The 72,089-nt window shown below is 40.8% G+C and overlaps 1 protein-coding gene across 1 annotated transcript; it reads left to right on the top strand.

Moving 5' to 3' along the window:
• Positions 1-9,644: 9,644 nt before the first annotated feature.
• Positions 9,645-32,588, top strand: LOC129237722 (protein mab-21). Its single transcript, XM_054872629.1, has 2 exons — positions 9,645-10,913; positions 31,430-32,588. The coding sequence occupies exons 1-2, from the start codon at positions 10,166-10,168 to the stop codon at positions 31,777-31,779; spliced, it is 1,098 nt and encodes a 365-aa protein (XP_054728604.1). The 5' UTR covers positions 9,645-10,165; the 3' UTR covers positions 31,780-32,588.
• The last annotated feature ends 39,501 nt before the right edge of the window (positions 32,589-72,089 follow it).

The raw sequence follows: 72,089 nt of genomic DNA on the forward strand, positions 1-72,089 counted from the left end.
CTGCTGTTATGGTTGTGGTTTTTGCTGCTGCTACTGCCTGTCTGTCTGCGGTGTGTTTGTTTGCTTTGTTAAACGTCTCCTTCTGTTTGTTACTTTTGCCCGGCAGGGCTGGTGGTGGTTGTCAGCGTCAGTGTGTGTGTGGGTATCTCGTATCTTTGTGTTAGTGCTTATCTATGTGCAATAGCAAAATGATTTCGCTGCCAACGTTCAGTGTATGCGTGTAAGTGTTGATGCGAATAGGCGGAGTCTAAACGGTAGTGTTTTGTTTGGGCCTACGAATCGTTAAATTAAATGGATTCGCAGTGCGAGCGAGGAGCGTTGCCAGATGGGGCTGTGAGAAATGTTTGAAGGAATGTAATAATTAGTAATACGATTGATGTTATAATACAGAATTCGATTTATATTTGTGTATTTAACTTAGGGCTTTTATAAATATTATTATTGTGAAGTTAGAAATCCTAAAAAAAGGCGTGCTGCTTGTTAGGAATAAGTGCTTTAATTAGAATTTAATCATATTAATTTAATATTTAACAAAACAAAAAATGTAATTTGTGGGCAATAAATGAAATGAAATGAAAAGTCTGCGTCGTGACACTGCTGGGCAGTCACATCGAACATGTTCTGCCATTTCTTGTGCCTCTTTGCAGAGACTACACCAATCGTTTTCTATCACATATCTTTTTTTCATGTGATTATCAACGGCCATATTTTCTCTGATTTTCATTAAAATTATTTAAAACGAAGAAGTCAATATATTTTTTTCAAAATTGGCATACAGTTTATTTATACATTAAAATAATATAATTTTTTTTTTATTTTAATCATTTAAAATGGCGGATGTACACTCAATTCTTCCAGGAAGGTATCAGCGGGGCTTCTCAATCGACGGGCATTGTAGCATCGGCATCAAAAAACCAATATTTTTTTTTGTTTATTAATGTCATAATTTCTATATGAATTAAACAAAAATGGAAAAAAATTGCGGAATAGAATACTTCAAAAAAAAAAAAAAAAAGAATTTTGGAGCGAACTTTCCTACTATTTTTGCTTCGAAAAAATTTTTTTTCCAAGAATTTTCAAATTGTAAATTCACATAAAAAGTAATACCATCAAAAAGATGTGTGCAAAATTTCAGGGAGATCGGCCAATAACTTTTCGAGTTATCGTGTACGCCAATTTGAAATACATAGATTTGAGAAAAACGCGTCTAAAGTTTGAATGCATGAAAATTCCTCTTTCAGCGCTCGAACGCAAAGAAAAGAGTCGTCACGGTTGACGATCTATAATATAAGGAATACGTAAATTTACGTTCTAAACATTAAACATTTTTTGACATTTTCTTAAAGGATTATATTAACATTTTATTAAAAAAAAAATTTTTTTTTCAAAATTTTACAGGTATCTGCTCCCTTAAGTTTACAGTGTTTTGTTAGTAGTTCAGTGTAAAGTTTTATGCCCTTCCGGCTTAGGTTAAGGATTGCTTCTGCATTTATTCGTTGTGGGTCTATGAATCTTTTCGATTGCCGCATGCCCGATTGGGCTCTCCAGAAATCGATTAGGCCTGTTGTTCTTGCTCACGCAGAAAGACACTTTTGAAGCTGTTATTTACCACGCAGAAAGGTTCAGGACCTATGAACGGAGTGTTTGCACCCATTTTCGCTAAAATGTCCGCAATTTCATTCCCTTGGTGTCCCTCATATCGCGGAACCCATATCAGAGCAACAAAGTTTCTTGACGCTAGGGTGTTAAGGATTTTAAATCAGCTATCCAGCGATTTTAGAGCTGCTGATTTGATATAATACATTTTATTGGGTCAATGACTGTGGACAATACCGAGAAGATAGTCACTCTTTCCAGTGATGCACATTTGGGCTATTTTTTCTACATTTTTCATTACATTATCGAACATTTCTGGGGCTAAGGCGACGATTTATTTGCGAATATTGATTCATTATTATTATTCATTTTAATGAGCCGTTTGTTACGGTCATCTTGAATGGCCTCAAAAATTCGGTGCCGCACTATAGCGCGTGGAAGGCTAAGACATTTTGGCCAATTGCAGCAAGAAGCAAGACGCATACGCTCAATCCAACCCAGTTTTATTCTGAGTTTGGTAAGGGAACTTGGTCTGGATGAGGTACTGTGATGAGTTGAGGGCACAAAAGATCATTAAGTTGAAGTGCAAACCTCATAAAGAATATAGTCTAATCTAAAATTCAGTGATTGTGGTCCGATATCGCTCACCATTGATAGTTACGATACGATTTTCGCTATCGCGATGTCACAAATTATTTTCATTTTCTTAAGTTAAATTAAGTTGTGGTGTAAGGAGCATTGATGCGTCATATACAGGCTCTCATGTTCAACTGACAACCTTCACCTTTCCGTGGTGCACTAAGAGGACAATGTCGAATGAGTGCGTAGCGGTATAACTATGCGAACATCTTGCTGAACGAGTATTAGGAAATGACTACAGCGCGAGCGAGTTGCGAAGCAGGCTTGGGGACTTCACATCCAACTTCAGAACGCCTGAGGTAGCAGCTCTGCCACCAAGCTCTGGAGTTAAAGGTTAATAAGTTATGACTTCCGAGAATTTATTATCAATATTTCAACAAGAGAAAGAAAGCGGACGGATTTTATGATGACGGAAAAAGGCTTACGAAAACGGACCCGATTTGCCCAGTGGAATGTTAGAACCCTTAACCAACCAGGAAAACTGGAACAGTTAACATCTGAGTGCTCAAGGCTACGTATAGATGTCCTAGGGATTAGTGAAATGCGATGGAACATGAGCGGCGAAAAATGTACGATTAACGGCGACTTGATAATATACTCTGATATGCCTAATGAAGATGACCCCCATATCAAAGAAGTGGGCATTTACTTAAGCCGGAAGGTGAGAAAATCACTCCTTGAGTGGCATGCAATTCCTGAACGAATTGTCACTATGCGTTTAAACTCTAAAGCACGAAAAATTACTATTGTGCAGTGTTATGCTCCTACTGAGGAGAGCGAGCTGGCAGATAAAGAGCAATTTTACAGCATGCTGGATAATGCGTTATCGACTATCTGCCGGCGAAGATTTTGTTATTTTAATGGGCGACTTTATTGCCAGAATAGGAAGCGACAACTCTGGCTCAGAAGAAGTGTTAGCAACACAAGGTATGGGAGGGCGAAATGAAAATGGTGAGCTATTCATTGAAATATGTCAAAAATACGGACTTATGATTGGTGGATCAAGGTTTATCCATAAACCAGTACACAAAACCACTTGGACAGCGCCTAACCCGAATTTGCAAACACAATGTTTTCTGCTAGATCACATATGCGTCAGTAAGCGTTAGATAAACGCATTACTCGATGTCAGAAATAAGCGCAGCGCTGAAATAGGCAGCGACCATTACATAGTCATGGCAGAGCTAAAATTAAGGGGGGGGTAGGGTCACAAAATCGAAATTTTTTTTCTTCACTCATCTTATAGTAAATCATTGCAAGAATGTTGTGTCAAAATTTTAAGTGGATCGGAGCAGAACTCTCAAAGTTATAGCCTTTGTAGGCACTCTACCTCGAATGCGGAGCATCGATAATTTTTCAGAGTCATTTTTTCAAACGCGTTTTTCCCGAAACGACTTCTTAAAAGTCGGTGCCAATCACAACTCCGAAACTATTCAACCGATTCTTTTTAAATTTGGCACACGTTTTCTAAATCAAAAATACCTCCCCCCCCCCCCCTGTTTTTTTTTAAGGTTGTTTTTCACTTACAAATATGGCGAAATTTTTCGCCAAAAATGCTCGTTTTACGTTTTTTTGCCACCAAAACTACAAAAATGAAAAAAAAAAATTTTATTCATGTGGGGGGGGGGGAGCATTACGTCATACTTTAACTGAAAAATTCGACTTTTTTAGTTTCAGATGATTCTACGACGAATGCCGATTGGCACCGCAGAGCACCTCTCGAAAAACATATCTCCAAACAAACTCTGTCATGGGCTTATTTGTCAATATTTTATTATTAATATTTTTTAAAAACTTATTGAAAAGATGTACAATAACATGCAACTGATTTTATTAAAGTATCTTAAGCCATATTTCTGTAAAAAATTCAAAAAAAAAGTGTTTTTTTTTTAGCGCTAAACCCTACCACCCCCTTAAAAACACTTGTAGTAAAACGAGAAAACAGGTCTGCGAGAAAAAAGTACCAAGTCTTCAGGCTACAGGATGACTGTGTAAGGAACAATTTCGTAAAAACAGTGCAAACCAAACATGAAAGCCTTAATGCCAGTATTAGCGAAACAATCGTCGAAGTACAATGGGAAAGCGTCAAAGCATCAGTAGTGGATGCTGCAAATGAAGTTCTAGGCAGCACAACGAAGTCAAACAAAGAATGGCTAACTGAATCTTTTTGGCAGCTAGTGGAGCAGAGATTACAAAAGAAAGGAAAACTGCTCGGAATACACAGCACTAGAAGCGCTTCGGAACTACGCAGAGAAATTTTGATAAATTGCTGCATCAAAGGATAAGGAAGGACCTGAAAGAGGTGTACACGATTACGAGGAAATTGACAAACACAAACAATTGACAACAACTGTCAACAAAACGTTCCTATAAAAGACCGCAACGGTCGAATCATCACCATGGAAGCAGAACAACTGAAAGTGTGGCGCGACCACTTTGAAAGGACATTCAATGTCAACGCTCAAATAGATATAAATAGCGTTATCTCACCGAGTAGGTTGCAGCATAGGCGACCCATACGTAGTATATGTACAGACTATCCTAGTAAAGAAGAGATTTTTGAAGCTGTACGATCACAAAAAAATGGAAAATCTGCCGGTATTGACAATATTCCAGCTGAGTGCTTAAAAGCTGACGCGAATGTCACAGCTGAAATATTATACCCCCTCTTTCGAGATATCTGGAACTCGGAGATAATACCATCCGATTGGAAGGAAGCGATATTGGTAAAATTGCCCAAAAAGAGGAACTTGTCGGATTGTAAGAACTGGAAGGGTATAGCACTGTTGCCGGCAGTTGGCAAAATATTTAATAAAATCATTTTAGACCACATTATTCAGCCAATAAATAGTAAGCTGCGTAAGCCACAAGCCGGATTCCGGCAAAACCGTTCCTGCATTGATAACATAAACACTATGCGAGTGATAATTGAGCAATGTATTGAATATAATACCACCCTATATATGACATTCGTGGATTATGGAAAGACTCTGTGAAAAGAGAATACATATGGAAAGCCTTAAATACTACTGTGGGAAAAAAGTAAGGTGAATTTGGTTGTAAAATAAAAAATCTTTATTTATTCTTGTAAATCAATTTCATCCCATTCAAAATAATCCCCTCTCGATGAAATACACTTATGCCAACGATTTTTCCAATCCCCGAAACATGCCAAATAGTCCATTTCCAGTATAGCCATCAGCATCTTCTTCGATTCAGCTTTTATCTCCTCAATCGACTCGAAACGCGTTCCCCGGAGTGGTCTCTCGAGTTTTGGGAATAGCCAGAAGTCACACGGAGCCAAATCAGGCGAATACGATGGTTGCGGAACGATATGCGTGGAATTTTTGGCGAAATGGTCACGAAGAACGAGTGCAGTGTGAGACGGTGCATTATCGTGATGCAAAAACCAAGAGTTGTTGGCCCATAATTCTGGTCTTTTTAGACAAAATGCTTCACGTAAACGACGCATAACGCTCAAATAATATTCCTTATTAACAGTTTGGCCAGGTGGAAGGAATTCATAGTGCACCACACCACGAAAATCGAAAAAAACTGTCATCATGACCTTTATTTTTGAACGGCTTTGACGTGCTCTTTTCGGTCTGGCTTCGCCTTTAGCACGATATTCGCTTGATAGGTCGGTTGTTTCAAAGTCGTAAGCATAAATCCAAGTCTCATCTCCCGTAATGATGCATTTGAGCTTGTCCTGATACTCTGAAGGTATTGTTTCACACACATCAACGCGACGACTTTTTTCCAAGAAATTGAGAGTTTTCGGTACCAAACGAGATTTTACTTTTCGTAGGCCCAAATGATCTTTCAAAATGTTTTTCACAGATCCTTCTGATATTCCGATCATATCAGTAAGGTCTTTAACAGTCAACCGACGATTTTTGAGCACTAACTACTTCACTTTATTGACGTGTTGGTCATCTGTTGACGTCGATGGTCGTCCGGAGCGCTCCAAGTCATCAACACGTTCTCGACCCCCTTTGAAGTCTTTGTACGACTTATACACATTTTTCTGCGACATGGTCGAATCATCAAATGCCTTCTGCAACATGCTAAACGTTTTCGCAGCCGAAACTTCCTTCCGCAAACAAAATTTGATGGCACTTCTCTGCTCAATCAAATCAGACATTGTAAAAATCGAAAAATGCACTCTTGGTCGTTTGGTAAACACAAGCGTAAATATATTACTGATAATGACATTCACATGAAAGTTGGCCCATATGTTATTAACAGTGCTGCCAACTCATGAAAAAAATAACTGGAGCGAAATTTTAATCCTGCGAAGTTTGACAAATAAATTCACCTTACTTTTTGCCCACAGTAGTAGGTTAGGTATACCGTGGAAAATCACAAATCTAATTAAAAATAGCTAGCGGAAATATATGGCGCTCCAATAACATCAAAACTTGCACAAAGGTTCAAATTTTTAACGCGTGCGTTAAGTCTGTGCTGTTGTACGGATCGGTAACTTGGCTTGTGACATCGGCAACGAACGCAAAGCTGCAAGCGTTTATAAAAAGGTGTCTGCGTAATATACTTAAGATATGGTGGCCAAGAGTTATAACAAACGAGGAGCTCTGGAGAAGTACGCACCAAAATAGCATCAACAGTGAAATAAAGAAAAGAAAATATGGATGGATAGGGCATACTCTGCGAAAGTCTTATGCGGTAATACCGCATGCCGCTTTGACTTGGAACGAGAAGAAGAGGCAGACCAGTGATGACTTGGCAAAGGACAATCCGCAATGAAACTGGAAAATCGTTTAATAAACTGAGATTTATGTCTAGAAATAGAAATGTTTGGAATACCTTTGTTGAATCCTTAAGCTCCTAAAGCAGTATGGAATAACAATAATAATAGTAATAAATTAAGTTAAGTCTGCACTAACTGAGTTTTTATACTTTACGAGATTCACTCTCTTGTCACCATCATCCATTTTGCATCTGAGTAATAGGAATATAACGTTGGTTCGAATCTCGGTGGAACTCCAAAATTAAGAAACACATTTTTCTAATAGCGGTCGCCTCTCGGCAGGCAATGGGAAACCTGCAAGTATATTTCTGCCATGAAAAAGCTCCTCATAAAAAAGTATCTGCCGTTCGGAGTCGGCTTGAAACTGTAGGTCCTTCCATCCCTCCATTTGTGGGACAGCATCAAGACGCACATCAGAAATAGGAGGGCAGCTCGGCCAAACACCTAAGAAAAGTGTACACGCCAATTATTTATTTATATATTTTTTCAAGTAGAAATTATTTGTGAAAAGAACTTTTTTCCTGCGGCATTATATGGGCTGAACTGCTGAAAATATGCAGCCCAAAAGCACCACAAAAAAAAATTGACGAGTTGACAAATAATTTTCTTAAGTTAAATTAAGTTAAATCTACACAAACTAAGTTTTTATGTAATACTTTACGAGATTCACTCTCTTGTCACCATCATCAATTTTGCATCCTAGTAATATGAACACATTTTTTAAGTCTAAATATATATGAAAGGAGACTTGTGAAAAGAAATCTTAATCTTTTTTAAATAAAATACCACCGAATTAACTATCTATCCTAGGTCGTTTTTGGATGGCGGCTGCTAGAGAGCTGTTATCCCTTTAAGAGTTGAGGCGGATTTCTTATAGACAGTGGAAACTATGTAGCAGGAAAATTGCTTTTTGGCACCATAACTTACCTTTTCGGCAGTGCATTCGGTGGAGGTGTTAATACTGGGTTGCCCATGTTCGACGGACCCATGTGTTTTTTTTTTTAATCAATCACAATTTTTTTGATGTTGACGATAATAATCATTTTATTTGGTTCAAGTAGATTTGTTGACAGCACTTTTTGAATATGATATCTCTCAAATGGCCGCCTTGAGCCTGTACGGCGTATTGGGCCCGTTTTGCACCATTTTCCATAGTTTTAGCTAACATTTCGTCCGGAATAGCGGCTATTTCCTCACAGATGTTGTTCTTGAGCTCTTCTATGGTCTTTGGCTCATTAATATAAACCTTTGATTTTAAATATCCCCACAAGAAGAAGTCAGGTGGCGTTAAATCGGGCGAACGCGGTGGCCAGTCAAAATCGCCATTTTTCGGCATCAAACGACGAGGAAACAGTTTCTTCAAAAAATCGATTGTGGTGCGAGATGTGGGTGGTGGAGCGCCGTCTTGTTGAAATCAGAACTACCTAATACGCTTTCGACGAATAATTGGCATCACAATTTTCTTCTTCTTCTTCTTCTTCTTCTTCTTCTTCTTCTTCTTTCACAATTGACTTCTTTTGTTGAATGTAAATTTCAACAATTTGGGAGCGCTCGTGTGGCGTGCACTATTCCATGGTAAAAATCTGCTTGGACTGACGCTTCCAACGCGGTATGTCATTAAGCGATCTGACGACTCTGTCAAAAGATACAGGGTTGCCAGATGAGTCCGTCGAATATGGGCAACCCTGTAGTTTGAGAACCATTCTCCCCTACTTTTCTAAAATTATCAAAAAAAAAAATTCTAATATAATAAAAATAAAAATAATGTTTCTGGGTATAATGGGATATTTTGGGCATATAAATTACAGCTGTACATACAAAAATTTGCTAATGAGTAAAACTGTGAGCCTGAGTGTTTTAGGAGCCACCAAATCTCCTGGTGCACCTTGGCTCGACCTTTTCAAATTTCAATTTCAAATTTCAATTTCAAGACTGTGTAGTTTTTATTTAACATAACATAAGCACTGTACGCTAGCATTGACCACTCCATAACCAACTACATACAAACTTTTTCAACCAAACTCCTCCAACTAAAACTTTTGTAAATAATGGATTATCCCATAATACCATTAGAAGAATATGAGTTCATTCCAATCTCTCCAACTACACACACACACACACATCCATACGCCACGAGTATAACAAAAGTGAGATTCGTAGAAAATCCCAATAAGAAAAGCGCAAACTCCGCACGGCACGCAAAAAAACACACACAAAAAACATAGAAACAATGAGAAACTGCCATTGCAATTGTTGGCATCAGACATTTGTGTACGTTTCTATGTGTGTGCGTATTTATGTAAGAGAGGTGGCGAAAACAACACACCAAACATTTAAATTTAATAAAAAGAAACAACAACTTCACACACATTCACATAAATACATTGCCAGATACACAAACCGGCTTTGTGCCAAGCCCACAGTTCATACTCTTTTCTCTTTCACACTAATACAGCAGAGCAAGCAGTGAGTACTCACTACATGCAGTAGTCACTGAGAGACTGAGCAAGATGGCAGTGTGGAGTGCGTGGCTTTGTACTTGCGTAAGCGATAGTGGAGCGCACTCGCATTTGCAAGCGCAGAGCAGCGCACAGCGAACAGCGAGCAACGAACAACAAAGTGGCGACGGCGGGCAAGTTAGGTTGGTTTTCTTGCGGTGAGTGCGCCATACGAAATCAGTCCACATTGGAGCTTGGCGTTGTGTGTACACAATACTGAATAAACCTGAACGCGACGGCGGTGGCGTTTTCGATTGTTGCGTTAACGACGGCTGATGATGGGTGTGAATGGCGCGTGTGGAATGGTGATAACCAAATAATAAACCGCAAAGAATCAATGAATTCTAGTGAAAACAAATCAGTAACCGAGTAAATAAAGCAAATCACAAGCAACAAAAACAACAATAGCAACTGGTGAAGAGTGTTGAGGAGTGCAATCAAGAATTATTGTGATTCAAAAATAAATAGCAGTGAAAAATTTTTACAAAATATTTGAAAAAGTGTAAATTTTAAGGGAATAATGGGATTAGGTACTTTAAAATTGATTTACCGTTGATCCAAAAAAACCTTACCCACACACACACACACGCCACATTATAATCGCTTAAAAGCGGATCCAATATATCTTCGCTTAGCCTTAGACATCTTTCATTATTTCATTAAAATGCTCGTGCCATCGGATATGATTGCGGCACAGTCCAAGATGGTCTATCAGATGAACAAATATTGCGCGGATCGTGTACAGGTGCGCAAGGCACAAATCCATAAACAAATACTCGAGGTGTGTCGCATCGTGCAAGACGTTCTCAAAGAAGTCGAGGTGCAAGAGCCGCGTTTCATTTCCTCCCTCAACGATTACAATGGACGCTTTGAGGGTCTCGAAGTGATTTCACCCAATGAATTCGAAATAGTCATTTATCTCAATCAAATGGGGGTATTGAACTTCGTCGACGATGGCACACTGCCCGGCTGTGCGGTGCTCAAGCTAAGCGACGGTCGCAAACGTTCCATGTCGCTGTGGGTGGAATTCATCACTGCGTCGGGTTATTTGTCAGCGCGCAAAATACGTTCCCGCTTTCAAACGTTGGTGGCGCAAGCGTGTGATAAGTGCGCCTATCGCGACATCGTCAAAATGATCGCCGACACCACGGAGGTGAAATTACGTATACGCGAACGCATCATTGTGCAGATTACGCCCGCCTTCAAGTGCGCCGGCCTGTGGCCTCGCTCTGCGGCACATTGGCCCTTGCCAGGCATACCGTGGCCGCATCCGAATATTGTTGCAGAGGTTAAGACTGAGGGCTTCGATATGCTGTCGAAGGAATGCATTGCGTTGCAGGGCAAGAACTCCGCCATGGAAGGTGATGCCTGGGTGTTGAGTTTCACCGATGCCGAGAATCGTTTGCTGCAAGGTGCGTTGTAAAGTTTAACAAAGAAAAAGAAAAAAATTAATATTTAAGAAACCATTTAATGATATTTAGAGAGAATGCGCGCTTAGTAATCACGCTGATTATGCCCAAAAGCGAGGCACCGTTTTACCGTCGGCGCTGCTGTGATTCACACAGCGCTGGCCGTTCTAGTTACTTAAGCAGTAGGCGCCAAGCGCTTAAAAGCGCACTCACATGAATTTGGAGAATCACTTGGAGTGGGAAAACAGTTCCGATTTGAAATTATGTTAACGTCTAAATATAATACGCGGCTTATTACTTTTAGTTAAAAAATATTAGCCTAACGCTGTAGGTAATGAGAAAAAAGTAACACCAGTTTTGCTTAGGGTGATTTCGTTTCTACGAAAAAATGTCAACCTTCCACGGTGTACAAATTTTCCAATGTTGCACTCAACTCAGAAAAGAGCACAAAATAGGGCGAGTAGGAATCTTTCTTTGCCTGGCGCACGAAATTCTTTATATTAACGTTTTCAGTAGTCAGCTAATTTTCAGCGCAACCGAATCACCTGGAAAACGTCGCAAGTTAGAAAGAATGGACAGCGCCGTAGAGAGCATATCCGGACTCCGGAGGAAAATTGCAAATGCAGGCCCTTTCCAATTATGTCTAATTCATATAAATATATATATATATTTATAATTAACAATATAAAAGTATCCTGATGAAATCAATATCAAGATCGATTTAAAAAAACACGAATGCACATCCGAAGAAAAACGCAATTTACAAAAGTTTAATTTTTTTATTGACTTAGCCTTACAAATTTTCCAAAATTACGGACAAAATTTTTAGAACTTTGCCTTCCGTGCTTTAGCCTAGGCAAAATCTTTTATAATATCAGTAAAGTCAAGTTTTCTTGCTAACTCAGATTTTAAATACACAGTTGCTAATCCTGAACCTCGAGTCTGAGTCGAACAAGAACGATGTTAGTTTTTAATTCTTGATAAAGCGCTAAACGATCTTTCGGCGCTGGCAACTGATACTGGTAAGGTGCCCAATATTCGCAAAGTGATGCAGAGGTTTGGAAACAGAGTACCCAAATTGTTTGTTGTGATGGCATTGAGCAAATCGAACGGAGGCATACAACACAATGAATCTGCGGGGAAATTTGCCTTGTATACACTTTTTAAGTGACATATCTCAGATGAAATTTCGTCTGACACATCAGCAGGGTACCTTTCAACAAAATCAAGAGCTGCCGCCTGGAGGTCTTTGTTTTCGATTTTGGGAAACAACCACAAAAATGAAAACATTTTGTTGATGTTTTTATTGAAATGAACCGATCTTATATTCGAGCGATGATTGAGTCCATCATTGCAAGAAATGTGAAATCTTTTGAAATCTATTTCCTCGGCGCTGAAGTTTTCCTTTAAAATCCCAAGTTCTTCATTTTTCTTCGTTTTTTCTTCCGACTTGCTGGCAATCTTGATGAGGTATCTGGCAAACCTTCAGCTACAGTTCGACATTCCTCCAAAATTGAACCCCATTGGCTGCGTAATGACTGTAGATCTGCAATAAAAGGCTTTCAAGATTTTTCACCTCGACGTCAATCGTTGCTTCCTTTTTTTGGAGAATCAAACTAACGTAATTTATAGTTGTAAGAATTTTGAACCATATGGAAGAAGACATCCAGACACATTTAAATTTACTTACATATGTATTTGACGAGTCGACGAGAGTAGTTTTCAGAAGATATGACAGATTTTCACATTCTTTGTATTCAATAATTTGTATTTGTATTTTAAATCCGTCAAAGTTATTTGGCTTGTGAATGTTACAATGGTCATATTTGTTGGATTTACATTCAGACTCTTCTAAAAATAAAACTAATTCCTCATTAAATTCTACTCCTATCTTCAAATTTCGCTCTACATATAATATTATGGCCAGGTCGTTAGCATAGCATGGATGAATTGGTAGGTGAAATGGTTGAAGTGCCAGTCTGGCACTACTCAAGTAGCAGTAAAGCGCCGTTTTGATAGCATAGTAATAATAAAAAATTGCTGCCTAATTCCATCGCACATAACACATGGGCGGCAAAGTCCCGGGCCTAACACATAGATGGCACGAGTTTTATTGCATTCACCTCTTTTTCAGTTAGTACTAACCTTAAAAAGACAGCTGTTCAAATTTCATGATATTCTATTCATTAGTTCGGGAGTTCTTGTGGTAAAAGTAACGCACTTTTGATATTTTCAAAACAATGGAATTTCAAAAAGCATTTCGTGTTTTAATTATACACTACTTCTTGATGGGGAAAAATACCGTCCAAGCAAAGCAATGGCTTGCAAAGTGTCATGGGGTCTCCGCACCATCTGAAACAACAATAAAACGATGCTTAGCTGACCTCAAACGTGGTCGTAGAGACACCGACGATGCACAACGCAGTGACCGTCCAAATGAGGCAATGAGGCGATAACACCATGAAATATCAAATAAATCCGCAACATCGTTTTGAATGATTGAAAACACAGGTTGCGTGAGTCAGCTGACATCGTAAAGATTTCGAGGGAAGTCTTTGCTTTATTTATATCGCATGAGCATTTGACTATAAAAGATCTCTGTTCAAAGTGGGTGCCGCGTTTGCTCACATATCTAAAAAAATGCTCGGCGATAAGAAATTTCGCTCGAATGAAGAGGTATCGCTGGAGCTGAGGCCTATTTTGAGGCAAAAGATAAATCGTTCTACAAAAAAAAATGGAATTGAAATGATAGAGCGGCGCTAGGATGATTGCGTTGTTCTTGAGGGAAATTACGTTGATCAGTAAAGCAAATTTTGAACAAAAAAAGTGTTTTCTTTGTTAGGTCCGGGACTTTTCAGCCCATGTGTTATTCTGTATTTCTCTATAAAAGGATTAGAGTTCCACGCTTCGTGTACTCCTTGCCATAGTTCATTGGCACTTTTAAATTTGTTTGCCCAATCTTATCCTTAATATCGTTCCACATATTTTCAATAGGTTTATGGTTGGGGCTTAGTGCTGGCCAATCTAAACTTGCAATTTTTTCTTTGAGAAGCCAATTTTTCACCAGTTTTATTATATGCTTTTTGAGAATATCGAGATAGCTTTACCATATATGTATTCTCACTACAACAACAATTTACTTTCATTAAGGCGTCTTCGCACAAGTCTGCTTCGGGCTATATTCCTCATTTATACCCCGCGTTATCGTTCGAGAGGCTTTAAGGGGGGAAACCAGATTAAGAGGCCAAAATTTTGGCGTGCTATCCATGGACGATCGCCATCCGAGTGTCTTGCTGGTGGGAATTCCCGAAGTTGCAATTTTTCTCTGAAATCAACAGCAAGTTTTTTTTTTATTAACAACATGTTGCCTAAGAATATGAACCTAATTGTGGTAACACATATTGAAAATTGCATGCTTTTGAGGCGCTTGAACACAAAGTATTTTTTTTATACCATATTTTTCATCTATTTTGCTTAAAAAACCATATTTTAGATAATAATATAATCTCAGGATTAGGTTCATATAGATTAGAATTGAATAAAGAAAAAATCCCAAAAAATTTTAGAACTATAGCTCTTTAAGCTATAATGCCCACCAGTTGAAAAAAAGTAGTTTCGAAAAAAACGTCGTTCTAACTAACGCGCACTACGGTGCGGAACCGACGGGCAGTCACTTAAGTGCTCATAGAATCGGGAATAATGCGAATTTCGCTTTAAAATTTTTACAACATATTCTTAAGTAGTTATACTAACGATTTATGCAATAAAAAAATCGATTTTTTTGATCGATCTAAACCGGTTTCCTCCCTTAAAAGGGTCCTTCGTTTGATGACATTTATGCAATTTTTGCTTGTTTTGCACCTGTTTTATACCACGCGTTTTTTTCATTTCAAAAGAAATTTTTCCTTCATACGACTTTCGTTCAGCCTTTCAATTTGCCTGTGGTTTTGAATTAAAAATTAAAAAGAATAAATTTTTTTTTATGAATAAAACCAGTGACTGTTATTGCTGGAGAGGTGTGAACTTCACCACTTTCTTTCCCTATTACTTGGAAATCGGGTCAGCCGTCCAGCATAACGAGGCGGATGAAGCGATGGCGATAATCCCATAAAATCGCATGATGTTTTGAGGAAAACCCTGCACTTTCAACGCCATAACTTCGTAAAAGTGTCAATTATTTACAGCGCGTAATCAGCGACACTTCAACCCATAAAACCGTGATTGATATAATGACTTATAAATTAAAATTAATCGTGCTGATATGGATAACCTCCAAAACACCGCACAAATCAGCCGTCACACAAATCAGCTGCGATAAACTGCGGCCATATGGACGGTGAGAATTTCATTGATTACTTATAGGAATAGCGGTAAAAAATACAATATAAATTGCAAACCATTGATTCAATTTGATTTTTGATGTCAATGCCATTTTAAGCGGAAAGTTGTTATTGCTTTTTAATCAGCTTTTGACGTAGTTGGTAGCAAAATTTAAATATTTGGCCAAAAAGTTCAACTCCCGGTGTCCACTTGGTGGCGTCTGTGGAAGGAAAATAGGCGCTTACATGCTTTGGCAGGTGTTTGGTCGACTACCAGTGCGACTTGATGTGATCCCATGAGTAGGCGTCATTATAAGGGGTGATCAATTTAGAGGTATCGGATTTTAAATTGAAATAAAACCAATTGATTGGAAATTTTGTATTACTTTTGTGCAGAATCATTAATGGAATTTTTTTTTTTTTAATAATCCCTTTAGAATATTGGCCGCAACTGCGCCGTAATTTGCTCATTCGTAAACAGAAATTTTGAATGACTCGCTGGAGGGCTTCGGTCTTCGGTCGGTATCTCGTGAATAGCTTTAGTTGGCTGAATGTTGACTTTCAATGCCTCAATCAAAGCTGGTTTATCCACAAAACATTTAGAGCCCCACCAATAGAAGTCTACAGGTGTGATATCACACGATCTTGGTGACCATTCCACTGGTCCGAGAAGAGACGAGAGATAAATTGTTCGCCTGAAACGACGACGCAGTAAATCCATTGTTTCACGAGCTTAATGGCAAGTAGCGCCGACTTGTTGGAATAAAATGTTGTGGAGATCACTAGCTTTAATTTACGTCATCAAAAAGTCGTTTATCATGGCGCGATAGCGTTCATCATTCACTGTTACATTAAGACCAACCTCGTCTTGGGAGAAAGATGGGCTGATGATTTCTCTAGCCCATAGGCTGCACCAAACGGCGGTTTTCAATTGATGTAATGGTTGTTCTCGAATTTCTTCGGGTTACTTTTCAACTCAAATACCGCAATTTCACTTATTGATGTAGCCATTAATCCAAAAATGGGCCTTAATGCTGAACACCATAAGTTGGCCTGAGCGCGCAATGAACTCTCTTCACAGAGCGTTGATCTTCGTAATACAATTTTACGATTATTAAACTTTGTTGAGGTGCAAGTTTTTCCATTATGAAATGCCAATGAATATTGCAAAAAATTATGTACTTAATTTGGCAGTAGTCAGGTGTGAGCTGTAAAGAAAACTTTGTTGGAAAAAGTACCTCCAATCTGATCATCCTTTACTTGCTCAAAACCGCAGTTAGTTTTCTACCTGAAGTTTTTCATGACAGAATTTACGTAAAAATATGAAAGTGACAAATGAAAGTAAAAGAAGAAAAAAAAACTTTTTCTTTCACTTGGTGGTTCATGTCTAAAGAGGAACAATTTGGGACCATGTAGTCATGATAAGCTCCAGTTTACTCTAGGAAACTGTGACATGTTTAAATCAGAGGGTACTCAATCAACATCCTTTATTCGACAGCCTGGGGCAGTACGCCAACCTAAATCCCATCAACCTTCACCATTACATCCACTGCTTTGGCTGGCTGTAGATATCTGCCTGTTAGCGGTCTCAGAATGGTATCAAAACGGCGCTTTAGTGCTACTTGAGGAGTGCCACACTGGCATTTCAACCATTTCATCTACCTACCTTCACATACCAATCAACAGACTATGCGTTGGACCTGGCCACCTTACACGCACCTACCTACAGAGTTTTGTGATGTCTCCGAATGGCAGATGGATTTGATTAAAAGCTGACAGAAATGCGCTGGAGAGTATGCCATTGCTTGCCGAGTGGCAGCCGCTACTAGTAGACATTTTTTCTAAGATTTCTCATTTCATACTCACAGAGGGCCAGTCCAAATCAACTGAATGGGAGACATGTCCAAAGCCACTTCGCCATGGAGTAAAAGAAAATAAATACTCCGCCTTTAAAACCACATACATACTCCTGAAGGTCATGGACTGAAGCTGGATACCCTAAAGGCATTTCTGAAATATAAAAAATTAGAGCGTTCCGGAATTATAAAAAATATAATTTTAATTTATATTCAGCCATACCTTCAGCCTAGATTAGATTAAGCTGGACTTGTGGGGGGTTGGACAAGTCCAAGCACTCAGTTAGGAGACCATTGTACTACACCCAGATAGATTTTAGTAGAAAGAATAGGGATACGAAAGACAAAAAGTGGGTGGTAAGACGGAAAAATTAGTTTGAGATCACTTTTCTACAAATCTCTTGGATTCATTGATAAATTTTAAGAGATCCGGAAGAGAAATAGTATGAACTTTATCCATATTCAGCACATCGCAACCCAATATCCTAAGTCTGATTCTGCAAAACGCCGGACAGCTACAGCAAAAAAATTCTCTGCAGTGTCGTCATCCTCAAGACAGGATAGGCATATCGGGCTGTCGACGACCCCCATGCCAGCCATATGTATGCTGACCACAGGTTTTGTGCTCTGTGATTACACCCACCAGTACTCTCAGGTCCTTTCTGCTGAGTTTTAGGAGAAGCCCCCCAACCACTTCAAGGGTAGTCCAGTCCTGTAAATCCAGGCTGACCTAAGTCGGTAGACATAATAGCCAGATGCTAACTTGAGCCCCGGGACACATGGATATCGCGGTAAACGAGATCTGTGACTCTTTAGCTAGGATGGACTGTGAGGCCAACTTCTTTGACCTGGAGCCGTTCTGCCACTCCCTTCTGCAGCCATCACAGCAACGGTTAGGAAACGAGTTACTTCAACCCACAAGCAAGCTGGGAGAGGCTGCAGATGGACAAAACTATTGTTAACTGTCACATCCGACCGACTGTCGCGGATCCTCCCGTCATTAAGCAGAAGGAACTCTAGGCAGCTGGTTGGACTTATGACGGGCCACTTTCTATTGGCGAAACACATGGAAACGGCATCTCAGACAATGCACTCTGCCCAGCATGTGGAAAGGAGGATGAGACTGCGAACCACTTTCTGTGCGTCTGTTCAGTCTTCGCACGAATCAGGTTTGAGGTCTTTGGTACTGGTGTGTTAAGAAGCGACCACCACCTTGACTTCTTGGCACTCCGAGATCTACTCAGATTTCTTCGGAGGTCGAGTAGATTTAAAGAAAATTAAAAAGGGAATTCGAGTACAGCGCAATGGACTTAATTGTGTCTGAGTGCTGTACTTGTTAGTCTGTCCCGACAGAAAAAAAACAAAAACAACTGCATATCTACTACAAGGGAGGCAACCAAGACTGTGTCTATTTTGTAGTGCTCCAGACAGTAGCCAGACTTTTGCCCTGGACTAGACAGACAAAGACATCGGAATTTTGACGGTCATGATGCACTTTTGCTACTAATTAACCCTTCCGATTACAACATTTCCGAAATATAACATATAAATTTCTGTAGAAATCTGATCTTCTACTAAATAATTTGTAAATCTTCACTGTAGCATCGCAAAAACGCATAAAAAATGCGTCTAACAAAAAACGAACAGTGCTGAAATAGCAGCTATGAGAGTAGTAGTACCGCAACAGAAGTCACAGTAGTAGCGGTAGTTGGAGTACTCTTGAATAATTTCGCAAGTAGCTCTCCGGCTAATTCTAAGTTTTTTGCTACCACCCCAACTACAAGCACTGAACTTCTTTTTTTATTTTTACTATTACTTAGTAAGCAATAACGAAACGTACCTTGGAGCGAAGTAAAACAGTAGATCTCGCGTTTTGCGCCACCTGCTCCACTACTCAACTGTTCAAGTACGGAGCAGTAGCAAAGCGAGATCAATCCTTGCTCTCAACTCATTGCGGCAACAGCCAGGGAATCAGTGTATTTCTCCAAGTGATGACTGAGAGACTTGTTGTTAGACTAAGCTTATGGTGAGCACAATTTCCCAAAGTCCTGCTGGGTATTTGCGCTCACTGCACAAACCATGTTTTCATTTTTCATTGTAACAGCTCGGATAAAAACAACTCAACGATTAATTGTAAATTCAATTCAATTACTTTGCATTGATAAATTCATTACCTAATCAAACGTTTGTCATTGTGCACATTTGTGTAAATATCTTCTATGCAAGATTACTGGCAATTAATTAGCGCGTGCAAAAAGCAAAAAATGTCAAGATGTCAGTGTGGATATACTTCATGTGCATGTACATATGTATGGATGTATGTACGAGAATGTATTTATTAGCATTTCATTTTTATAAATTCTTGTGAAACATTTTTAAGATTCCAAGTGACAGATAAGCGCGCCAACAAAATGCAACCATAAACGCAATCGCCATTTCGCCAGCAGCTGTGGGACTTCTTCGCTTGCTCGCTAATAAATCTGCAAAATTGTCGCTTTGTCCGACCGCGGCGGGAGCGTCGTCTCACACCAGCGGCCACAGCAAACTTGTTTGACCACTGCAGCGCCCCCTCACTGTGCTGATGCCCAAATACTCATCCACGCATTCATTACCAAACGCTTTAGGCAAATGTCCAATTTAATAAAATATTTTAAATTCTAACGATTAGATAAAGTCACTAGTAAATAAACGAGAGGAGACTAAGCGAGTGGTTTGGTGCTTTTTGTGGCTACTTAACAAGTGTGCGGTGTTGATGAGGGGTATTGATGATTTGTTTTGTTTTAATTTAACGGTCTGACACTCGCGGGTCGATCGAGAGAACAGCGTGCACACGAGGCGAGCAACGGTGAATGGCTTGGGTTGGCTTGGGTAGTCGGACACGCATAGGCGAGATACTTGCGTGTAATTAGGTGAGCGAGTGAGTAAAATGCGTGGAGAAATGGAGAATTTCTAGCGGGAGAAGAAAAGATGTATTGACGCATATAAAAGTAAATCAGCGTAGGAAGACTGATGACTTAGATTTTTAATAAGTAAATAAAATCGTAATTGACGTAGTCGCAAAATTCATAAATATTAGACTGCTTAAAATATATTCACACATACATAAATACACACATATTTGTGCATATTCCATGCCAAAGAAGTGGCCAGGTTATGAAAAAAAAAAATTGAACCAAAATTGAAAAATTTAAAACTAATATGCAAAATCTTTTTGAATGCATTATAAATAATTTTTAAACGAACGTGAATTCGGAAAAATTTAATTTTTGAAAAATTTGAAGATAAAGGGTTTCCCAGTAAGAGGTGTTATTCCCATAAAAGATCAATGACCAGTTCTGATAATTTTGCTTGGACCTCATCACCTAAGATGATTTTTCGATGGAAATATAAGTAAATACATATAAATGCATATAACACATGGGCTGAAAAGTCCCGGGCCTAGCAATGAAAACACATCTTTTTCTGTTCAAAATTACCTTTATTCATCAACGTTATTTCCAGTAAGAACAACGCAATCAGTCCAGCGCCGCTCTACTATTCCAATAACATTTTTTATTTTGTAGAACGATTTATCTTTTGCCCCAAAATTAGCCTCAGTTCTAGCGATAACCTCTTCATTCCAGCGAAATTTCTTACTGACGAGCATTTTTTTGGGTCTGCGAACAGCCAGTAGTCGCTGACAGCCAAATCTGGCGAATGCGGTGGATGTGGGAGCAATTCGAAGTTCAATTCATGAGCTTTTGCCATTGTTTTGATTGGCTTGTGGGTGACACGGACGTTGTCTTGATGACAGAAAACAGTGGGAAAACGCGGCACTCACTTTGAACAGTGATTTCTCATAGTCAAATGCTCATGCATTATAAAGCCTGATATCTCTACGATGCCAGCTAACTCACACAACTTCGTTTTTTGATCATCAGAACGTGGCTTTGACACAATTGAACCAGCTGTTTGTATGATTGCACGGCATACTGCACAGAAGAGTGACTTCTTCCTGTGACTTGCCCAATTTCACGGAATGGTTTGCCTTCATTTCTAAGTTTCAGGATGATTTGCTCTCGCCAACACTAATTTCCTTAGTTTTGAGGGTCGTCGCTGCATACTGTGGGGAATCTCTGTTTTCATGTGTACGGATACTTTTTCTGGCAAGTGTATATCTATCGCCACATCCTGGAAGTACTGGAGGAGCGTAGTAATTTTCATAAAAACATTGTATTTTCTGTTGCAAATTTTTGTGCAAAGTTTGATAATTCACAAAAAACAAAAATCAATGTTTCAAATAATTTGAACTCTTCATTAGAATCTTTAGAAATTTTCAAGTACATATACGAGGTGTGTTCAAAACGCTTCGTGAATTTTGAATTATCGCAGGTTACGTTTATTCGAATTTCAATTTTTTTTGGCGATATGTTGGTACTCATGTCTCTCACTCATGCCGACGAGTTCAGCCATTTTGAATTTTTAGTTAATTGTTGACAGCTGCTTTCCTTGCACGTGTTTCGGTTCACCTTAGATTTTTACCTATTCAAAAAGATGGTTCAAAGAACCTGTATCAAATTTTCATTCCGAATGTTGACTGAGTGCGGTGTCATACGGAGAAGCTATGATACTTTGGACCAAAGCAACGTTTATCGGAAGGCCGAGAATATGTGAACGACCATTGGCCAATCAACGAATCACCGTTAAAGAAGTTGCTGAGGGCCTAGACATATCGATTGGCTCGTGTGATTCGATTTTTTTCAATGATTTGGGCATGAGACGGGTCGCCGCAAAATTCGTACCAAAATTGCTCATTTTCGACCAAAAGCAGCATCGTATGAACATTGCTAATGAGATGTTGGACTCTGTCCGCGACCCGCGAAGACCCAAATTTGCTCCAGAGGGTCATAGCTGGTGACGAATCGTGGATTAATGGTTATGACATGGAAACCTAAGCTCAATCATCTCAATGGAAGCTGCCGCACGAACAAATACCGAAAAAAGCGCGCCAAGTCCGGTCGAATGTAAAAGTTTTGCTTACCGTTTTCTTCGATTGCAGGGGCGTTGTGCATAATGAGTTCTTGCCACAGGGTAAAACGGTCAATAAGGAATACTACCTGCAAGCTATGCGCAATTTGCGCGAAGCAATCCACCAGGCGGCTTACAGAAGGTTTTAAGACCGGGGCGTTTTCCTGTAAGAACAAAGACGGCGAACTGGTGACTGACGAAGGTGCATGCATCAGCTCCTATGCAAAATATGGTCGGATGAAAGCATGCCTGCCGATTGGAATTTAAGTGTGCTCTGCCCAATCCATAAGAAGGGCGATCCTGCAATTTGTGCCAATTACCGCGGGATTAGCCTTCTAAATATCGCGTATAAGGTTCTAGCGAGCGTATTGTGTGAAAGACTGAAGCCCACCATCAACCAACTGATTGGACTTTATCAGTGTGGCTTCAGACCTGAAAAGTCTACCATCGGCCAAATATTCACAATACGCCAAATCTTGGAAAAGACCCATGAAAGGAGAATCGACACACACCATCTTTTCGTCGACTTCAAAGCTGCATTCGACAGTACGGAAAGGAGTTACCTGTATGCCGCGATGTCTGAATTTGGTATCCCCGCAAAACTAATACGGCTATGTAAGATGACGTTGCTCAACACCAGCAGTGCCGTCAGAATTGGGAAGGACCTCTCCGAGCCGTTTGATACCAAACGAGGTTTCAGACAGGGTGACTCGCTGTCGTGTGACTTCTTTAACCTGATGTTGGAGAGGATCGTATGAGCCGCAGAACTTTTTTATAAGAGCGTACAATTGCTGGCGTATGCCGATGATATTGACATCATCGGCCTTAACAACCGCGCTGTTAGTTCTGCCTTCTCCAAACTGGATAAAGAGGCAAAGCGAATGGGTCTGGTGGTAAGCGAGGACAAAATTAAGTACCTCCTGTCTTCAAACAAACAGTCGGCGCACTCGCGGTTCGGCACCAACGTCACTGTTGACAGTTATAATTTCGAGGATGTAAAAGACTTCGTTTATTTATTGGCAACGGCGAATATCGCAGACGATGCAACGATGAGCTGTATGAGCTTTACGACGACATAGACATAGCGCAGCGAATAAAGATCCAGCGGCTACGTTGGCTGGGTCATGTCGTCCGAATGGATACAAACGCTCCGGCTTTGAAAGTATTCGATGCGGTACCAGCTGGTGGTAGCAGAGGAAGAGGAAGGCCTCCTCTGCGTTGGAAAGATCAGGTGGAGAAGGACTTGGCTTCACTTGGTGTGTCCAACTGGCGCCGGTTAGCACGAGAAAGAAACGATTGGCGCGCTCAATTAAGAAGAAGAAGAATCCACCAGGTACGCCCGGATTTTTGGAAGAACAAAAATTGGCTCTTGCATCACGATAACGAACCTGCTCACACATCGTTGCTTGTGCGCGACTTTTTGGCCAAAAACAACACGCTAATGATGCCACAGCCACCGTACTCGTACTCCCCAGAACTGGCCCCCTGTTCCCCTGAATTTTTCTTGTTCCCGAAACTCAAGAGACCCATGAAAGGACGACGCTACGCTACGATTGACGAGATAAAGACGGCATCGAAGGAGGAGCTGAACAAGATAAAAAAGTGATTTTTTGAAGTGCTTCGAAGGTTGGAAAAAAAGTTGGCTCAACTGCATAATATCTCGTGGGGATTACTGTTGAAGGGGGCAAAATAGATATTAATAAATAAATAAATAATTAAAAAAAAAAAACAAAATTCGTGATACTTTTTGAACATAGCTCGTATATTTTTTTGTGGCTCATCCAATTTTACAATATAATATAATAAAGTTTCAGTTTGAAGTCGCTCAAAAATCGTGTTAATTTTTGAAAATTTTTGTTTTGCATTCAATTTTGAGAAATTCGATCCTCAAAAAAAAGTAATAATAGACGTTTGGCCAAACTACTTAATCCTATTTGTGGGTGAGTCTTGATGTTGTTCCACAAATGGAGGTACCCACATTTTAAGTCAACTCCATATGGCAAATGGTGCTTTGAGAAACTTTTTCATGGCAGAAATACACTCGGAGGTTTGCCATTGCCATTCGAGAGGCGTCCACTATTAGAAAAAACTTCGTTTATCATTTTGCTATTTTATGCTCGGAGATTCGAACCTACGAACTTCTGAATGGTAGTCACGCACGAGCTCATTCGGCTACGGTGGCCGTTCCGTACAAGGCACATATTCGGGAGACTTTTACAAGTATGTGGAAAAAGCGGCATGCGTTAAAAAATTATGGGAATGGGAATTTCATGCTGTTCCGGCCATGAAACAAGAACCGTGGTGGCCGCTGGATCACTCTTAAGGCGCTGTAAGATTTGTCAGCTGACTAAACCCATTAACGCCTGGAATGTTAGCTTCTAAAACTTGTTCCCAACCGTTCGTTGGGCACCCGGGTCTGGCCAGATATTTCTGACTAGACTTTTTCGAATCTCATATCATATTTCTGTTATCGCTAACGAGCTTCCAGATAGCTTCCTGAAATTTAATTTTCTATCCAGTTATGGATATAACCTTTTAAAAAGGATCTTCGGAAGGAACGGAAAAACGGCCAGAATCGAGTGGCCACGCCGAAGGTGTTAAAAAAGGTGCCCAACGAAGGGCTAATCAAACGCGTTAAATTCTCATTCCATCGCCACTTTATCATGCAAATTCTAAATCTTCTATTGGAAATTATTTCATAAACTAAAAATCGCATTTGTTCGGAGATAGACAATTTTTATCAATACACAGCTGCAATAATTATCACAAAATGGTAATACTTTTAAATATAATATAAAAAAATTTATCGTCAGCAATTGATTACCCATTCGTTTGTATCAATTAAAACTATCTGACTTATCCAGTTCCAATGAAAAGTAATTATTTAAGTAAGCGCCAACAGAGTCAAAGCTTTTAAGTCAGCGAGGCTTGTAGTCGTGCATGTACGAGCGCTATGACGTATGTCACCAATCATTAACGAATGACTAATTTATTATATGCAATAAAATCTTTGCTTTCTTTACTTAAAGCTTAACATAAACTTATCGCTTCGAAAGCAAAACAAAGTGACTAGAAAACAAGCAGAGTCAGAAAACATCAAAGTCTATCGGAATAAGAATGTTTGTATGTGTGTATGTATGTATGGAAGTATGTATGTATGTACGTCTGTATTTATGTATTTATGTATGTATGTATGCATGTATGTATGTATGTATGTATGTATGCACATATGTATGTATGTATTTATGTATTTGAATCTAGCACAAGAAATTTCATAGTTTTTTTCTGCTGTTAGCTGGCAGGCCATATAACCCACAACGCGCCACACAAAAATGCGCCCATAAAACTGTCAGGCGGCGCAACAAATTAATACTCGTTGGAAGGTGATAAGCGCCAACAAGGAAGCCACACTGCCTGCGCCTCGTAGCGCCATTGAATGCGCGTTTTACCGTCGGCAGTGAACTAACCGAAGTGAGTGTTGTGTTAAATGAAAATCGAAAGTTGTTTGCGGAGCAGTGAACATTTTTATGATCCATATCGCTAAATATCAGATAATCATTTATCTTGAGCTTCGAGCAAATCACGCCATAATTTGTTTGGGTTTTCACTCGGCCTTAAGAATGAGTTCATATGAAGGTTCGTATGTACGTCTGCGAAAGTTATTTTATTTATTGTATTATAGTTTTTCAAAAATTCTAGTACAATTTAAGATTTTTTTATAATTTTAAAGGGTATTTCAAAGGCGCTGTTCTTTTAAAGTAAAACATACAAAATTTCAGATTCATTCAGGCTTCACTATTTTCGTTCAAAATACGGCTCTTAACAAATGTGTGTGAAAAATTACATTAAATTTAAATATCCACAATGAGCACCAGATCTACAGATAAATCCGCCAAACTGTCGAGTAGTGGATGCCTAATTGGTGAGAGCGTCGAGTTATCGATGTTGAAGGTATTTAGCAAAACTTTGTGAAAAACAGCAATATTCTGAACAGAACCAGCTTTTTGAAATTTTTTCACCAACTTTTGAATTGTTGCCTCACTCAGGCGATTGTTGCCACCGAATTTTTTCCATATGTTGTTCTTTGAGATCGACCACTGTCTAATATATGTATATTAGGGCGGGTCGATTTAAAAATCGCTCATTGCTCTGTGAAAATCGTATTCTAGGGATCAAAATAAGAAACTTTGCCGAAGGAACCATACCTCTAAAACGAATTCTGATGTCCCCCAATTTGGATCGAACGAAACATCCCACTTTGACCCATTTAGAGTGCTCCAATCGAGTCTAAATGTATGACCGACCCCCACTAACTTTGGACGGCCGATCCATCCATGCCAGTGGCACACCCCCTGGAACTCCCCTGGGGGGTTCCCCAAACAATCATTTCAAAATATCACCATTTTTGGCCTTTACATGGGGGACATCAGAATTCGTTTTAGAGGTATGGTTTCTTCGGCAAAGTTTCTTATTTTGATCCCTAGAATATGATTCTTATAGAGCAATGGGCGATTTTTTTGCTTCCCCACAAATCGACCCGGCCTAATGTATATAGAGTAAGTTAGGGTTTTGTGATATAGGTAAACATTTTTTTAACAATTATTTTAATTTGTTTAAGTTAAACCTATATCTAACTACGCAGTTCTATTAATTCATGCATTATGCAGCATATTCCAAAATAAAACTCCTTCACAGTAGGCAATTCCGAAGATATTCCATTAAAGCCAAAAATATGTAGTCAAAAAAACCGTTTTGTCAAATTTGAGGGGAAATGTGATATATCAGGTCAGTCCATAAGTTCGTGCGTATTTTACCCATAATTTCACTTTTGTACGATTTTTGCATACAAAAAATTATTCGCGGAATATAACGGAACTATTTATATTTTCTCTGATATGTTGAGCATTCAACAAGTGATTTTAATCGCGGATAGAAGCACGTGTTGTTAAAAAATAAAATGGAATCTTCGTACGCGTATAAGAGGCATATTTTGTATTTTTTTTATAAAAGTGGTAAAAATGCAACCACTGATGCTGCAGAAATAAACACTGTTCACGGAGATGATACCGTGAGTGTAAGGACTGCGCAAAAGTGGTTTTCAAAATTCCGAAGTGCTAACTGCTTCGTGGAGGATGCCCCGCGCGAATTTTATATTTTACTCAGAATTTTTAAAAAAGAAAGAACAGAGATAACTTTTGCCTTGAAGGGCTTCTCAACAACTGATTTATTATTTGTTCAATTATTACATTCAGACTTAAACTAATGTACATATGTATTTGCCTATTTGACATTTAAAATTTAATTTTACAAAATTATTGTTAATATCTTATTCAGCATTTCCTTTCCCACACTTTGTCAAGTAAGTCAAACTGTTGCAAAACAGGAAATGCGTTTCAAATTACTTTTACTTATTGTTTATTATTTTAGTTACAAATTCATCAATTTCGTCTGTTTTAAAATATGAGTTTGTCTTTGGAATTGAATATGTAACTCGTGCTGGTCGTCCTGAAGCCTTTAACTCCGACGCCTTTCTCGAACTCATGGAAACTGACCCAAATTGACAGTCGATATGATAGTTCAGAGGTTAAATTCATCGCATGGAACAGTTGACAGGCACCTGGTTCAGTTGGGAAAGGTTTCAAAGCTACGAGAATGGGTTCCGCATAGACTTTCCGTCGCCAACCTTCAGCAGAGAGTGAATGTGTGTTCTCAGCTGCTGCAACGGCTTGAAAATGAAAGGTTTTTGAACCGTATCGTTACTGGTGATGAAAAATGGGTCCTTTACAATAATCCTGTTCGCAAACGCCAATTGTTAAATAAAGATGAAACACCAGAACCGACCCCTAGAGATGGCTTTCACCCCAAGAAGATTATCCTGTCTATTTGGTGGGATATGGCGGGTATTGTTTATTATGAACTTCTGGAACCAAACCAGCCGATAACTGCTGATTATTATTCCCATCAGCTATCAAACCTGATCGAGGCACTTAACAAAAATCGACCGTCTTTAGGGAATAGACGCAAAGTTTTGTTTCACCACGACAACGCAAGATCTTATAGCGCGAGGCAAACATTAGGCAAGCTGAACGAGCTCGGATGGGAGCTAATGCCGCATCCACTATACTCTCCGGATATCGTACCTTGTGATTATCACCTTTTCCGTGGACTTCAATCCCATATGAGTAACAAGAACTACTCCTCAAAAGAAGCTATAAAAAGGGATATCGAAGCGTATTTTGGCTCCAAGGACATTTTTTGAACAGGGGATTCAAAATTGCCTAAACGTTTGGAAGACATTGTAAATAATGAAGGAAATTATATTATTGATTAATAAATACTTTAAACATCTTTTTTATTAACTTTATAACCACCTTTAAAAAAAGCACGAACTTTTGGACTGACCGATATACTTATAAAAATTGTTTAACTAAAATCATCTGTATCTTTTTCAAAATATGATGAAACCTTCAACTAAATTCTACTCATACATCTAGAAGTGCAGCCGGGGCTTCAGCTATATTCACAGCAGCTCAAACCATCACCTGTGGCGGGTGCTGCCTCCTGGTGACCAATCGATGACTCAAATTCTCGTATGAACGGTCGGTCAAGTAAACCCTATCGTTTTGGGAGTTTACGAAGTGCTCAATTTGAAAAATCTTCTCGTCAGAAAACACAACACTCGGAAAACGACCGCTTTCGGCCAAGCGAAGCAACTCCTTCGCTCAAGTCTGACTTGTTGTTGCTTTAGTGTGAGTTCATGCCCCTGTTGGATCTTGCAAGGCTTGACTTTGAGATCATTTTTCAGTATGCGGCGGATACTACGGTCAGATATTTTCAGTTCTTTCGCCATTTGATTGGCACTTCTCTTGCTCAAGTAGCTTCTTCCCTTTTTGAACCATTTCACGTGACGTTTCAGTCTTTAATGACCACCTCCATGCCTCCATGACGTTTCGCGATGCTACCAGTGACATTGTAACGAGTTATGGTGCAAAAAACTTTATTCACTTTAAGGTGCTCGAGCTCGCGAACAATTGCTGGTTGTGATTTTTCAGCCAAATATAATCCAGTTACGGTTGGTTTGACAAAAATATGAAATCAGTTTAGTTTGGGATTCTACGTGCATCTAAACTCGAAATATCTAAATTTTTGTGAAAAAACCGAAAGTGTCGGTGCATGCAGTGTTATTGCTTTTTTCGTTTTAAAATTTAACTATTTTTCAATTTCAAAATTGATTTGCTTATTTGAAAAAAAAAAACAAACCAAGTGAAGAAAGGATTAAGTCAACGACTTTTATTACGAATAGTGGAACGCAATTCTCGAATGGAAAAGAAATGTTGGTATAGCAAAATCTAGGTCGAGCAATCTGTATATACTATTTAACTCAGTAAGAGCCCTTGTAATAGGGGCAAAGTTATAGTAGTTTGATTTGGCAGTTTTGACATTAAATGGATAGTGGGAAATATTGAAGTTGATCTACTGAAAAACTTCGGGAAAATCAACAGAACCACAAATAACATCAAAAACAGCATCAATGAATGGTGTTGACCCTTAATTAAATTTATTAGCATGCACCAAACACTGCAAGTGGATCAGAGAAATGAAGAGGTTGTAGAGCGAATCGAATAAAATTTCATTGTATCACACTCTTTGAATTTTATTTCAATGAGAGCCACAAATCGGATTACAAACCAAAGTCGCATATTCGAGCTTAGAACGAACTAGGAAGTCATAAAACATTTTTCTGGTATAGAGGTCTTTCAAACTCCTTGCTTAGCACCTCAGAAACTAACGCCTCTGACTAACAGGTCTACGAATGTAAACCAGATTTAAATGTCACATGTAGATCAGAAAACTTCAACTTTAGAAAGAACTACGATTTATAAAGTACACCTAATTCCCATTTTACACGAATTTCATTTAACACGTGTTAAAAAAATATTATTTTACACGAATTGTTTTGTTTTAACACGATTTTTAATATAATATTTTATGAATTTTTCTTGAATCTCATAGAGCAAATAAAGTGAGATGTTTTTTAATTATTTTTTTACACGATTTTTTTTTGCACGAACTTTTTGGAAACGTAATTATCGTTTCAAAAGAAACTTAAGAGTATAAGAGGAAGAAATAACATTCAGAAAGGTGGCATGAAAAGGTGGCATGAAAACATTTATTTATATTATACTAAGTAACAGCTAATTTTGGTCACTTCAAGTGACAAGATTGATTAAATCTCGCTATACTGAAGAAGTATCCGATTGGCGAGTTACTTTACTAAACAGTTTTAGATCATCAGTATAGAAGGACCACAAATGAAGGGACCTACAGTTTTAAGCCGACTCCGAACAGCAGATGGTTTTATTTGAGCTTTTTCTTCGCAGAAATACACTCGGAGGTTTGCCATTGCCTGCCGAGGGGCGACCGCTATGTGAAAAAACTTTTTCTATAATTTTGGTGTTTCATGTACGGAGATTTGAACTTGGGCACCTTCGAATTACGCACCAAACCATTCAGCTACGGCGGCCACATATGTTAAGAATATAGAGAAATTAAAGGAATTTATCTTTGTTTAATAGACTTTGTTTCATACTACAACCAAAACTATATAACGCAAAGTTTCAAACTTTTTACAAAATTTTTAAAAATTGTATCAAAACTTTCAGCGTTTTAACTTAACACGTTCCCGCCGGCGCTGTTATTCATGGTCTTCGCCCACAGACGGCAATGTTTAAGTCTTTTCGCTCTATCGGAAGCGATTGCAGGTCATAAAACGAAATTTTTTCATAAGGGTAGTCGTTTATGGCATCTCATCTCATAGGTACCGTTTAATAGTGTACCATTGGTGGTACACGCCGCCTCATGAAGCAATCTTGTGCGGGCCACCGGTGGTACGCGCCGCCCCATGGAGCAGACTTGTGCGAGCCACCGGTGGTACGCGCCGGCATGAACGTGTTAAAGTTTTCTTGCTATTCAGTATTATAGCTTATAAAATTTTAGTGCAGAAAAGTGCAAATTTCAAGTGAGTAAAAAACAGCGTTGATTTTCTGCAATTTTTTTCGTTAAGGTTTCACATTTTTTCTCCCATACAAATTGTAGTGTTTTCGTATAGTCGAATTGTTTTATATGGAAGAAAAAGAAGTCGAACACCATCAACAATGGGGTTTATAGAAGATAGAGAGAGAAAAAAAAACAACTTAGGGGTACGAATTAATATTTGCGCAGTAGGAATTTGAGAGCAATACGAGTCTACTCGTAGATGTATGTTTACATGTATTATGCAAATGCAAATCTTACATTCACATTTCATTAATTGTATAACTGTTCCTTCTCTTTTTAGGTGCCAGCCGACGACGTTGTTTGAGTATTTTGAAGACGCTTCGTGATCGTCATTTGGATTTGCCGGGCAATCCAGTTACTTCGTATCACCTGAAGACCTTGTTGTTGTATGAGTGTGAGAAGCATCCGCGCGAAATGGAATGGGAGGAGAACTGCATTGCCGATCGCATTAACGGCATATTTCTACAATTGATTTCTTGCTTGCAGTGCCGTCGGTGTCCTCACTACTTTCTGCCGAACATGGACCTCTTCAAGGGCAAATCGCCGGGAGCGCTGGAAAACGCGGCGAAGCAGGTGTGGCGCCTAACGCGAATTATGCTCACCAATGCGCGGTGTTTGGAGGAATTATAAGATTGTTATGACTTTTTTTTAAATAATAATTTAAACACATACATATGTATGTATGTATGTATGTATTTATGTATATGTAAGTAAGAAAATCAAGTAATTTATGTTTAAATAGAGACTTTTTAATTTAGGGTGTTTTTCAACAATTTGTGAAGTTGCTGATTAAAGTGGATAACAACGAAGAAAAACAAAAACAAAACAAAAATACTTTAAGTTGTTATTTAATTAATATATTCTGGCCAATGAATTTAGAAATTACGTTTACTGCTTGTGTGTCTGTGTATGTGTATTTCTAAGGGATCAGTGCGTAGTTGCTTAAGTTTTGTGCGCCTTGTTTTTAAGTATTTCGTAGTATTTCAATGCTTTTTAAGTACAACGAAGAAAAGTGTAAGTAGTGATTTAAGTGAGCGACGAATGTAAAACAACAACAACTGATGAAGCATTTAGCGCTTGATAAAAACAAATGTCTATGTATATGTCTGTGTGAAAATCAAAATAAAAAATTAGTGCACCTTTTGAAGAGGTGCTCACCAAGTGTTAACGGTCACAAAAGTTTCTGTGAGCGCAATTCTAGCGTCTCTAACGGACAACGCCGTTAGTTAGTTAGTTAAGTAGCCGCTTTCGAAACTTGTTTTTGATTCTATTTATTGATTTTATTTAAACCTAAGCTGCTTTTCTCTCTAACTTTGCATTGTTAACAAACTATTTCTTTGAATTTATCGCTGCATTTTTATGGCCTATTATATTTATAGTTCGTTTGTTTATTTATTGTATTTCTGTAGCGTTAATTCAATTATTTGTATGTAAACCTATGAAATTACAAATCAAAAGAAAATAAAATTATTATTACATCTTAGTATGCAAAATACTTATTAAAAATTACAACACAAAAACAAAGATTTTATTTCGATGAAAAAGAAAAAACATAAATTTCTCCTTAGCCAGCTGCTTATTTATTACTTACCAGTGGCCAGTCAAACATTTTTGGAAGGAGGGGTCGGAGTGGAGTTGAAAAAGATGTCCAATGTTTGGTAGCTGATTTATTAAAATTTGAAAAATATTAATTAAAAGTGTGTTTAAATTGTTTTTCATTGAATTTTATTGAATTTTGTATTTTATTGAAAAATTCAAGTTATTACTCCCGCTTTGGGGAGCGGCCTATTGCCTCTTCATGAAGATATGAGCTGTTGTTCAGCGCGACGCAGTTTGGAAATTACTATTTTTGCTATATTACATAAATATTACATATTATATAAACATAAAATCCACTAGGTTATCAGCCGTAATTGGCTTTCCCACCCTATTGCTTAGTTCCTCCCTTTCTAACGCAAATCGCGGACAGACAAACGAAACATGTTCTGCGTCTTCTGCGGTTGGTGCACAAAGAGAACAATACGGGTAATCTTCCTATATAAGTAGGATTTAAAGCACCCATGTCCTGTCAGTATTTGGGTCAGATAGTAATCTAACTGTCCATGTTCACGGTTAACCCATTTGGAAATTATGGGAATCAAACCATGAACGCAGGCTATGCTCTCTTGCTATCCTGCGTATTGTCACCCGTTTTGAAGTAGCCTTTTTTTGGTAGATTTCAGCATGCTCTGTTGCCATTAGATTAATTGGGAGTAGTCCTGCTATAACCATAATGTCGCCTTCCGATACCGTGCGAAACGCGCAGCACACTCTGAGGGCACTCAATCGGTACACCGATTTCATACACTTCGCATATGAGCTGTAATTTGTGACTTCCGCCCATGCTGGAGCTCCTGCTGTTTTGCCTTAGGCCTCTTATATTCATCATTAATCGCGTTAGCGCAGTTACTGCTTCTGCTGCCCTACTGCTCGCGTACACCAAGTGCTCTTTGAAATTAAGTTTACGGTCAATTCCCTACTAGAATTACAATGAGGCATGCCGAAGAATCAGTTAGGCCCGAATTAGGCTGGCCTTACTGAGGCACGCCTCACTATTACCTTACCAGGCCCACGTTAGGCCAGGCAAAGACTGGCATGCCAGAACAATACCAAATTTGGTTGTGGTCACGAAAATCTGTGGCAGTATCTCGCTTAGGCATAAATTGGAATACCTAACTGATTTTTAGAAGGGCATCCGGAGTATTACCGAAGTTCGGTTTTTCGAACCTGCGCCTAATGATGCAGATGTGTGGGGTTATTTTTTTATTTTATTATTTTTTTTTTTTTGTCGGGACAACTAGCAAGTGCAGCACTCAGACATTAATTGAGTCCATTGTACTAGACTTGGATTCCCTTTTAATTTTCTTTAAATCTACCCGATCTCCGAAGAAATCTGAGTAGATCTTGTGGTGCCAAGGAGCCAAGATGGTCGCTTCTTAACACATCAGTGCCAAAGACCTCAAACCTGATTCGAGCGAAGGCGGGGCAGACACACAGGAAGTGGTCCGCCGTCTCATCCTCCTCTTCACAAGCTGGGCAGAGATGCCCAACCTTTCCATGTGCTTTTCCCACAGAAAGTGGCCCGTCATAAGTCCAAACAGCTGTCTACACTACCCTCTGCCTAATGACAGAAGGGTTTGCGACAGTCGATCGGACATGACAGGTAACATCAGTTTTGTCCATCTGCAGCCTCTCTCAGCCTGCCAAGCTCGCTTGTGGGTGGTAGTTACCCATTTGCTAACCGTGGCCGTGATGGCCGCAGAGGGGACTGGCAAAGCGGGCTCTGGGCCAAAGAAGTTGGCCTCAGAGCCCATCTTAGCTAAGGAGTCAGAGGTCTCGTTACCCGCGATACCCACGTGTCCCGGGACCCATGTTAGCATCAGGCTATTATGTCTACCGACATAGTTCAGCCTGGATTTACAGGACTTCACTACCCCTGATGTGGTTGGAGGGCTGTCTAAGGCCATAAGCGCAGCTTGGCTGTCCCTGCAGACAAATACAGATCTGCCTCTCCATCGTTTTTCCACAACAAAGTTCATCGGTTCTTGAACTGCATACACCTCCGCTTGAAACACAGAAGCGTGCATTCCAAGAGCAAAGTGCAGTTTTGTCCCGCTGGATTCCACGTAGACCCCAGAGCCAGAGCCATGCTCGGTCCTGGAGCCATCCGTAAAAATGCGGAAACAGTGTTTACCGGGCTCATTTTCTGAGTCTCCCCACAACTGAGCCTCTGGTAGCACTACACTGTATCTCTTTTCAAGTACGACTCTTGATGGCATGGAGTCAAGGGGCATGGAGAGAATCGTTGGATCGATGTCCATGCCTTCTCTGTGTTCCAATGCCGGACAAGGGCCGTACCAGTTCCCACTGTGTTTCAGTCTGCAGATGGCCTTCAAGGCCTCTCCTTGGATGAAAGCATCAAGTGGTGGTAAACCAATCAGAGCATCTAGTGCCGGGCCTGAAGTAGTCGGAAAAGCTCCGGTACAACAGATGGCCACAGTGCGTTGTATTCTGGATAAGGTCCTCCTGACTCCCACTACAGAGAGTCTACTCATCCAGACCACTGATGCATAGGTGATAATGGGTCTTATCATAGCCGTGTAAGACCTTGCTAGGAGAGAGACCCCACGTTTTCCCAAAGACACCTTTGCACTGCCAGAAAGCTGTCAGTGTTTTGGATGTCTTTGTTTCAACGTGTGATTTCCATAAGAGCTTACTATCGAGGATTACTCCAAGATATTTAATTTCTTTGGATAGCTGGATTGCGACTCCTTTAAGCTTTGGCAGAACGAGTCCATCAAGCTTCCTCTTTCTGGTAAAGAGGACAATACCAGTCTTGGCGGGATTTGCCGATAGCCCATTCGCACAGCACCAAGTGTCAATGCGATCCAGAGTTTTCTGCACTTTCCTGCAGATGTTCATAAGCGAAGGGCCTGCTACCAAACAAGCAACATCGTCCGCATATGCTTGTGCGTTGGTTGGTTGGTTGGTTAGAGTGGTGATTCATCCAGAATCCAACTAGCGCTTCCGCACCATTTTGTTGCCACATCCTCGTTACCAAATTGTTTAACAGTTATTTGCAGCAGGACTATATCCAGTCTGTGCGGTTTAGGAACCTTATTAGGTTGTTGACGTCTACGCCAGACAGTTGCTCGAGACTCTCGAACAGCGGTTTGCCCAGGGTTAACATTCTGTCCTTCCATAGGGCAGGGCATTCACAGAGGAAATGAAAGATTGTTTCTTTTTCCTCCGGTTGTTTACAACTATGACAGTATGTGTTGTGAGGGATACCCATTTTGGCGGCTTGTTCTCCGATAGACCAGAAGCCAGTTATGACTGCCGTAAGTCTGCAGGTGTCCCGTCGTTTCATGTTTATTAATGTCAACGATTGCTTGAGGTTGTAGGTGGGCCATAACGTTCTGCTGATTTTGCATTTCGTCTGGTCTCTCCATCTACAATCTGCAATTCGAAGGTATTTTAGGGAAATTGCATTCTTGACCGCACCTAGTGGAGTGAGTACTGGTACTGCAAGAGCGCTATTCATGGCAGATCCCCCTCTTGCCAGTTCATCAGCTTTTTCGTTACCTTCTATGTTCCGGTGTCCCGGGACCCAAATCAAGGTTACTCTATGGTTTTCACTCAAGTTGGTGAGGCTATTCCTACTTTGCTCCACCACTTTAGAGGTTGTTATAGTCGCGTCCAGCGCCTGGATTGCGGCTTGGCTATCCGAAATTATAGCGATATTGCCCTTAAAAGAAAAATCTGCGATTAGTAACCTACAGGCTTCCCCAATTGCTAGTACTTCCGCTTGGAAGACGCTGCTGGTATTCGGGAGACGCACAGATTTTTCAATTCCAAGTCTATGAGAATATATACCAGCTCCAACACCACAATCCATTTTACTGCCATCTGTATAGACTGTGGTATCGAAGTTGTTTAGAGAGAGTCCCTTATTCCATTCTTTTTTAGATGGAAAGAGTGTGGCAAAATTCCTATTGAACTTTACCATCGGGACGATGTAGTCAGTCCTCACCGAGGTTAACTGAGTTTGTCGCAATAATAGACTAGCGTGACCATAAGTTTTTTCTTTCCAGCGACCCGCTTCATTTAACCTAAATGCACTCATGGTTGCCGTCTTCTTTATATGTAGGTCTATGGGAATAACGTGTGTCAGAGCATTGAGAGCCTCTCTGGGACATGATCTGATTGCACCGACCGTTATTGCACAGGCTGATCTTTGTATTCTGCCGAGTAATTTGGTATTGTACTCTCTCCCTAGAGCTTTCCACCAAACTACCGAACCATACGATAGAATGGGTCGTATAACCGCCTTATACAACCATAATGTATGCCTCGGTTGAAGACCCCATCTTCTTCCAAGCATACGTTTGCAGGCATATAAAGCAATTTCTGCTTTCCTTACCCGTTCTTCGACGTTTAACTTCCAGCTAAGTTTGGAGTCCAGAATTACTCCTAAGTACTTTGCACTGGTTGATAGTGACAGAGTTTGTCCGTTGATGTTTGGTAGGGTGAAAGTTGGTACCTTGTATCTGGTGGTAAAAAGCATAAGTTCTGTTTTACGCGGGTTTAAACTTAGCCCACATCCTGTGGCCCAAGAGTTAAGCTCGCCTAACGCCCTTTGGATGATCCCACTGATCGTATTTGGGCACAGTCCTGACACCATTAACACCACATCATCAGCGTACGCCACCACTTTTACCCCACCTCCGTCAAGTTTTGTTAAGATTTTGCTGATCACACATAGCCAAAGAAGTGGAGATAATACTCCCCCTTGAGGAGTGCCCCCGTGGACCTTCTTGGTTATGTTGATATTACCCATATTAGCTTTGATGATCCTCGTTTCTAGCATGGAGATGACCCAGTTACTAATGCAACTGTCCACCTCCAGGTCTATCAACGCCCGTTGGATGGCATCTGTGCTAACATTGTTAAAGGCGCCTTCGATATCCAAGAATGCCGCCATGGTATAATGTTTGCTCTCTAGAGAGCCCTCTATTGTTCCGATAACCTCGTGTAGCGCCGTCTCCGTAGATTTGCCTTTAAGGTATGCGTGTTGTGCAGTTGATATACCAGAACTCTCCAAAGAGCTTCTGAGGTGCGTATCCAAAAGCCTTTCAAAAGTTTTTAACAGGAAAGACGAGAGACTGATTGGCCTGAAGTCTTTCGCTGATTCATGTCCTCTTCTACCTACTTTTGGTATGAAGACGACCTTGACTAGTTTCCAGCTGTCTGGAATATGGCCTAAGTTTAAACACGCTTTAAAAATTTCCTCTAGCCATGGTAGGATACAGTCCAAGGTTTCCTGTAACATCTTTGGAATGATCCCATCTGGCCCCGGAGATTTAAAGGGTGAGAAAGATTTGATTGCCCATGCAACTTTTTCTTTGGTAATGATTTCATTTGCAAGATGCTGTGGATTATATTGGCTCCGCCTAATGTTTCCCCTCTCACTTTCGTAAGCGCTGCATCCCGGAAAATGCGTGTTTAGCAGAAGCTCTAGCGATTCTTCTGCTGTAGCAGTCCAAGTTCCATCAGGTTTCTTGACCCAAGAAGCCATAGAGTGGTCTCTGGAAAGAACCCGGCTAAGCCTAGCAGAATCCCTAGTAGATTCGATTGACGAACAAAATTCCCTCCAGCTCTCTTTTTTGGCGGCCCTGATTGCCTTCTTGTACTGTCTCCGACTTTCTCTGTACAATTCCCAATTTCCCGTCGAGTAGCTGAGGTTAAATGTTGATCTAGATTTTTCCCTTAGTTTTAAGAGCTCACTGCTCCACCAAGGAGGGTGAGTTTTTTTGCTAAATTTTATAGGGCAGGACGTTTTGTAGGCCCTACTAAATGCCTTTTCCAGTGTTATGCTTGTGCGTAGATTCCCTAATCGTTTAAGGTGGTGAGTAGAGGATCGATTACCATGCACCAGAGCAATGGAGACAGCACACCGCCTTGGGGGCAGCCTCTATTAACCCCAGATGACACCAACAGATCTTCCTCTGCTCGCACCGAAGCGATTCTTTGGGCCAGCATCGAACGAATCCAATTTACTAGCACCCGGTCTACCCCGTGCCTACTAGCAGAGTTACACATACTATCAAAAGTGGCATTATCAAACGCCCCCTCTTTGTCTAAAAAGATGCCCACAGCGTAGTCCCTCCTGTCGATGGCCAGCTCTACGCTAGCAACAAGGTTTTGCAGTGCCGACTCGCAGGATTTTCCACTCTGATAGGCATGCTGAAATAGAGACAGAGGGTGAGCCATTAGCGACTTCTGACGCATGCGCAGTTCCACCAGTCGTTCGAGACTTTTCAGCATGAAAGAGGTCATGCTGATGGGTCTAAAGCTTTTGGGGCTGGTGTAGTCGTCTTTTCCAACCTTTGGGATGAAATCGACCCTCACCGTCCTCCAAGAGCGTGATATGTAAGCCAGTGCCAGGCATGCCGAGAAGATTTTCTTCAGGGCTGCTATCACGAACTCTGCACCCTCCTTCAGCATGGCAGGATATATGCCATCTGGTCCGGTCTGGTGTGGCGTTACTTTCGGGACTTGGGCCTAGTTTGGCAGCCTTATGAGGCGCAAATTTGGAATGCGGTCTGCCTTATTTGCGCCTAATCACCGCCTTACCAAAATTTCTAGTCGGGTTATTACGCCCAGGTACTTAATGAATGGCTTTGATTCTATACCATGGTCGCCCACCATTATATTGGCTGACTCCACAATCTTCCTTCTGCTAATTAATACTACTTCAGTTTTATGGTCCGCATGAGTTAGACCACTGTTCCTCGACCATTCCTTTACCATGCCGACAGCGTGGTTGCATGTTTCTTCGGCTTGACGGAGTGTTTTAGCCACGACTACAACAGCTGTGTCGTCAGCAAATCCTATGATTTGTGACTCTATAGGCAGATTGAGGCGCAAAACTCCATCGTACATGGCGTTCCAAAGTAAGGGTCCCAGAACTGAGCCTTGTGGAACTCCGCCAGTTATTTAGTGCTCTTTTACACCAGCATCGTTTTTATAGTGTAGAGTTCTGTCGGGAAGGTAACTGGCGACAATCCTACGAATGTACCCTGGAAGGTAGAAATTTTCAAGCGTGATCAGAATTTCGCTCCAATTCGCCGTAGTGAAGGCGTTCTTAACGTCCAGTATAGCCATCAAGTACCTTCAATTGCCTTCTGTGCAATAGTTTTGACTGCAGACACAGCATCTGTTGTTGAACGGGCTTTCCGGAATCCAAATTGTCGGGGTGATACACCGCCTACATCTTCTATAGTAGCCTCCAGACGAACTGCAATCTGTCGTTCCAGGATTTTTCCTGCAGTGTCAAGCATGCACAGGGGGCGGTAGCCTATAGGATCTTCCGCAGTCTTGGATCCTTTCGGTATTAAAACCAGTTTCTGCAACTTCCACTGGGTTGGAAATGTACCTTCCTTTAGGCATGTATTGTAGAGATCTACAAAAATGTCGGTACGACTTTAAATAGCAACTTTTAAGGGGGGTTCCATTCGGTCCTGGAGCTTTATTATTTTTGATCCGTTTTATGGTCATGAGGAGTTCTTCTTTGATTGTTAGCTGCAAATTTTGATCGCCTTCACAGGATCTTACTAATTCGTGGTTTCGTATAGAGTCTTGCACAGGGAGAATTTCTGCTACATTACGCAGTATAACTGGGCATGTTGTTGGGAGTGGCTTAAAGACTTTAAGTTTTTTCATAACAAGCCTGTTACCGAGGCCCCAAGGATCATTATCGTCATCGTCGCATAGCTGGAGGAAACATCGGCGTTTACTGTTTTTAATTGCCTTTTTTAGGGCCTTGCTTCTTTGTTTATATTGGAGCTAGTTTTCTTGGAAACTGTTCGTACCCGTAGATCGTTGGTAGATTCGCCTTGCTTGTATACATTGGCTGCGCAGTTCTGCAATGCCTGCTGTCCACTAGTAGACTGGTTCGCTGTTGCGCTTGTTGGGCCTCGTTTTGGACATGGCGGCGTCGCATGCTTCTATTAGGTGTCTCATGGTTTGTGTGATCTGCCATTTTATGATTCTCGAGTTCATATATGATTTTCACGTTGGGGCAAAATCTCAAGTTAATTCGAATACAAATAGTAAAATCATCATCATTATCATCATGCAGAGTCCACAGTCCATAGCAATCCTCGGGTAATTGGTCGCTCCTATGCCTTTTAGATCATCTGCAACGTCGTCTAACCATTTTTTCCGCCGTTGCCCTCTTCGATTTTCACCAAAAAGGCACGCATCCAAAACTTTGCGAGGCATTACTTCATCCGGCATTCTGCCAATGTGTCCCAGACATCAGCACACTCGCGTATCGACACCAACGTCACTGTTGACAGTTATGATTTCGAGGTAGTAAAAGACTTCGTGTATTAAGGAACCAGCATTAACACCGATAACAATGTCAGCCTTGAAATCCAACGCAGAATCTCTCTTGCCAACAAGTGTTACTTTGGACTAAGTAGGCAACTGAGTAGTAAAGTCCTCTCTCGACGAACAAAACTAACACTCTATGAGGCTCTTATCTGCCCGTGCCCCGTCCTAACGAATATCGCAGGCGATAGAACGATGAGCTGTATGAGCTTTACGACGACATAAACATAGCGCAGCGAATAAATATCCAGCGGCTACGTTGGCTGGGTCATGTCGTCCGAATGGATACGCTCCGCCTCTGAAAATAGTCGATGCGGTACCAGCTGGTAAGAGGAAGGCCTACCCTGCGTTAGAAAGATAAGGTGGAGAAGAACTTGGCTTCACTTGGTGTGTCCAACTGGCGCCGGTTAGCACGAGAAAGAAACGACTGGCGCGCTTTGTTAAACACGGCCAAAATCGCGTAAGAAGAAAAAGAGTGCGGCAATAAGTCTGAACACTCTAAGTAAGTGGTCAAATAAGAGCTCCGGTCACGGCAAAATCCTAGCTGGCACTTCGGAGCTTACCAGATTGGTGGACTATGCACTCCCGCCTACATTTGTCACTACAACGTTCACGACCCTCCTACCCTCGAGAGATGAGTAGGAATGGGGCGAGATAATACAGCGCGAGTCAATCCATGTATACACAAAAAGCTCAAAGCTCGAGGGCAGGGTGGGCGGAGGTATATACTCCAAGCATCTGGGGATCTCCTTCTTTTTTCGGCTCCCCGACCACTGTAATGTCTTTCAGGCCGAACTGAGAGCAATAATGAAAGCCGCGACACAGTGGTACAGTGTTATGCTATATCTGGAAATGACATCTACATTTTCACTGACAGCCAGGCGGCTATAAAATCCCTCACAAAACAGTCGACAATCTCCAAAATAGCCTTGAAATGCCGCACATATCTTAAGGAGATGGCTGGGTCGTTTCGCTTAAGGGTAATATGGGTTGCACGCCATCGCGACATTGAGGATAACTGCAGAGCCGATGATTCAGCGGGACCCGGCACCAAATTGACCAATGAGTACATAGACAATGGCATACCCTTACAAACATGGAAGCTACTCAACCTTGAAGAAATCGTAAGGAAAGCGAACGAAAGATGGCGTAATGAAGCCACCTGCAAAATCGCCCGTCCACTGTGGCCGACTCTCAATGCTAAACGCACAGAATCTCTGTTAAGCCAAAATAAACATAGTCTTAGCCCACTGATTTCAGTCCTAATGGGGCATTACCTAATAGGTAGGCACGCGCAAAGGATGGATGTGCAAGCACATGACAATCTTGCACCTTCTTTGCCATTGTCCTGCTCCATCCAGACGTAAATTTACTATTCTAGGCAAACCATTTTTTAAAGAATTGGAAGATCTCAGCTCTGCAGAAATGGGAGATATTCTAAAATTTTTGAAAATTACACACTGATTTTAGGAGAAATAGGGCAAGCTCCCCACGCGGCATCACAATGGGCTATGAGCCTGAGTGTGTCCCACAGGACAACCGCTTCAACCTAACCTAATCTAATATTTTAGAAATAAATGGATCCTACGTTAAGTGTACCGCTTTTGCACACACAACCGAAAAATAGTTTCTCAAATCAAATTCGTACCTAGGGGATTAAGGGTTAAAGAAAGTCAAATTTTTTGCGCTAAGCGATACAAAAAATGGTCCAATATTCAGCTCAAAACCTTCCAACCTTCTTCAAAATAGAAATTTCACACGCCAAACCTCAGAGTTTGAACAAATCAAATATTCACCTGAAATACGAATCCAAATTTGACTATGCGAGAGCACTGAAAATGGGTATTGCACCTGAAAACGTCACTCCCTCACAGTTCCACCACTGTTTCGTGTGTGTGTGTGTGTATGCGTGCGTATGCGCTTCGTAGTCATGCAATCGAATTTATGTTCCCTGAAATGACAGCTCTGACATGTCCAACGCGACCAACTGACTGCCGCATGACATGTTTGGCATATAAATTACAAGCAACAAGTAATTTCGACGACACTTAACAATGACAATAAAGTTAAAAATTGATTATAAAGTTGATACGCCGCTGCAAGCGCAGAACCGCAGCGGGTGCGATCCTCCCCACAACAAATCGCATATAAAAATAGCTATGTGTATGTGTGTATAATATTTGTGTATATTTGTGTGATAAATTGGGCACATCACCAAAAAACGGACCTATTAACAAATACACTCACGTTTGGTAAGTCGAGAAAGTACAAGAAAAAAACACGATATTCCTCCTCATTCAAACGGTTAATAATCGAGCGCGACATTTACTTTAATATGTTAATTGCGATTTATTTGCGAATTTATCAAAAGTTAAAAGAGAACTCCGCCGACAGTGACAAATAGTGCGACGTGTACTGAGCCACAACCGAAGTGAGCCCAATAAATTTATGTGAAAGAAACTGGATTTCTATGGCATTTAAAATATGGTTTTCGGTTTTCGGTTGAAGTTATTTATTTCTGACTTTTTGGGGTTACAATTTTTCAGGTTACAATTTGATTTGTGTATAATTTAGAAGTTATCTTGACTTATTTCTCAAGGCATCGCAAATGGGCTTCGTATTTATACCCAGACCATACCACAGTATGTAGAAGGTGGTATCAGTTTTTCTATTATCTGGTATTCTTCTCTTCACTAGCAGCGAAATATTGGGCGTGCCTTTTTCCTCTGGATTTAAAGGGGACTCAATTTTTCGAACTTTTTCCGATGTAAAGGCTCGACTAAACTTTCCGAAGGCTTTTATTTGCAAAAAAAAAAATAATAATTATATAAAAAAGTTTATCAATTATAAAAGGTTTTCCAATAAGAGGTGTTATTTTGATATTCAAAGAAAAATGATATTTTTTAATATAAATGATCGGATGTTTATTTCATTATAAAGAGGAAGGTATGCCGTTAATAGAGGAAAATAACAACAGGCATATGACCACCACGACCACGCTTTCTGGACAATATCCTTTTCATGAAATTTTCCATAATCGAATTGCAAAGTGGCTGCTCGATGTCCTCGATAGCCTCACGAATTCCATCTTTGAGGTCTTGAATCGACCCTGAGCTGTTAGCATAGACCCTCTCTCTCACGTGGCCCCAAAGAAAAAAGTCACAAGGTGTTAAATCATATGATCTCGGTGGCCAAATGTGATCAACTCTTCGAAAGATAACACGGTCCGGAAACTTTTCCCGTAAAAGACAAATGGTTTCGTTGCTTGTGTGGCACATAGCGCCGTCTTGTTGAAAATAAACATTGTCCAGATCAATACCATCCAATTCCGCCCATAAAAAATAGTTAATCACCTCTCGATAGCCTTTTATCTATTTAAATAACATCTGTTATTGGAAAACCCTTTATATTCGCCGTTGCTATTTACAACCTCTTCCCACCTCTCGATCAATTTGTTAATGCCGTTCCGCCAAAAATCGCCTGGTTTGGTGTCAAAGAAGTAGTTGAACCAGTTTTTAAGGATCTCTTCGTTATCGAAAGTAACAATTCACGCCCTTCATATGGATTGACAGGAACCGGAAGAGATGGTAATCAGTCGGTACAAGGTTCGGAGAATACGGCGTATGCTGAAGAACCTCCCATTCGCGCTCTTGAAGAGCGGCTGTGACGTCTTGTGCAACATGGGACACTGGCGTTGTCGTGAAGGAGTATGATTTGATCATGTCGATCAGGTTTTTTCAGTCGATTAGCCTCATTCACGTGGTGTAACTGGGCAATGTAGAGCTCGGTGTTGACCGTGGCATTCTTTCCCAGTGCACCATGCCCTCCCGGTCTCACCAAACACATATCATGGTTTTCTTTGGATGAAGATCCGGATTGTCTCTCGGCTTTGGAGTATCTTCCTGTGTCACCCACTCCTTTCTTTACTTCATACTAATGTATAAGTGCCATTTCTCTTATCCCGTGACGATTTGGTACAAAAAGCGCTGTTTATGATAAGGAGTGAAATTCCTCGGGGGCGTTTGTCATACGCTCAACATGCTTACTGTAAAGGCAGATCGGTAGAGTCTGATTTGCATACAATTGTTAAGGACATGGAGGTGTTCCTCCATCAGAAGAAGTTCACTGTAGGCGCCTTCCTCGACATTGAGAGGGCTTTTAATAAGTCCTCCCGGAGGCAATCACCAGGTCGCTGGGTAAACTAGGAGTAGGAACCGAACTTATAAGGCTTATCCACATGATGCTTAGCGATAGAACGGTCGTGGCAGAATGGGGCGACACCTCTCTCCGCCGGCAAGTGAACAGAGGCACTCCGTAAGGTGGTTTTCTCTCGCGTACTTAACGGTCTGCTGGAGGAGCTGGAGAGGAGGCGCTGCAAGGTGATTGCCTACGCGGATGACGTGGCACTTATTGTCAGAGGAAAGTTTCTAGATACTCTGATGGAACTGATGTAGGGTTATCTGAATCTAGCTATGAATTAGACCGCAAATTGCGGCCTTTCGATAAACCCTCTGCAGCTTGTCTCATTTACGAGCAAGTACAAAATACCTAGAGTGTTTCTCCCCTCAATAGTGGGCGCTCCATTGGTGCTCTCTGACAAGATGAAGTACCTAGGACTTAATCTTTGACAGAGGTCTTCCGTGGAAGCCAAACATTGAGGAGAGCATTAGGAAGGCAACAGTCGCCTTGTATGGTTGCAGGGGCGCTATCGGCAAAAGATAAGGCATCCGCCTAAAGTGACCTATTGGCTTCATAGCACGGTTATAAAACCAATCTTGCTATACGGAGTCCTTGTCTAGTGGAACTCGCTAGAAAGGATGGTATCAGTTAAGAAGCTGGAGACGGTACAAAGGTCTGCCCTCATTGGAATCAGTGGGGCGCTCCGCACCACTCCTACTCTCGCGCTTAACGCTATGCTGAATGTGGCACCCATGCACATTGTAGGAAAAACTACCGCTGCACGCGTCGCAATCAGACTTAAGCTACGGACACTCTAGCATTCTTAAAAATTCTGAGTTCATCCCCATGGTGCTGGATCACTGTACACCCACGCTAGGTCCGAGCGAATCGTTTTCTACTCATATTTCCTTAAGGGATGAGTGGACGGGGTGCAAAATTTGGCGGCAAGGCATGACAAACATGTTCACGGATGGCTCGAAGTTGGACGGAAGGGTTGGTAGGGGAGTATTCTGTAAGGAGCCTCCCATCAGACTTAAATTTAGGCTTCCGGACCACTGTAGTGTTTTCCAAGCGGAGATATCCGCAATTAAGGAAGCAGTGGATTGGATGCTCACCTCGGCAATTACCGTTAAGGAAGTAAATATTTACTCCGATAGCCAAGCGGCAATTAGGGCCTTGGGCTCGTTGTTTGTTCGTTCGAGATTGGTCGGGGAATATCTGGCTTCTCTCTCGATTGCATCGGAATACTTCGATATCAGGCTCATTTTGGTTCCTGGTCACAGCGGCATAGAGGGAAACTGCTAGACTGATGAGCTGGCTAGACAGGGAACTTTGGAGACGGTTTCGTCGCGAAATGAGATAATTGGGGTTCCTCTAAGAACCAGTGGTCTGCTCCTGGAAAGATGGGCTTCGAGTCAACTCAACGAGCACTGGGCTAGTGCGCAAACGTGCAAGGTCGCGAGATCCTTCTGGCCGCGGGTAGATCGGGGACACTCGAGGGATCTCCTAAGGTTAACAAAGCCCCAGCTCTCGAATTTGGTGGATTTTTTACCGAACAATGCCCGTTAGGTGTTCATACCGTGAGACTTGGGGTTGCCTCAAGTCCGTTCTGCAGAAGCTGTCTTGAGGACGAGGTGGAATCATCTCAACATCTTCTTCCCAGCTGCCCTGTTATCGTTTGGCAAAGACGTAGACATCTGGGCTCTCATTTTTCGCCACGCCTGCGGATATAGCGGGTCTAAATATCACAAATTTGGTGAAGCTCATCAGCCCACCGTCGGCGTCGTCGTAAAATGCATGGTCATCATCGTCTCTAATCCCAAGGCTCCTTCTTCCTTCCCTTCTCCTCTCCCCTGTATGGCATCACAAGGGACGAATTTTCAATATTTGTCCAAGTGTGCCCTGAGCTAGGGCAGCCATTTAACCTAACCTAACTAGTAGACCGCAATGAGCGTCACACAGTAACACCAGAGAAATCTAAAGGCTTCTCAACATAGTGCAGCGAATTTTCCAACGCCCAAATGCAGCAATTTTTTTTACATGCAAAGTTAATCTAATAAAATCTAAATCAGACTCATGAAAATTGATGGAGACTCGGTCTGTTCATATCATTGGAAGTGGTTATGTTTATGCTTAGTAGTTTAATCCAGTTTCATTTAAGTTAATGTTCCCGTAGCCGAGCGCCTATCTACATACATACCTACATATGTAACAGGTGGCGCTAAAGTAATCCTCCTATCAGAAAATTGTATACAATAAATTTTTCGATTGACCCCTAATGTCAGTCCTGTTTTGACATTTGTGTAGTAAACACATGCGAAATACACGTTAATAAACAATGTTACGCTATACTGTTCCAGAACGCGGAATATTGCTGACCAATACTCGGTCGGTGACTTTGGCACAACGTGAATTTCGTCGCAGATTTCCTCGCCGTCCAACGCCTACTGGTGAAACACTGCGACGTTTAGCTGCTCGCCTCGAAGGGACTGGCACAACACGAGATGCTGCCAGGCGTGGCAGACCCCGGAATAGCCGTTCTGCAGAGAATATTGCTGCTGTAGCCGAAGATGTCATGGAAGCGCCGTCGACATCGACCAGACGACGTGCCACGCAAATGGGTATCAGTCGACGGTCTTTACAGCGAATTTTGGTACAAGATTTGAAGATGTTTCCGTACAAAGTCCAGACGGTGCATCAGCTGTTAGCTGCTGACCGCCAATCACGTCTAACATACGCTCAAGCCATCCTTAACCACCACCAAGAGGAAGATGATTTTTCATCAAAAATAATCATGAGTGATGGGGCTCATTTCCATCTTAGCGGGTACGTAAATAAGCAAAATTTATGCTTCTGGGGCACTGAAAATCCGCGTGTAACCCACGAAGACCGATTACACCCGCTCAAAGTCACTGTATGGCGTGCTGTTTTCGCTGGGGGAGTCACAGGACCTTTTTTCTTCGAAGACGTCGCGGGCCAAACGGTTACTGTGAATGGTGAGCGCTACAGAGCAATGATCAACGAGTTCTTTTTGCCGCAACTTGATGAATTGGGATTGGAAAACATGTGGTTCCAACAGGACGGTGCAACGGCACACACTGCACGTGCCACAACCGATATGCTGAAGGATGCATTTCCCGGGCGCCTAATCTCCCGTTTTGGCGATTTGCACTGGCCAGCAGGATCGCCTGATTTGACCGCTCCAGACTTCTTTTTGTGGAGCTTTTTGAAGTCGCGGGTTTATGTCAACAAGCCTGAGACTCTCGCCGCTCTTAAAGACAATATCCGTCAAGAATGTGAGGACCTATTGCCGGAAGTTTCGGCCAAAGTGATGGAAAATGCCATAAAAAGGGCTCAAATGGCAATCAACTGTGGCGGCGGCCATTTACATGACATCATATTCTCGACGTGATGTAAAAAAAAATTAAAAGACCAAATAAAAATAATCCACAAGAAGAATCAAAGTTTTTAATTTTTTTTTTTAAATTACAGCCACAAAACATCGCAAGGTTACTTTTGCGCCACCTTGTATAAGCACATACACATGTATGTGTATATCTGTATGTACGTCAATCGCAAAAAAAGTCATAAACACCCAAATGATCCATAAAATCGCCAATTTGTTATAGCCTCAGATTAAATGCAAATTGAAACACTAAACAATTTATGTATAGGAAATCATTTCACAAGTTTTTATAACTACAACCTGGAACGCTCAAATCTACTTTGCATCATAAAAAGATTCATATTCTAAATGCTGTTCGGCTTTCGTTCTGTGTTCATTCACCTGTTTGCATTGGCAGCAGCGTTAATTTGATTGCTCGTTTTCACCACCTGCGGCGCTAACCACAACACAAAGAAGCGCAAATTAAAAAGAAAATATTTCATATTGAAAATAAATATGCGAATTTTTCAGTGATGCCATTTAACCTGATTTTCGTTGTTATACGCAATGGAATTTATATTGAATATCTCAAAAAAAAATGAACACTTAGAGACCCGATACTAGCGTTTGTTTTGCTTTTGTTTTAATAAATATAAATAAAATAAATGGCGAAATGTCTATTAACAATATAAAGCTTTCTTTGTGTGGGAATTTATGTGGAATTTTCCCAAAATCCCGTTTTTAATACTTCCACTCATGTATTCACCCCCATACATACACATTTTTCTATTTTAATTTATTTCCGGCATTTAAGTTTAATTCTGAGCTTTGGTATATTAAGTGATTTATTGTAGAATTTTATGGCAAATATTTTCGAGGCTCATTTTATCCTATGATATCCCTCTATTATGAGTATTTTCCCCTTTCGACCAAAACCAATCAAAAAATGTCCATTCATTGAGGAGTTAGAGGGTTAAAATGTTTCACAAAAATATTGCCCGTTGTCTTTTTTTTGTATATAAAACTGCTAAGTGCATCATGTCTCTAAAATGTAAGGATTACAGAGTTTCCTGAAATAAATTCTAACGTGAACTTTCAAATCGGCTATTCACGGCGTAGAGGCACTCAGTTAGCCTATATTATTTTCGCATTAAAGCGGTGAAAACAGATCGCATTTTTAAGAGGTTAGGGGCAGTCGGAGCCCCGAAAAAGTGATACATTTTTTTCCTAGTCAATTGCTTTATTTTATAAAATTAAAAAAAAAACAATCCTTCGATCAGGCACGAGTTTTTTATGTTTTTCAAAAGCAGTATACATACATTTTATTTAAAACTACCAAGCGGTTTTTAAGTTACAGTGATCACCAGTACAAAAAACATAGTTTTGAGAAAAACGCATTTAAAGTTTTGCTATCGAGCTCCGGAGCGCCTGAGTATCCTTTGTTAGTTGTTGAATAACTCGAAAAGGATTTGTCGGATTCACTTCAAATTTTCACACAATATTTTTAAGATATTATACTTTAGGTAGGTAGGTGATATGGTCGAAGTTCCAGTCTCAAGTAGCCCTAGAACATCGTCTTGATAACATTATGATACCCTCAAAGGGCAGATGTCTACAGCCAACCAGAGCTGTTGATGTAACGAATTTAGGTTGGATCAATACCGCAGGCTGTCGAAGAAAGTAACACCTAGAGGCCTTAATCGTCTAGCTGCCAAACCCGGACATTTACAGGGAAAGTGTTCAACAGGCTCCTTCTCTGAAAGGTCCCCACAGCTTCTGCAATGGTGGTGGAATGGTCACCCTAGCTTTTCCGCATGTGTGCCGATCGTCCAATGACCACAGCTACGAGTTTGGAAATTGAATGGCGTGGAGTCACTAGGACTTTCTGAGTCCTCCATATATTGTAGATACTGGCGCCAAAGGGTTTTCGAAATAGCGCGAGAAGAAATGGAGCTCCATATCTTCTGTGCTTTCCTGAGAAATATTGTATTTTTCTGCTGTTTCCCTTTAACAACTATCAGGGGGATGCCTATGCACAGGTAGGAGGTTTCTGAGGCCAATTCAGTCCCCTTCCTGGCAAGCTCATTAGCAATATCATTTGCTTCTATGTTCCTATGTCCTGAAATCCAGGTCAGAGAAATGTAACCTGCACAGCCTGAGATTTGATCTCCTCCTTACAGGAGTTTACTAGTTTCGTTCTGCACCATGACGTCGTCAGTGTCTTGTGCGCGGCTTGACTATCAGAGAAAATGTTATGTAATATCTCCCTCGCTTCCGCGTTCCTTAAGCATTTTACATGCCTGCAGCATCGCAAAGACTACTGCTTGAAAAACACTAGCAGTATTCGGCAGTTTTCAGAAGACAGATAAATTGGCTGATTTAGAAAAAACCCCTGCTCTGACTCCCGATTCCATCTTGCAACCGTTAGTGAAAACAGACACGCAAGCTTCGGTGCAAATTACTTTAAGAAAATGCAAAAAAAATGATTTTTTTTGAAAATTCTGACGACCCCTAACCTTTTAAGCATTCATCGTGTTTGGTCGAAAACGTCTTAATAATGAAATGGGAAAGCAAAAAGATTTAACAGATCGTGAAAAAGGACAAATCGCTATCTTGGCCTCAGAGGGACTTACAAATCACCAAATTGCCAAAAAGATTAGTCGAAGTCCCAATGGTGTGGATCTTTACGTAAAACAAGTTGTCTTCTATGATAAGAACTACAAAGGCAGAATTGCGATGGCTTTGACACCGAAGGAAATCCGCAAAATCCTTAGGATTGCATAAACTTCCGCCCTTTCAACAGCAAAAATTAGAGAAAGGGCAAATGTTGCAGCCAGCAAAGCCACCGTTCAAAGGGCTAGTCTAAAAGCGCAACATCTGAAGCATAAAAAATTACAAAAAATACACCTTTGAATAGATTTCGCAAAGAACGCCGGCTCGAGATTGCAAGGGGCCACTTCGCTTGGAGTTCTGTTACAAATAACGATCCCGGTGAATGGGAAAAAAAGTAGTATTTAGTGACGCAAAGAAGTTCAATCTGGATGGGCCAGATGGATACAATTTCTACTTCTAAGAATGAAGAAAGGAGAAAACGTACTTGAGGCGACATCATAGACGTGAAGGTGGTGATATCTGTATGTATATAGTACGGGGAGCAATATCGGACTAAGGCGCGTTCGAATTGAAAATTGTAGACTACACAATGACGGGAAACACCAATAAGGCGCTGTTGGAGTCACCTTTGCCGAGATCCGCAAAACATTTGGAACTCTTAATTGTATCTTTCAGCAGGATAACGCAACTGTACACACTTCAAGTTCGCTCAAAACTTGGATTGCCTCCCAAAACGTTGAAACTTTAGCTTGGCCACTGTATTCTCCAGATCTGAACATTATTGAAAATCTATGGGGATGGCTTTTGTTCGTCAGGTGTATGAGAATAGGCAACAATTTGAAGACAAAAATGCTTTGATTTGAATCATTAAAACGGCATGGCCTGAAATTTCATTAGGTTATCTGGAGAATTTGTACAAAATCATTCATCAACATATTTAGGAAGTATTTTTATGGTGGCCGCCGTAGCCGAATGGGTTGGTGCGTGATTACCATTCGGAGTTCACAGAGAGGTCGTTGGTTCGAATCTCGGTGAAAGCAAAATTAATAAAAACATTTTTCTAATAGCGGTCGCCCCTCGGCAGGCAATGGCAAACCTCCGAGTGTATTTCTGCCACGAAAAAGCTCCTCATAAAAATATCTGCCGTTCGGAGTCGGCTTGAAACTGTAGGTTCCTCCATTTGTGGAACAACATCAAGACGCACACCACAAATAGGAGGAGGAGCTCGGCCAAACACCTAACAGAAGTGTACGCGCCAATTATTTATTTTTTTTTTATTTTATAGACAAGGTAACAGCACAAACTATTAAGTTTTAAATGGTGAAAAAAATTCCTATATTGTATTTATTATTATTTTTTCTTATTTGGTCAGCGCGTCTATTCAAGTGGATCAATAAATCAAGCACAATATTACAACTGCTGAATTTTTACTGCCTCGAAATACCGTTAAATGGAATAATTACTTTGATGCAGGTTTATTTTCTTTACTTCAATTATCATGAAATACTTCAATAAAAATTTTGTTCCATAAAAATAATTGTCTCTAATCAAATGAACCGGTCGCTATATACAGGGTCTGGCACTCGAAGTGTAACCAATTAAAAAGGCCATAAGTTTAGTTTGGAAATTACTTTTATTCAATTCAAAGTAAAAAATGTGTGAAAGTAATACAAAATAAAGAATCAATTTACTTTTGCTCGATATGACCACCTTTTGCCTTGACTATGGCCTTGAGATGCTCCAGAAACGAATCGCAAGCTGCCCGAATGTGACTTGCACTACGCGGACAATGGCTTTTTCAGCGTCTCGAGACTGGCGAATCTTTTAGTTCGTTAGCTCTCCAAAATGGCCCAAAAAGAATAATCTATCAGATTCGTGTCTGGTGAATTTGAGAGCAATTGTGTGGACGTAATGAAGTTCGGATCCTTGTTTTTTAGACATTCTTGGTTCACTCGTGCTTTGTGAGACGATGGCGAGCCCAGTTGAAACGTCCAAGGTCTGCCACCGTTATGTTCGTCTGCCCACGACTTCAAAGCAACCTTCAGAATACTTTTCCGAAGATATTTCGAATTTACCTTGACGCCAGACTCGATGAAAACGATTGAAGAGCACCCCTCTGCGGTTACAGCGGCCCAAACCTACATTAGCTGTGGCGGGTGCTTCCTCCTGGTGGCCAATCGATGACTCAAAATCTCGTATGAACGGTCGGTCAAATAAACTCTATCGGTTTGGGAGTTAACGAATTGCGCAATTTGAAAAATCTTCTCGTAAGAAAACGCAATGTTCGGAAATTGGCCGCTTTCGGCCAAGCGAAGCAACTTCTTCGTTCTCTCATGTTTGACTTGTTGCTACTTTTGTTCGAAATCAAGCGCCTTTTGGACCATGTAAGGTTTGACTTTGAGATCAGTGTTCAGTATGCGGCGGATACTACGGTCAGCTATTTTCAGTTCTTTCGCCATTTGATTGGCACTTCGTCGGGGATTTCAGTCAAGTCGTTTCTTCACTTTTTCAACCATTTCACGTGGCGCTGCAGTCTTTTGATGACCACCTCCATGACGTTTCGCGATACTACCAGATTCATTGTAACGAGTAATGGTGCGATAAACAAAAACTTTATTTACTTTAAGGTGCTCGAGCACACGAACAATCGCTGGTTGTTATTTTTCAGCTAAATATAATTCAATCAGACTATTACGTTTGAAATCCATTACTGATTTTCTTTTTTCGCGTTTACTCTCGGCGAAATGCTTCCGCGCCCTTGTAAACAATACTTTGGACTGCCATTTGCTAACTTACAGATAGCTAATGCCCGTGCTTTGAGAATCCACTCAGACACTCTAGACTCGAAGTTATCTTTCAGTGGTATTTGGTGCCAAATGAACCATAAAATTGGTCCATAAATAGTACTCACTTCTTACTCAATCTTAGATTTTGTACGGCTAACTTCCATTTACTTCCTTCGCTCGCTCTAGATTAGAGTATGCAACATTTGTCTTGAGGCCTGGCCACCAATTTGCAGTTGAGAGAATTGAACGTGTACAGAAGGTGTTCCTTAAATATGCTCTCAGATCATTAAAATTCTCAACCGATTTTGAATTATTTGGTTTGATGCGCCATTTTTTGGCCCAAGTTGCAATCGAATTCACCGCTGATAGCCGTGTCATCTGCAAATGTTGCGGTAATGTGTTGCTAGGATGAGGTACCTAGGAGGTACCTAGGAGAGGACCTAGGATGTTTCATTGAGGTAGCCCCGCGGTTGCTTTTGGCAATGAAGGATAGGCGTTGTCAAGTCTAACACGAAAGTATCGGCCATTAAAGTAGGAAGAAAGGATTTCCTGGGCAAAATCAATTTTGGTTTGTGGAGTAAGCCCGTATGCCAAACTTTGTCAAACGCCTGCGAGACGTCAACGAACACCGCTGCGCAAACTTTATTTCCCTCTATCGCACACTCTATGATTCTAACAACCCTGTGAACTTGGAGTCGATTGTTGAGTCATTTTTGCGAAAGCCAAGTTGGGGCGTTGGAGTTACTCTCATGTTTTCTATAATCGGCAATATTCGAGTCAGTAACAGCCGTTCAAAAAGTTTAGACAGCATTGGTAGCAGAAAAGTAGGTCGCTATGAGGACGCATCATTTGGCGATCTTCCGGCTTTCAGAATCATAATTACTTCTGCTGTCTTCCAGTTCATAGGAATATATTTTAACAAAAAACACAAATTGATCAATTGAGACAGACAAGTAACACAATTATTGAGCAATCTCTGAAGAATTTCTGCAGTTACAAGGTCGAAACCAGGCGGTTTTTTGGCCTCCGTTTTGAAAAATTCGCCCATTACTTCTTCGCTACTAACAGGCAAATGACGCGATGCCAATATCTTCAGATCCATCATTGGCAGAAAAGGTTTTACGAAAATTCTCTGCAAATATATTTGCTTTTTGCGCAATGGGTATCTTTTATTTTGATGGGTGCTGAGTGATGGGTAAATGGGTATTTTATCGGACGATCGAATGACTTTGCTGCCTTCCATAAGGAATTTATCAGATATGAGGCCATTAAGAAATCGATTGAAGTTATCATTTTTGAATATCTGAACTTCTGAATTATTTGGCCGCACTCTAAGAGAACTCGATGAGATCACGACTTTTATTCTGCTTGGCTTTTCGGTGGCAAGGAATGCATTTTATGAGTTTATCAGCTGATTTTTTAAATTTATTTATTTACCCATCGGTAGTAATTTAAGCTCATATTAGTTTTAAGTGGTCTGAGAAAACTATAATTATATTTTAGACTAGAAATAAACGAAATGGGTTGGCGACAGGGGGGATATGTTATGCTACTGGAGGGTCTTAAAATATTGTCGGCTTGCTATAGCACCAAACATACTTCGGTTTCTAGTTTTCAAAGGTACCTGAATATATAAAATAATTAAATCTATGCAAACTTTCCTCTAATCCACTTCCATCTAATCCCAATTCCTATTTACACCAAATTAAATAACTTGCAAAATCAGATTATCCAAATAATTACGCCTCTCTCAGTTCCCATCGTGATTGACGTTACTTCTCCACTGCCTCAAATCAAATTGCAAAGTGTAAATTCAAGTAAGCGAGAAAGAAAAATGCTATGTCAACAATAAAACCAACTGCTGGCCACTGCAATTAAATGCTTAAATGGCAAATCGTCTGGCCAAAGTGTGCAATAAATGTTAAAATTACAAAGCCGCTCCTCCATTCAGGTGCGCTGGCAAAGTGGCGCTTGTTGCTGGCATAATGCGCACTAACCAACTCAAATGCCTTCGCTTCAAAGCACCAAAGCACCAACGATTTCCACAAGCCAAGGAAAGTGCAGCAACAGCAGTTGCAACAACAACCAGCCAGCCAACCACCAGTCATCCAGCCATCCATCAGCATAGCAACAACTTGTGTGGCCCTCGTGCGCGCCCGCTCTGCCTATACGCCCGGTGGTGGTAACAGGGTGTAATTAGAGGCTCTTATGTTGTCATCGCCATCGTATTTGATTATAGGTTTTCGCCACAAAACAAAAAGTGCAGCGCAGAATAAAACGAGCATAAAAAGAAATAAAGTAAATATTAATTTAAAATTTCCCAACGCGCCGCGTAAAGAAGTGAAGTGCAGTGAAATGGGTGATTGAGCGAATGTAGTGGCTTGGCATCGATGTGCATGAAATGCGGAGTGCAGGGGAAAGGGGGGCGCACTAAGTATGCCCTAAGGCTGATGGCTGGGTGTAGTTGGGCTAGAATGGGTGCACTGAAAAATTCACTTAACCGACCAGGTAGGCAGGTAATTACGGGTTAAAGTGGACGCGGCTCAGCTGTGTGACAGACGTACTTAGTTGGCTGCAGTTTTGCTTTGACGCGCAAGAAATTTATGAGCAGCAGTTCGTATGTATGGAAAAGGAAAGGGCATAAAGGGCACAAAGGGGCTATTGTTCGCACTTTTTATATGCAAATGAAATTTACTGATTATTTCACTGTTTGGGTTAACGGTTTATGTGTTTTATGTATAGTAAAATGGGTTTTGGTTTTTGTTTCATTAACCTTTGCTAGACTAAATGTAAGATTACTAGGAAAAAAGATTGGTTTAGGCAAATAGAAAATACACACACTTTCGAAAATTAAAGTAACAAATTATTTTGTAATATAACTGATACGTATTTTATGGGGTGTGACACTACCGTAACATTGAGTTATGGCACAAAATATCCTGAGGTCGAAGTGTAAATCACCATTCTGATGAAATCGCGTTGATTTTTGGCGGTTTTTTTTGAGCATACGGTGATAAGATTTTTTTTTCATATAAACCACACTCTCGGAAAAAATAATTAAAAATCAACGAGAATTTTGCGCCGCTCGATACTTCCACTTTACTAACATTAAAAAACTTAAATTCAGGGACTATAAAATTTTATAACCAGTATGTTTTTCAATGCATTTTTGCTTCTCATGATTGTATTTTTGTGTTATTTAATTTCTGATTAGTTTTGAGGCTTAGAAATGGAGTACCCAGGGTCTTCTGAATACGATGAAAAATGTCTCATATCACTTTGAAGGCATAACGGTCGCCAAACCAATCGTGGACTGGCGAAAAAAATGAGTTGCGATCATAAAACGAATATCAATCACATGCATTCAATGGCATTTACTGCAAAATTTGGGAGCCTGGGTGCATCTCGAGCTCAACGCAAAAAACAAAGAAAGTCCCCTTCAAATTACTTCTCAGCATCTTGCCCGCTATTGAGCAAAAAGCGGTCATAAAAAGCGTTGTTTGTACCGAATCGTCAAGGGATATGAGAAATGGTGCCTTTATATATCAATTCGAAGCAAAGAAAGGAGTGGGTGACTCAGGAAGATACTCCAAAGCCGAGAGACAATCCGGACCTTCATCCAAAGAAAATCATGATATGTGTTTGGTGAGACTGTGAGGGCATGGCGCACTGGGAAATGCTCGAAAAGAATGCCACGGTCAACACCTAGCTCTACATTGCCCAGTTACACCACGTGAATGAGGCTATTCGACTGAAAAAACCTGATCGACATAGTCAAACAATACTCCTTCACGACAACGCCAGGCCACATGTTGCACAAGCCATCAAAGCCGCACTCCAAGAACTCGAATGGGAGGTTCTTCAGCATCCGCCGTATTCTCCCGACCTTGCACCGACCGATTACCATCTTTTCCGTTCCCTGTCAAACCATATGAAGAGGTATTTAAAAATTGGTTCAACAACTTCTTTGATACCAGATCAGGCGATTTGCGGCGGAACGGCATCAACAAATTAGTCCAGAGGTGGAAAGAGGTTGTAAACAGCAACGGCGAATATATGTATAATTGATTAACTTTTTGATATAATTATTGGTTTTTGTTCAAATAAAAGTTTTCGGTAAAAACGTGACGAGTTTATTTCCCAACCTAATAAGATGCAATATATTTTTATCAAAAGTGAAAACACAAAAAAATGGGTAAAACTGGTTCATTTGTCGCGCTCCTTTGGTTTTGTGTACTGTACTTTGGTTACTGTCATGTATTTCAAACTGAAATATAGGGTTTTCCAAACAGAGATTCAAAGAAAAATACTATTTTTTAATATAAATGATCGGATGTTTATTTCATTATGAAGAGGAAGGTATGCCGTTAATAGTGGAAAATAACATCAGCCAAATGACCAGAACGGCCACGCTTACAGGACATATCCTTTTCCAAAATGAAATTTTCCATAACCGAATTGCAAAGTGACTGCCCTATGTCCTCGATAGCCTCACGAATTCCATCTTTGAGGTCTTAAATCGACCCTGGGCTGTTGGCGTAGACCTTCTCTTTCACGTGGCCCCAAAGAAAAAAGTCACAAGGTATTAAATCACAAGATCTCGGTGGCCAATTGTGATCACCTCTTCGAGAGATAAGGCGGTCCGGAAACTTTTCCCGTCTTGTTGAAAATAAACGTTGTCCAGATCGCGAATCATCTCTCGATAGCGCAATCCTATTCAAAATAACATCTGTTATTGGAAAACCCTTTATATACCAATGAGAGGGCCGATGAGTTCGGTAAGGTAGGTATTTGCTTTCTAAGATTGAGTACGTGGGAAATATACCCATAACTCCCCTTTCTAAAGACGGTACTAAATGAAATGCAGTCAATATGGGAACACTCAACCTCGTACAAAATTACCAAAATTATGCTGAGGACTTCGAATACGAAAACTACAAACTTTATTTTATCACCCTCTAGAAAAAAACTGCAAAATATTGTTTGGAGTACCGACGGAACACTGTCTGACCCCACACCACGCAGCCGAAATGGGATTAATCCAGAGCGATGCGTGTAACCCATGCAACGAAGCGAATGCTAAGGCTACTCTAGGGCTACCGCTGCCCTGCTTTTTGAAGGACTGGGCAAATGTGGCTCGAATCAACATATTTGTCATCCTTGAAGAATATTGGTGAGAAAAGGCAGAACGGCTGTTAAAACTCGAGAAGAGTTCCATTACATAAAATAATAATTCGACTCCAAATATCAGGTCAGTCCATAAGTTCGTGCATTTTTTAAAGGTATTTATATATTATATATATTTTTTTAAATTTTTTAAATTAATAAAAAAGATGTTTAAAGTATTTATGAATGAAAAAATATTTTCCTGCGTTATTTGCAATGTCTTCCCAACGTTTAGGCAATTTTTAATTCTCTGCTCAAAAATTGTTTGTCCTTGGAGCCAAAATACGCTTCGCCTTATCCCTTTTTATAGCTTCTTTTGAGGAGTAGTTCTTGTTACTCATATGGGATTGAAGTCCACGGAAAAGGTGATAATCGCAAGGTGCAATATCCGGAGAGTATGGTAGATGCGGCATTAGCTCCCAGCCGAGCTCATTCAGCTTGCCGAATGTTTGCCTTGCGGTATGAGGTCTTGCGTTGTCGTGGTGAAACATAACTTTGCGTCTATTCACTAAAGACGCTCGATTTTTTTGTAAGTGCCTCGTTCAGGTTTGATAGCTGATGGGAATAATAATCAGCAGTTATCGGCTGGTTTGGTTCTAGAAGTTCATAATAAACAATACCCGCCATATCCCACCAAATAGACAGGAGAATCTTCTTGGGGTGAAGGCCATCTCTAGGGGTTGGTTCTGGTGTTTCATCTTTATCTACCCATTGGCGTTTGCGAACTGGATTGTTGTAAAGGACCCATTTTTCATCACCAGTAACGATACGGTTCAAAAAACTTTTATTTTCAAGCCGTTGCAGCAACTGAGAACACACATTCACTCTTTGCTGAAGGTTGGCGACGGAAAGTCTATGCGGAACCCATTTTCCCAGCTTTGCAACCTTTCCTAACTGAACCAGGTGCCTGTGAGCTGTTCCATGCGATGAATTTAACCTCTGAGCTATAATATCGACTGTCAAATTTGGCTCAGCTTCCACGAGTTCGAGCAAGGCGTCGGAGTTAAAGGCTTCAGGACGACCAGCGCGCGGGGCATCCTCCACGTCACAGTTACCACTTCGGAATTTTGAAAACCCTTTTGCGCAGTCCTTACACTCACGGTATCCTCTCCGTGAACAGTCAAAGAAAATATAAATAGTTCCGTTACATTGCGCAAATAATTTTGTGTATGCAAAAATCGTACTAAAGTGAAATTATGGGTAAAATACGCACGAACTTATGGACTGACTTAATACTTAGTCAGCGTCTTACTCTTTCCTGCAGAAGATATAAAAATTGACTTATTGACAAACCTTACCTGCAAAACCAATATTTCTAAGTGCTCTATGTATTGATAACGGTTTTATAATAAATACAATTTAAACAAAGCTCGATTTGTATTTCCCAGAACTCATCTGGGAGTCAACTTATAAATTTTAGTATTTACATTTCCTTAGCTGACTGCCACGGTGCACTTTCAACAGTCAAACAAAAGCACCAATTTCACTACCAAACGCACAATTCATATGAACAACAACAACAACAACGATCGCTAAATCAATTGCCTACTGAAACCTTCTTCACTTTATCTGTACACATTTTTGGGCAGGCAACGCAGCGAAATACTCGCACGCAAAAACAAAAGACTCAAGCAACAAACTGTGATGGAGCCACACAGAGGACGCGCTTCTGTGTAATGCCACCGATTGTATTAAAACAATGCTCCAAACTGTAGTCAATAAAAGCAGCAGCAAATGCAGTTCAGAGCAGCAAAAGAACAACTCCAACATTAAATCAATCATTGAGTTCTCCATGTCAACGGGGAACTGCGCTGAGCCGCCGAGCCACTGAAATGCCGTACGACGTCACGTCCACTACGCAATTTGTGGTCACAAAGTCGATCGATGACTCGATTCCCGGAGGGAAAACAGTAAAGAGGTTTGGAAAAAAGGTTGATGTAGTACAAAAAATAATGCAGATAATGTCAATACAAAAGAGCCGCCGCTTAGACAGCGGCAAGGTTGTTCGATCGGATGAATACTTGAGTGAGTGGCGGGTGTGCGGTGATGCGGTACGGTGGTGGTGAAGTGGTAATTCGAATTCTCAAACTTACTGGCCTGTCTTGCATTGAATTGCTGAAACTTATAAAAGTGCTTTATACGTATGTGTGCGTGTGTGTAAGTATGTGCCTGTATGTGTGTATGTATATGCGCATAATCGTAGGATAACCTAACATATCAGTCTAACTGTTCCCTGGCATTCATCATGACAGCTGCTATCACGTTTTTCAGTCGAACTTTGACAATTTTCCAGCCTTTGAATTGAATTCGATTTTCAGCTTATTCGCCTATCAGCTGCATACTAATTTGTCCAGCTACGAGAACTTGTGGGTACACACATTTTTTATATACAATTTTTGGTGGTCATATTGTAATTGAAAAGTCTATTAGCGACGTGCTTCACTTCACAAGAATATTCCCATTACATAAATTTGTGGTTCTCATGAAAAATTAATAATTTTACTTTATTGTTTTTGTTGGCTTATGTTAATGCTTGGCAATTTACCGTTGCCCTGAGCACTTTACCAAATTAAGTTATTAAACTATGTTCCGAGAACTCATAAACAATTAGTTTCGAGCATAAATAGCCACAGCGAGTGCTTAGAATTTGAATGTTTCGGGCAAAGAGTTGAAAGTCTACAAATAAAAAATAAATAAAAAATAAATTAAGCGAGAATTGAACGTGATTTTGAACAAACTACATTTATAGTGTTTCTTTATTGTTTAATAAGAAAAAAAAAAAATACTTTATGACTTTGTGTTCTTGGAAATTATTCGAATTATTGGTAATTAAGTAGTCAAATTAAATTATGCTGAAAATCCAAAAAGTGATCGATGTAGGCAAAACTAACGCTTTGAATATTGGAAAATTAAATAGAGTGATTCTGCTTTAGAATTGGAATAAAGAGGCAAAACGAATGGGTCTGGTGGTGAACGAGCACAAAACGAAGTACCTCCTGTCATCAAACAAACAGTCAGCGCCCTCGCGTATCGGCACCCGCGTCACAGTTGACAGTTATGATTTCGAGGTTATAAAGGACTTCGTTTATCTAAGAAACAGCTTTAACACCAATAACAATGTCAGCCTTGAAATCCAACGTAGAATCTCTCTTGCCAACAAGTTCTACTTTGGGCTAAGTAGGCAACTGAGCAGTAAAGTGCTCTCTCGACGAACAAAACTAACACTCTACAAGGCTCTCATCATGCCCGTCCTAAAGTTTTGCGCAGAAGCGACGACGACGGCAACATCCGATGAAGCCACGCTTGCAGTGTTCGAGAGAAAGAGCTTTACGACATAGACATGGCGCAGCGAATAAAGATCCAACGGCTACGTTGGCTGGGTCACGTCGTCGGAATGGATACAAACGCTCCTCCTCTGAAAGTATTTGATGCGATACTAGCTGGTTTAGGGTGATTATAACTTTGTTTTTTTTCTTAAAAAATCTTCCCAAAGTTGATTAAAGGTTGTAAAGGGAGGTTAAGTTTCAAAGGCCGGTGTTTATTTTGCTTAAAATACAAATTTTTTAGGAAATCATTGTCATTTCTCTTTATTATGATAATATTAATATAGCTCAATTACAATATGAAACAAAATATCGGCCAAATGGCCGCCGCGGTCTCGGTGGCACACCTCCATCCGATCGTCCAAATTTTCGATGACGCTGAGGCATAATTGAGATCCTATGCCGTTAATGTGCCGAATTATCTCATCCTTTAGCTCTTGAATTGTTGCTGGCCTATCGACGTACACCTTTTGTTTCAAATAACCTCGAAGTAAGAAGTCCAACGGTGTCAATTCACATGATCTTGGCGGCCAATTGACATCGCCGCGACGTGAGATTATTCGGCCATCAAATTTTTCGCGCGAAAGAGCCATTGTTTCGTTAGCTGTTTGACAAGTGGCACCGTCCTGTTGAAACCACATATCGTCCACATCCATATTTTCCAATTCGGACCATAAAACCTTCGTTATCATCTCACGATAGCGAACACTATTCACAGTAACTGCCTGACCAGCCTCATTTTGGAAAAAATACGGCCCAATGATGCCGCCGGCCCATAAACCGCACCAAACCGTCACTCTTTGTGGGTGCATTGGTTTTTCGGCTATCACTCTTGGATTATCAATCGCCCAAATGCAGCAGTTCTGCTTTTTGACGAATCCACTGAGGATTTGAACGCCCCTTTTCATAATAAGCCTGAAAAACTTTGACGCGTTGCTCGATTGTGTATCTTTCCACGGTTCAAATTGAGTTAATCTGAAATTTAAAAATGTCAAATGAATGTCAAGATCGGCCCTTGAAATTTAACCACCCTTTATAATAATAATAAAAGTGTAAGATACTGCAAACCTTTACTCCGCCGTAGCCGAGTAGTTTGTGCGTGACTACCATTCGGTGACTACCAAACCGGGTGCCAATCCCACTGAGTATGAGCATGAAACATCAGACGATAGAAAAGGCATCCCTGCTCTTCTTTTGGCCTTTTTTCCTCAACCCCGGGACTGCTTCCGCATTGCTTCGAGGTAGAGGGCCAAGACGGCGTCCTAAGAAGGACACTTACTTACTCACCCTGCGTCCGCGTTAGTCTGTTGTGAAAAACCTATGCTCAATGCTCTTCAGCCTAAGTTTTCATTTCACGCCTCTTTTTTCGGATAATATCCTCCACAAAGTTGCGAACGCATTCCATTTTGCTTCGCCATCATTTTCTCAATGGTTTCTTCAGGTGAAAATACACTAATAGCTCCATGAGCTCTACATCCTCATACTCAGTATCTCCATAAATGCAATTAGGTTGGCTTAACCTTTCCCATTCTCCACAAATACTTGCGAAAGTATCCACGTCTGGTCAAAAACTGTGTGTGGTAACAGTTAACCTCGCCGTGCTTTCTTTCTACTCACTTTTTTAAATCGGGTATTGGTCTCGCTTTCCATCTGCCGTACTGCTCAGAGTTCCATCTTGTTTACCAAAGTGTAAGCGTTTGAATTCTAATTTCAGAGATGCGAGGTACTGAGATTCCTGAGATGTTTGTCTCCCATCTCCGTTTGCGCTCTTGATCTACAATATCTATTGGGATGGTTCCGCTGATAACTAAAGCCGCTGCTACATACAGAACTGTATCAAAAGAAGCTACTTTGAGAGCGCAGGTGCGTTGCACCGATTGCAGAGTTTGTCGCCGGCATTTCACCCTTAGCCAATCTGCCCATATTTCGCATCCGTTTAGAAGAATCGAATTCGTCGTGTCCATTAAAAGTTTTTGCTTGCTCTGAGCTGAACGTCCAATGCTTTGCTGTGAGCTTACTTAACATGCCGCTTTCTCTGGCAGTTCTTATGGCAGTGTGATTTATGTGCGCCCAGTAAGTTAGTCTTGCGTCTAATTGTGCTCCTCTTGACCTCTTGACCACTCTTTTTGTCGACGAAGTGGCACTCGAATACTTGAATATCTACTTATAAGCGGATACGTCTATTGGTTAGAAGGATTAGCTCTGTTTTCTCTGTGGCCAGTTTTAACCCGTGGTCCTCTAGCCATGTCTGATGCCATGATTACGACATCTGGTGATGCCCTTAATGCCATTCTGAACACGCAACCTCTAAATCTTCAAATTCGAAAGGAAGCAATGAAGGCGGAGTACAGGCTCAAGTTAAACGGAGTCTGGGGAAATGAAGTAAGCACTGACCACTGTCAGATATACCACCAGTTGTCAGAGCGGTGCACATTGTTCTCGATGCCGGTGGACAATCGGGTGCTTGTCGTTAGCTTCGGTAGGAAGTATCATGTTCTGGTCCCAGAAAGAGATCAATGGTTAAGTCCAGAGAACCTATTAATGGGATATCAGCACACTTTCTACATCGACGGATCCAAAACCAGTGATGGAAGAGGATCTGGATGGTACTTAGACGAAGACACTAAGTATGCCACAGGACATATGGCCACGGTATTCCTTACGGAAGTCTATGACATCTTGAATGTGGCGTAGTGGCTAATTGAGAAGAAGTGGCGGGGCAACAGTATTGGAATTTGTAGTGACAGTCAAGCTACACTACAAGCCCTTGCTAACCCACGCTGCTCTTCGAAGTTAGTCGGAGAATGTAAGACAAAACTGAACAGTGTTGCAAAACACAAGAAAGTTAGTCTTATTTGGGTGCCTGGATGTTGTGGTATTACAGGGAACGAGTTAGCTGATAAACTGGCTAATGAAGGCTCTGCAAGTAAGCCACTAGGCCCTGAACCCTCTCTAGGGGTCAATTCCGCATCGATTCAACTAAGGATTGAGGACTTCATGAGGTCTGCCCATAAAGGACGTTAGTCTGGGTTGAACTCGTGCAGAGTAGTCAAGTGCTTTGTGAAAGAACCAAACAGGAAAATAGCGACCTTTCTACGAAAACTCAGCAGGAAGGACCTGAGAGTACTGGTGGGTGTAATCACAGGGCACAACGTCTGTGGTCAGCATATGACTACCATGGGGGTCGTGGACAGCCCGATATGCCTATCCTGTCTTGAGAGTGATGACACTGCAGAGAATTTTCAGACTTAGGATATTGGGTTGCGACACACTGACTATGGACAAAGTTCATACTCTTCCTCTTACAGATCTCTTAAAACTAATCAATGAATCCAAGAGATTTGTGGAAGAGTGACCTCAAACTAATTTATCCGTCTTACCACCGACTTTTTATCTTTTCTATCTCTATTCTTTCTACTGAAATCTATCCCAGTGTAGTACAATGATCCCCTGACTGAGTGCTTGGACTTGGCCAGCCCCCCACAAATCTAATCTAATCTGATCTAGCCATATCTGTACTCAGATCATCACTTGATTTAACTTCATATTTCAGCTGCAATGACGTCTGCGTATCCAACTAGAGGCACATCCTCAGTCATCTCCCCAAATACCTAATAAAGGTGAATGTATATAAGATGCCGCCTTACAATTGCTGCTAGTCCGCCAACTCTTCCAACAAATCTCTTCGTAAATCTGGGGCAGCAAAATTTAAATCGCCGCTCGCCATTAAGTGATGTTTCAATCCTTTATCGTTTTAATTTCTGCTTCCACTATTGGGTATTAACTTTTTTAACCAGTCGCGCATGGCCATACATGCGTACGTTTGAATGTGGGCCTGTAAGTGTGCACACGTGATCAAAACAATGTACGACAAACACAAACCAACTGAACTCCTTTTCTTGATCTCGTTGCCCAAATAAGGAGCCTTAGTGGAGGAAATTAGCTACCGAAGCTGGAAGCGCATACCAAGTGGAGCAACATGTCATTGTTACACGGCAAACAAACTAAAAATGCCTTCATTATGGCACCACTGCACCACCAGAGCAGCGGCGCACAGGTAAACTACGAAAAAAGGACTAAGAAAAATTAAAAACAAAAAAAAAAAATTGGAAGAGAAAAAAATAAATACATATCGCTTACATGGTTTGGCGCATGACATTTTTAGTTGCCTTGCATGGTTGGAGTGACCCTGCCCTGCGCGCTTGCAGGCTGCATTTTGCACACAATTAATATTCCAAGCAGATCGGCGCGGAACACATGTCCAAGGTTCACGATACGCAGCTACTGTGGCACATGCGCGCAATGCTGATGAGAGTCGGCCTTATCGTGCAGCGCTGATTTAGACTTTATTTATTTATTAAAGCCTTCAGATAAGGGCTGAGGTCATGCGTGCATACATACCGGCATAGTGATCGCAGGGATAATGGGCGCAAAAATCATTCGGCGATTAAAGTCCCTCAAAAAGGGGCACGCAGGCAGCGTAAGGCCAGAGTAGTTAGCTAGAAGCTTTGGCAGAAAACACCTCAGATATAAATCATTGCCGCAAATCGATAATGCTGGAAATCTCTATAAGAGAGAATGCAGTGGAATGCGGTGGAATGCACGCCAGCCAGCACGGATAGCCAGTTAGTGAGCGCAGAAAAAGGTAGGAAAAAGTTATTTCATTGCGATAAAAGGACATGTAATGGATCTCTGCATAACAATGTGATTATTTGTGGCAGCTCACTTTTCGTCATTCTTTGCCCTTTTTCCCTGTAGTTCCAACTTAAAGTAAAATGTTTATTTAACGAATCTCTAAAAGTCACACATCGGCATAATTGTGCAGGCAAAACACGTTCGCTGCACACAGCTAAAGGGGCCTGAGATCAGTACCGCTTTGCCTTGCGACTCTTTGCTGATTTGTCCAGCCATCATAATTCAATAAAGGAAATAATCACCGAATAGGAGGGAGAATCCAATTGGGATGCGATGCACTGCGATGGCGAACTCAGGTGGACGGTGATGGGCAGCGATGGCCTGTGATCGTATAAATGGCAATAAAAGCGGCAAAATGTGTTTAAGCTTTTATGTTTTTCATAGATAAGGTGAATGTTGCGCGAGTTTCAGTTAAATTACACTTTAAATAAAAATTATTGTTTCAAATGTAGTCCATAAAATTGGACTTTGAAAGGAAAATAAAGTTTTGTTGAAATTCACTAACTTTTTTGGGATTAAGGAGAAATGCTGTAGTTTTTATTTCGCCACAAACCCGACGCCAAAAGCTCGCCTCTTGCCGTAGTAGATGTAAAGGCAGCGTAAGATCCAATTTCGCTAGGAAATCCACCAATCGAGTTGACCGAATATTTCTGCATAATTTCCAGAGTTTAGAAACTGCTTTAGACAATTTTTTCTGAACCTTCAGAAAGCAATCACAATTATCACTAAACAATCAGCTCCTAATATATAAGACACTTTTCTCTCTCTCTTAGCTTCACAGTCTGCGGTGGACCATAGCTTCATCAACAATACTGCTCCAATTCAGTTTCTCTCTTGCCTCATTTCTCTCATTACGAACGTTCATCGCTTTTAAGTCTGCTTCTACGTCATCAAGCCATCTCTTTCTTGATCGGCCTCTCTTTCTTCCTCCAATTGGACGCAAATTAACACCCGTTTTTGGATGCTTTCGTTAGGCATTCTTATGACTTGGCCAATCCATCGTATCCGCTGCGCTTTAATAAAACCAACAAGATTTTCAATTTCGTTGTTATAACGGATGCGATACGTGGCATTTTCAAGCCGAATAGGACAGTCGATTTTTCTCATTATGGATCTTTCAAATCACAATAGCTGGTTTATATCATTAGCTTTCAGTGTCCAGATATCAGCACCATAAGTAAGAACCGGACGTATCAAAGTTTTATACATCTTTATTTTCTGCATTCGGGATAAAACCTTTGATCTGAACAATTTTATATTTACTTAGTACGTCTTATTAGTAGATTTAATTCTTTCATCTATTGCAACTGATGTATCTTTGCTCGCTGATAGAACGAATCCTAAGTACTTGAATTCCTTTACACTTTCAAATCACACAAAATCATCTATGGCTAGATTGTAGGCATCCATATTTCATGTTGAGCGAAGCATAAACTTAGTTTTTTCGGCATTGACATTCAGTCCTATAATTTTTGCTTTTGTTTCTAGCAGCTTGAATATGTGAATTTGGTTGTTTTTGTTTTTTGCCATGATGAGAACATTGTTTGCATAAGCACATATTTGAAAATCTTTCTCCAATATTGTTCCGGACAAGTTAATTTCTTTTACAACTGTGTCCAACATAAGATTGAAAATCAAAACGGACAATGCGTCTCCTTGTTTAACACCAGGCAGGGCCTGGAAGCGTTCAGACATTTCGCCTAGTACTAGCACCTTGCTAGTAGTATTCTTCAACGTGTAGAGAACCAGTTCAATCAGTTTCAACGGAACGCCAAGTTTGTGGAAACAGTGTTTGATTTGCTTTCTGTCTATCAAACGCTTGTTTAAAATCATTAAATAGGCAGAATATATCAACGTTATGCTCGAAAATTTTTTTAAAAATTTGGTTTACCAGGAAACCTCGATCAATTCTTGATCGATTGCTTCTAAAGCCACAGTGGTATTCATCTATTATTCCATTAGCATAAACTTTCATACGCTCGTACACAATATTTGTGAACACTTTGTAACCAACGTTGATTAGCGATATTCCTCGATAATTTCGACATTCAGTCTTATTGGCCTTCCTATGTATTGGCACTATTACACTTGTTTGCCATTCATTTGGTATTTTATTATTTTCCCAAATGGTTTTTACAAGATAGTGTATTTGCTTGTGCTTGCCCTCCGTATTTTTTGAGCTCTGCCAGGATTCCGTCTTCTCCACCTGTTTTATTGTGTTTTAATTCATTTATTGCTGTGTGTATGTACTTCAATTATGCTAGGTCCCTCAATCAATATTTCAGCTGTATGGATCTCCTCTCTTTCATTGTTATTATCATTATCATTCTTATGAATTTCATTGAGGAGCTCGGTGAAATGTTGTTTCCATCTTTCTATTACTTGTTGCTTGTCACTAATAATATTTCCATTCTTGTCCTTACAAAAGTTGGTTCTTGGTTGGAAAGCTTTTGTCTGTCTTTTTATGTTTTGGTACGTGGATGTGACATTTTTGTTGGCGAAGTCTCTTTCAGTGGGCACGTTTCCACTAATACTATAACAATCCTTCCACCTCGGCTAAATTCTAACCTGTAAACACACAAAATATAACATCTGGGTAGAGCCGCGTTATGTCCGAAAGCACAACAGTTTCCTCTCCTACGGGCTCATGAAGACTATATACCGTCAATAATTCCAATAGTCGCACTGTGTTTCGAAGTAAAAGCGACATCGAAAAAGTTGCAATAGTGTTATATTAACCCACTACCGTCTCGTCTTCTGTGCAATATTGTATTGAGTGCTTCACTCCAAAGTCTGTGGTTATCATCAGCTCGCCATAAACCGCCCGCCTTTACTCCTGCTGCTGCTGCAGCCTGCCTCGTCTTGCGTTCCCAACCAATATGACGGAGTCGCGTCATGATTTTAGCTGCGAACGTTTGGCTTACTGTTGATTGCGCACATATTTCGTCTGAGACTGCTGGAGGACAGTTAATGTTCCAGGGCTTATTCGAGAATAGCTCATTCCTCTCTGAAGCGGTCGCAATGAAAAACCACGTATTCTGCGCTTTCGTCAATATTCGAGCAGTTTGGATAGAAAATGTTGTCTGTGAGCTTAAAACGGTGCAGATATTCCCGAAAACAGCCATGTGCGACTACGAAAGATGATAGGCGGCGTGTCCATGTTTTCTTCCTAACCACTCATCAATACGTGATATGAGTTTGTAGGTCCAACGCCCGTTTTTTGACTAATCCCACCGCTGCTGCCCCTGGGCAACTGTCAGCAAACGTTGTGGTGTGGGCCGAGCTCCTTGCACGTTATAGAGCCAGTGCTTTTCGTCTGCTAAGAGGTCCGGGTGGAGCTTTCCAGCTATTACACAGATTCCGTCAACAGATATGCGCAGCGCGTCTTGTCTATGTGTCGGGGTGGTTTCACGCCGAGTGGACTTTTTGGTTCCTTGCTAGTTGAGTGGTACATAAGGGATTATGGAGTCAGCAACCAATGACACCTGCGATTACCTTGGAGCCTTCCAATATTAGGAAAGAATCGCCATTGACAGAAGCCGCTTTGGGAATTGCAATTTCCACTTCAGATTCCAAGATATTTGATTGCCTTTTTCGACATTATTTGATGGCTACCAATATAAATGGACGATCGTCCTCCAGCACCTCTTAGAACTGCTTCGGTTTCTGAACTGGTAATTGGAGGACATCGGTGGACCTGCACTATCGCTGGATGACACACAATCGGTGGACCAGCAACATGGGTGAATTGGAGTGTGTCGGTGGACAAGCAACGCTGGTAGAATTGGTTGATGTCGGTGGATTAGATAGATGAGATGGAGTTGTGAGTTGGTGGATATCGGTCGACAAGCTATACCGGTGGATGAGATGAGCCAGCAACAACGGTGGATTTGTGGATAAAGGTGGACAAGACACATTAGTGGATGACATGGACCAGCAACATTGGAGATTTGATGGACGAGCAGCATGGATGGATTGGTGGATATCGGTGGACAAGCAACATTGGTGGGTTGATATACATCGGTGGATGAGACGGACCAGCAACATCGATGGATTGAAGGCAAAGCAAATGACCGCGAGTTTCTTTTCGGAAAATCTGGTCATGTTATAACTGTACTACTGAGAAACTTCAAACAGTTAATTCTAAGTGCAACACAAATATTTGTTTAACCGAAGCTTTCGGGGGAATGAAGGAAAACCAATCGCCGAAAACGAATAACCTTTCACCAAGACAAGGCGAGCTCTCACGTATCGGCCAACACAAGAGAGTTTATGAGCACTTAAAAGATCTAATTAATGAGTCACCCACCTTTAAGCCTTCATTTGGCACCTAATGATTTCTGTTTGCTCCCGAACATCAAAAATAAAATACACCTGAAAAAGCTGTTGAAGCCTTTAAACAGCTCGTTTCGGAGGTATTCCCTTCTGAGTGGTAAAGGAGCTTTGAAAATTTGCTATCTCTCAAGCTGCGGCTACACGTGCCGCAATCAGACTGAGAGGCTCAGGCTATAGCTTGACCTCAACTACGGACACTCAAGTATCCTTAAGAACTTTGGGTTCATCCCTTTGGCGACTGATCAATTAGCATCCCTCCTTAGTCCGAGCGCAACATTCTCCACTTATATTCCTTCAAAGGAGAGTGGGCGTGGTGCAGTATTTGGAGGAACTGTCACGGAGGTTAACATCTACTCCAACAGCCAAGCGACAATCAGGGTTCGATGATGGTGCACTCGAAACTGGTTGGGAAATGCCTGACTTCACTTTCAATTGCATCCAAATTCTTCAATTTAAAGCTCATCTGGATACCTGGTCATAGCGTCATTGCCATGTGCTTCGCCCACAGAAAGTGGCCCGTCA

The sequence above is a fragment of the Anastrepha obliqua genome, chromosome 2 (assembly GCF_027943255.1).
Source record: "Anastrepha obliqua isolate idAnaObli1 chromosome 2, idAnaObli1_1.0, whole genome shotgun sequence".
NCBI lineage: Eukaryota > Metazoa > Arthropoda > Insecta > Diptera > Tephritidae > Anastrepha > Anastrepha obliqua.

What these genes read in the sequence shown, in the direction of transcription:
- LOC129237722 (XM_054872629.1), top strand. Translation starts at nt 10,166, where the DNA reads ATGCTCGTGCCATCGGATATGATTGCGGCACAGTCCAAGATGGTCTAT. An exon ending in CGAGAATCGTTTGCTGCAAG is followed by an intron (nt 10,914 to 31,429) that starts GTGCGTTGTAAA and finishes TTCTCTTTTTAG; the next exon opens with GTGCCAGCCGACGACGTTGT.